This window comes from Zootermopsis nevadensis, unplaced genomic scaffold (assembly GCF_977971745.1).
Source record: "Zootermopsis nevadensis isolate Lab colony 2312 unplaced genomic scaffold, Znev_1.0 Znev_ptg000022l, whole genome shotgun sequence".
Classification (NCBI taxonomy): Eukaryota; Metazoa; Arthropoda; class Insecta; order Blattodea; family Termopsidae; genus Zootermopsis; species Zootermopsis nevadensis.
The window spans coordinates 1,967,970-2,025,474 of NW_028259154.1; the positions used below are offsets into that span (position 1 = coordinate 1,967,970).

Consider the following 57,505-nt stretch of genomic DNA (forward strand, 5'->3'; position numbering starts at 1 on the left):
TTTTTCGATTTTTCGAAAATTTTCGAAAAAATTAAAATTTTCAAAAATTTTCGAAAAATTAAAAGTGGCTGTAAATGGCATGAAACGCGAAGAAAACTAAATATTTTCGAAAAAAAATTTGAATTCAGAATTTTTCAAAAATTTTTGGTTTTGTACGCTTTTTGGACGATTACCCACGTTTTTCGATTTTTCGAAAATTTTCGAAAAATTTAAATTTAAAAAAATTAATGTAACCTAACCCCCCCGCCTCTAACCCCCCCGGCCCTAACCCCCCCGGCCCTAACCCCCCCGGCCCTAACCCCCCCGGCCCTAACCCCCCCGGCCCTAACCCCCCCGGCCCTAACCCCCCCGGCCCTAACCCCCCCGGCCCTAACCCCCCCGGCCCTAACCCCCCCGGCCCTAACCCCCCCGGCCCTAACCCCCCCGGCCCTAACCCCCCCGGCCCTAACCCCCCCGGCCCTAACCCCCCCGGCCCTAACCCCCCCGGCCCTAACCCCCCCGGCCCTAACCCCCCCGGCCCTAACCCCCCCGGCCCTAACCCCCCCGGCCCTAACCCCCCCGGCCCTAACCCCCCCGGCCCTAACCCCCCCGGCCCTAACCCCCCCGGCCCTAACCCCCCCGGCCCTAACCCCCCCGGCCCTAACCCCCCCGGCCCTAACCCCCCCGGCCCTAACCCCCCCGGCCCTAACCCCCCCGGCCCTAACCCCCCCGGCCCTAACCCCCCCGGCCCTAACCCCCCCGGCCCTAACCCCCCCGGCCCTAACCCCCCCGGCCCTAACCCCCCCGGCCCTAACCCCCCCGGCCCTAACCCCCCCGGCCCTAACCCCCCCGGCCCTAACCCCCCCGGCCCTAACCCCCCCGGCCCTAACCCCCCCGGCCCTAACCCCCCCGGCCCTAAACCCCCCCCGGCCCTAACCCCCCCCGGCCCTAACCCCCCCCGGCCCTAACCCCCCCCGGCCCTAACCCCCCCCGGCCCTAACCCCCCGGCCCTAACCCCCACGAAAGGAGGTGGCGGCCCAGGCCGTTTCTTGAGCGAGCAGTGGCGCGGACCCGGCTCCGGACAATGGCCTGGGCGCCGGGCGCCTGGTGGCGGGTTCCAACGAACCGCCCGAGTCGGACGAGTCCAACTCGTTGGCTTTGCGCTCGCACGCTTCGCAAGACAGGACCTCGTGGGCGAGGCGAGTCGTTCAACTCTTTCGACTAACCCACCTGGCAACAGATCTTGTCTAGGGGATATAGCAAGAGCATAGTAAGATTAGGTATAATAAGAGGACCACTCAAAATTCGAAAATAGTACCAGCAACGAAAGCGCGGTAATTGATATGGAATAATACGACAGGGGGGCTCAACCCCAGCCGCTAAGTGGTCATAGGAACTTAAAACAAACCTCTTAAAGCAAAATAATAACTTGCGCCCTCTGTGGGTAACGGCGCTTTTGGTGGGTCCCGATGTTCCCGCACAGAGGACGCTGCCGTTTATTTTACGTTTTTCGAGCCTTGTTTCATTCTCTACGACCATTTACGACCTGAGGCTGACCCTCCGTCCCGCGATTTGGTTTCATTCTATTAAATCATTGAATTTTCGCTGCTCGTAGTATTTTCGCTTCTAGTGTTTTATTACTGGACGTATAATTTTATCTGCCCCTTAGTCATCTCTGCCGACACGCGGTGGATGAGTTTTTCATCTTTGCCTTTCCCGGCATGCTCCGCGAAACTTGTTTCCTACGGACAAGTTGAGTTTGTTTCTGGTTGTCTGTCTCCTGCTCCGGTACAGCGCGTCCGTGTTCAGTCTTTACGTAAGTTGGGGCTTCAGTCAGCCATTTTGATATTACGTCTCAGCTTGTGTTTGGTTTAATTATCGATTTGTTCGACAGCCAAAGAGTTGTTGAAGCTTTCGTGGTGGTAGTACGAGGCTCTAAAGAATGCAGGCGAATTCGTGATAATGAAAATACTAACCGATTTTCTCTAGAAATTACAAAAATCGTTGAGTTAGATTTTATTCGACTTAAACCCTTGCACCATTGAAAATTTAATCCTGGAATCTGAAGCGAAAATAATAATAAATTCTTATTGTGTGGATTTCCACCTCTTTTGCCATTCACTGTACGTGTAATGTAAGCACAAATCGATGAAAATTGTAATATTTATTATAATTGACTCCTGGATTTGACCTTATCATAATGAATACAGATTTAACCTGGTCGGATAGATAACGACCCTGACTTATCGGCATTTCTGTCTGGCGGCTTTACAGGTGAATTACGTCGCTTTTCCATGGAGAAAGTGGAGTGATATAAGATCGTCTATATATTTTTCTCAAGGACTGTGACACGCACATGCGAGAGTACATGTGTCCTGTTTTGTGTCCTCGGGTGCTACGTCCTGTACAACGCGAGCCTACTTAAGTCATTCAAGGTGAGTTGCATGAAATATTCCGTCCTCTGAAGTAGAGAGTTCTGAAAGTACGTTGAGAGAAAAACTTATATTGCGTGCTGTTACCGATACAACGTGACTTGGCCTGCGTCACACAAGACAAGATGGCTGAAATGACGTTGCAACACTGAACTAAGTATTCTGAGATGATATTCTATTTTACGTTTTCATTGTTCTGTGATACTGCCCACGCATTCCGTCTCCTTCTAGGTCAGTGGTAACAACCACGTGACACTCGTTCAAGACTTGAGGTTTACGGAGCGGTGAGGATGACGGCCGCTTACATCGTGAGGTCGCTAACACGACAACCCGAAAATTATATTACAGCAGCAGCGAACTAAGGACTCCGGTGAGTACAATGAGAAATTGTCAGATAATGCCCACTGATCGAGTTTCAGAGCGTACGTACAGAAGCGACGTAATTATAAATTCTTGTCATTATATCTGCTTTGAGGTGATTGGCGGAGCCCTCTTCACATTCACGGTGATTATGATATCATCATTCTTCATCGCCGTCGTGAACCTCTGAACCAGAAGATTTTTCCACGTCTCGCTCCTGGACGCTGCTCTGTGACGTCGTCTGGCTCGAGACGTCTGAAACGATGAGGCACCAGCGAGCGATGGACTCGGGTGAGTACGGTGATGTATTATTTCGAGGTTGATTAAAAATTATAATGACTTTTGTAGATAGTGTTCTGTGGGAAATTAAAAATTAGTATGTCTCGACGGTAATGTAGTGTCTGAGTACTGGGATTTCGCGAAGGTACCGATATCGCCAAAATCAAAGAATGTTTGAAACCCCCTACGTACGGTAAGGAATCGAGTTCTTTTATGAGTTGGAAACAGAAAGGAAAAGTTACAGATCATTTGAGAATTGTTGATGGGAAAGGAGGAAATGCAGACAATCACAGAGACGTTGCGTGTCCGGTGATAGACACGCACACTTGCGGTATGAGACCAGTTTCTTCGTCTCTCTTGATGTAAACATGTACGGCAGTCATCGTGTAGCTGACAGTCGTTTAACTGGTCAAAGCCTTTCTCTTCGTGTATAGACACATACACATATTGGTACATACGTTGAAGTAAACTTTCAGAATTGAACTACTTGGTATTTAGCATTCTCTGTTGAAGGCTTAATGTACCGTTTACATGCCTTTTTCTTTATCAGTATTACTTCGCCCCACTCGCTTGTAAATAATCTTCTTGAATCTCTTTCCCTAATTGTTTTCAAGTTCGGATTGTCTTACAGAGTGAGAAACGAAGTATTACGCCTGTCTAAATCATCAAGAAATATTATAGGACTGTTAACTTAGTTGAAGCATCTCTCTCTGTCTGTCTGTCTGTCTGTGTTTTTAATAAGTTCCGAAGATTAGGATGGGTTGACACTCAGGTTACAGTAAATTGGTTCATCGATTCTCGACAGATTCTGACGAATTTAGGACCGCGTTCAGGTGTGGGTTGCTCTAAAATCCAGCCGTTCCTCAGCTCGAATATTTGTTGCGCCATTGAACATTGTCTCGAGAATAATAGCAAAACTTGAAGAAGTCGCTGTTTCCAGCACTTCGTGTCCCATTTGATAGGTTGAACACGTGTACGTGTTCAGTACGAGAAAGAAATTGCTGCCGTGTTTGAAAACATGTTTTAAGCTGGAAGAAACCAGCAGATAGTCTCAATAAATGCACTGCGTGAATGGAATTCTTAGGAATATTACACATTCTCCAACTTTGTCGCATTGCTCATATCACGTGTAACCATGGATTAAATTCCTTGTAGAATCGAATTCAGACAAATAATTATCTTTTTCTGTTATTTCGTGTCATGAACTGTTGACCTTGGTTGAAAGAGTGCGTCTTAATGCACTTCCATAAAATTCTCCGCTGTTCGTGGAGACGCCGTCAAAAATTTATGCAGTACTTGAAAGAATTGGTACAATGGCGGCGTGACCTGTTGATTTGACCCTAGGGATCCGTGTAATGTTTGCCCAAGTGCATGGTAACAAATTAAACATGTCTGTGCGCACGGGCGTAATATCGAAAGTCAATTTTGGAGCTACCTGCCTTGTCCAATGCCTAATCCATTCAGAAATTTTTTCCTAGTTGCATGCAAGTTGAAATTTATGGATATTCTTAATCGTGGCTTTGTACTTTTAATACATAAATTAATAACGAGGGTCAAGGCTGATAGTACCAATGGAAGGTAACAGATAGTGACATACAGTTAATATCGAATTTGACGAAAATCGGTCTGTGTAATGTTAGTAGTACGTGTTAGAAACGAAGAGTATTGACTGCGAATGGTTGTTTGGAAATGGGGGCCACGTTTTGACCTTAAGGTCGTATCGCAAGGCCGGTATCCATCCGATATTCCAGCAAGCTTCTGGTAGCGTCGGACACCATCGTACATATACGTGCGTTCGACTGTGAGTTATACAGTAGCTGTGCATGGTCCCAGATCAAAATAACCCTTTAAAGCAAATATTATTATTATTATATGTCCAAATTTCTGTAATAATCAGTGAGACTTTATTTTATATTTTTATCGTATGCGTGTATGGCATTATTAATTATTTTAGAAAGAATTTATTTTATTGAAATGACACCAGATGCCGTACAACTTTTTTTTTAAATTTTACATGCTTTGCCATCGATATGACCATCAAAGGTAGTCTTGCGAATTTCTGAGGTGGGAGTTAGAAGCTAACAATAGGCTCAGCCAGTCAAATTATCCGCCTTGAATGGAAAGTTCAGCGTAGTGTTCACAAAATCCCGTCACTGGTGTCTTTCCTGAGCTATATTAATCCATTTCGCAACCTTGAAAAGTATTTTCGTAAGAACAATTTTAATATTATCCTCCCAGTTACACCTAATGTTGTAGAATGTAACATTAATGCTCACCAATCTTTAGCCCTGAGGATGGAAGAAATATGTTCCTCGGAAATATTTGTTACTTGACATGATACTTGAACGAATAATATCTGATTTCTTTAAATCCGGGTTGTATGAGTCATTACATCCAGACTCTATATCCTCTGCAATATGTCAATTTTAAAAGAGATTATTCTTGTTTAATGTTTCACGGACTAATCACATTTCTGTTCCTTGTTTGAGTCTCTCATATCTTTGTAAACTTTTCCGCATAAAATGATTATTATCCAATTTCTTTTAAATCGAATATTGAAAAATTACACCCGTATCTGTTTTGTCAGAGCATGGGATTATGAACGTGTGGACGTCATTCTCTGTTCCGTAATACTTCGTTACTGGTCAGATGTTTACAGCAGGTCGCAGTAACCCCGTACCCGTTTAACCGTTGAGCACACTGGCTAGAACCTGGTGCTGTTGGAATGTCTTGGTGTAGATAGAAATCACTGTCTTCCTTTGATGTAATGGTCCCTCATCGCGCACGTAGTCTGTTAGGGATAGTTCCACAGATCAGGAGTGTTGGGTAAGTAAACATACAAGAAATATTGAGTTGTCCTACTCGATAGGTTTCGGGTTCGAATCTCTCCCCGTCGACAGACAATCGTTAGAGATCTTTCTCGTGATTTTTAGTATACTGAAGCATATTTTAAGACACATTAAATGTAGACAGCTATCGCTTTATTCAATGTAATTTCAAGTTCATCTTTTAGAAGAATCCTGCCATTTTATGGGGTATAACGGACAAAATTTTAAGACTAATAAATTGCCCGCTAAGAATGACGGCAAAAATGTAAAGTAGTAAACAATAATAATCATAATAATTATCCGATTAGACCCAACATCTCTTAGCAGCGTTACCATGGCAACGGTTATTTATAAATGTTATCCCGTAAGGTCCAAAATCACTTGGGAGCAAATAATCATAACCGAAGAATGTTTTATGAATGTCTTTTGTGATGTTGCGTCATCACAAGGGCCCACCATCATCGCTGTTATGATGGAGGTAGCAATATCACTTCCTAAACGTCGGTAAACTTAATCATCACAATCACCACAGTGACAACAGGAGATAACAATTTACGCGCAGATTGAAGATGTAAGGCCGAGGCGTAGTGTCGGGACAGATAATACCCGCATCCCCCGCCCCCCCCAAGCTGCTTTTAATGAGTGCTTTTTCTATAATTAGTCTAGCATTTCAGAAAAGAGTGTGTTGTGTTTAGGAGATAACTTTCAACCAAGCTGTTTGTATGTTCTAATCAAAATAACGTTGACCATGAATTTAGAATCTTTTGTCTTCTAGTCTGATAAATAAAAGTTGTAAATATTAATGAACAACACACTGTTATGTTTAAATTTGGTTTGCTATCATCGTAATTAATGTTAATAAACTGTTAAATGACGTCCTATGAAATGAATAGCAGTACATTGCCACGTTAAAATAAGTTTTGATAAACGTTCAACGCTGAAAACAATTAAATCTACCATGTACTTCAATTTTCAGTAAATCTAATTTTAAAACCGCAAAGTGTATTAATGGATTTCGTATAATTCCGAAAATAATATTTTCTTAAACAGCATTAACCAACTGATGTTTGTAAAGGAGAAGGATGGTATTTGCTTTGAGGTATGGTCACGTGAGATCGTCGATGACACCAACGTTTCCCAGAAAGATAATGTGTCGATTCTCACATCTTCAGTCCTGAATTCTGATAGAGTTTGTTTCTGAGAAACTTTGGAATTTAGCAACAAGTCTACACGTCACCAAAGCTTATAAGAACATAATTATCCTCATCGCCGTAAAACTCTCAAATCTGAGATGGAAAGAGTATTTTACCAGGACGTTAGCATCTACGTAGGAGTCCACATGGCGCCAAAATCCATATTTACATCCGTGCACTTGCGACCTTCTGCCAAAAGGGACCAAGGGAGACTCTCAGAACCAAAATACTACATGTCAGCTTGCAGTTTATATATTGATTTGAATGTTTTATTACGATCTGCACTGAAGATCGTTGCAGGATTTTGGAACGTGATTTATATTCAAATGTGGTGTCTTGAGAATGTAACAAGAGCTTATATCCGAGTTCCCTTTCTTATTTAGCTTTCCCGAAATATCATCTTAATATAAATGTGCTTTTGTATCGTGTTGCCGGTTTAATTTAAAGCCGCCATGGACAATCTAGAAGATGCAGACGTCATGCCTGAAATTATGTTCCGGCATCGAACTCGAAATTTATGTGAGTAAGCTGAGATATTATTTTCTGCTATACATAATTTGTTCTGGAATTTTCCCACCCACTTTCAACCAGAACTCTCATTGCCAACATAATAAATGTCAGTTTGCTCTTTAACTATGAAATTATACAATATTTTACCAAATCTCACTCCAGGATTCTGGAAGCCGGTTCATTCGAACACCTTGGGTGTTAGAAATGTAACACGTAGATTAAACCGAACTTCTTTATATTTGTCTATCCTCATTTTATGGTTTTGAAGGTCATCATCTTAATGTCCATGTCCTTGCATCCACTTGCAGGTTTCAACAGTAGCCGTCATGGACCGTGTGGTTTTGTAGCTGGTGCATCCAAAAGCTGCTAATTTTGAGCTCAAAGACTTATGAGAACATACGGAGGTAATTCTTCTGTTATATTTCAATTATTCTAATATCTCGTACTCATCGTGTGCCAGAGATCTCAGAGCCAACGTGCTTGACTCCAGATTGATATTTCAGTATAGAATCGAGTAATTTATTACTACCAACACTAATGTTTACTGAGGGATATTGGGAGCTGTCTTATATTTGCATCTGGAATTTTGGAAAATTAACACGAATTTAAAAACCAGTGACAATAATATATATATATATATATTTACTTGTTTTCCAGAATATGCTTGTATCCTGCAGCCGTCATGTACCGCCAGGTGGTGTATCCGGTACTTCCAGATGCTACTTACATCATCCAACAGGAGCTGCGTGATATGATGTGGCAGTACTGAGTTCGAAACTCATGGACTACTATTTTCAGTTACCTTCCGATAACGCCCATCAGTTCAATTTCAGTGCCCGTAAATATCGGCATATCTTTTGAAATCATTGGTCTGACTCTTTTTGCAATTCAAAATGGTCTGAAAGAAGGAGATGCTTCGTCAGCTTCTAGGTCAGCAGTAACAACCACGTGACATTTAATTAAGGTTTCCGCGGCGGTCAGGATAATCGTGAAGTCTGTTACGCCATTCAACACGAGACGCCGAAAATGGACTCGTGTGAGTACAATGAGAAATTATATTCCATTAATATGAATAATATGGAGCTTCAGACCCTACATATAAATTCTTGTCATTATATGGGACATTCTGTCTGGTTTCAGGGGAAAGGCGAGTGAATCTTCGTGGTTCCGAAACTCAGAGGAGGATCTTCATGGCATTTTCATCCGCGCGGTTGCGTCTACACGCTCCGGGGAACCCGGAGTTCCGCAGCCGCTTCCACCCGGACGCTGCACTCTTGTCGTGTTTCCAGTGTCGGCGGTCATCTCTCCGGCATATTTCGTTTCTACCATCTTTGCTGGCGAGTGAAACGAATTACTTTAATTTTAAATTAACACAAGACTAACGTCTGGGGTGCAGGGGTTAAACTCCTTCCAATGTTACTTAATTTTGAGTCTCCAATTAATATTTTGCTTGTTTCCATCCCTTGAGAAAAATGAATCCAGATTCTTTCTATTTACTCTTTTTCTTCTTTCTTTTCTTCTTTTTCGCCTTCTTCCTACCCTCAGAGGATAGACGGGTTAGAGTAGAGTTGTAGCTGCATGCATTCTTAACCACTAACAACATCATCGACCCTGCAGTCCAGCCGCTGCGCTGCAACGGAATATCAGCGGAATCCAGCAAAGACGCAGTTAGTTTGCCCACAATATTAGAAATGTTGAGGGTGTGAGGTCACAGACCATGCGTTAAGTTGCAGTGGTGGGCTTCGGAAATTCACGTAGAAGATTTCCGGATTTTGAAAAGTGGGGATTTTCTCTTTTGATGATCTGAGTAACGGCTAGCTTTTCAAGTTAAGTAATTTTGGGGTGACTTAAGTGTCTGCTAACACAAACTATAAAGCGGGGAAGATTTTCAATTTGCAAAAATTTCATGGGGCTGAAAACTACATTATCTTTATTTATTTACATAGCTTTGCCCTTGGATTACAATCATATTGCAGGACAGACGTACAGTCCAAATTTGACCACCTCTGACGTAGACAAAGTTCATTCAGTGAAAGTGATTGAGAAATGATTGAAATTTTGTAATATTGTAGGCATCGGTACTAGGACATTAAAGTGTGGATTGATGGGAGATTGACACTGAAATTAGGGACGAGACGTAGTGGACAACGAAATCACATGCAAATTAAGTGTGAATAAAATAATACAGGCTTTTTGAAGCCGAAATAAGTGAAACGCCCGACACTGAGATTTTAAATGAAGTTTTCAGGATGTTGCATGTTCAAGATGTTATTTAATAAATAAATAAATAAATAACTTGTACTTTTATTTTTTCCGATTGTAGAAACATCGAAAACTGTAACACTTGCTTGTATACCTCTGTTTCCATCACCCTTTATAACAGGTAGAAGAACGACATATGTCACTATTTCGTCTTTAAATTTTCGCATATGAGTTGACTTCCAATGAGATCAGATTTTAAAAGCAGCTAAAATTTCCATGACTTGTTACATTATAATTATTAATTATATAGTAGCGTACTAGCAAATTAAAGTGTGCATTGATGACAAACCAAAAGTTCTCAATTGGATTTAAATCCTAGCGAGTTTGGTGGCAAAAATACAACTTTGCATCCGACACTTTCTATTAATTCCCTTGTTCTTTCAGAGTTATGAAAGCTCGCATTGTCAAGTCATTTGCAAAGAACGTCGCTCATATTATATATAAATCAAATAATACAGAAGTCATAGAGAGCCTCCCCCCCCCCCAAAAAAAAAAGACGTCAACTCAAATTGCTCATTGCTTTGTGAATGGAGGTAGCGCTTAGCTCTGAAACGTGAGTGAACTTGTAGCAGACGACACGAGAAACAATGGACGATTGCCATGTCCAGCGACGACGTCATCTGAGAAACCTCCAGTTCATCGCTGGTGGGTGAAATTTATCTCTTCAATGTTGCAGTAGTCGTAGTAGTTTGTAGCTTAGTTTTTGCCAGTATCCCGTAGTTGAGAGGTTTTATCTAATGAAGTCCTTATTTCCATCCTTGAAGGAAAACTAATTGCAAATCTTCATCTTCTCGTTCTTTCTCATCTTATTACTTACACGTGATAGACTAATTTCTTTTTAAAGATAAGTTGCGTCCGTGTTTAATTACGCACTACGGCATGAAGGCGTATGGGTTATTGAAGGTTTAGGTACGTGCATCTTTAACAGCTAGCTAGATGGAGATACGCGGACAGCATCACGTTCCAGCCGGTTTTACCCGAAGGAAAAATTCACGGTATCTTCTGTGTATATTATTGAATTGGACCGAACTTGATTGTGTCGCTGTCGGTAGTTGAACCGCGGACTTGCAGAGGATCCAGAAATAAAGTATTAATCGTGGTAAAAATCGGGGATGACTTAGAAATTACAAGTGAATACGGATTTTGGGTCTGAAAAAAAAACCCGAAGGGAAGACATAAAATTGGATGTGAAGATAATAGAGTGTCTAGTAACAATGCTGGTTTAAATTGTGCCTTTTTATTTACAAGACGTGAGAGATCAGATGGTAGACTGTTGAAAATTTTGATCCCTGCATAATATGCACTCTTCTGAAAACATGAGAGGTTGGCAATTGGTCTATGAAGCTGATTTTTATTCCTTGTGTTGACACTGTGTACACCAGAATTAGTTTGAAAGAGTTCTTGGTTATTTACAATAAAGTTCATTAATGGGAATATGTATTCACATGGAAGAGGTAAGATTTCTAATCTCTTAAATAGACTTCTACATGAATTCCTAGGTTTTACACCAGCCAATAATCTAACAATTTTCTTTTGTAAAGTGAATATCTTTTTGATGTTTGATGAATTATTCCATATTTCATTAAAGAGTGAAAATAGGCAAAATATACTGATCTGAGTGTATCAGTGTTGCTGGCATGCAACAGAGATCTAACTGCATAACATGCTCCGCTTAACTTAGGTATCAGTTTATCAATATGATGAAACTCCATTGTCAATAAATCACTTTACAAGTTACCGACCTTGTTGGCGTAGTAAACAAAGAATAAGGACTAACATTTGTAGCCTTTGGAGAAAGATTCCTCGTCATTAATGTCCGAAACCAGCGCATTAAGGAAACTGTCTTCTGACTTAATATCACAAAGAATATTAACTGGACAAATATTCAGAATATGTACCAAGTTGGAAGAGGAATACTTTTTCTGTCAAGCAACGGTAATGCTCTGACAGAGGCTGATTACAAGTTGGATGTTTGGTCTTATGCGTTTAATCCCTGGTATGTCTATGAACAGGATCCCCCCCCCCCCCCCCCCCAATTTCAGATTAAATATTTGAATAAGCAGCAGTCACCCATTAGAAAAATAAGTTGGCATGAGTTTGTTCCATTTCAGACGACTTTGCCTCCAATGTCTGTGAAAGTGGCCTCTGAGATTCTAGATTTCATGTGTATCTTACACCTTTCCTGGTATATTGCAGGAGGAGTGCACCAACACTAGACAGACTGACATCCGAGAGAAGACCACTTGTGTCATGTATTAGCAACAACCTCTTGTAATATTTAATTCAAGGACTGCAATAATGCATTCCCACAGTGTGGACAATTTTTTAAAAATTCTGCATAGCTGAAGTAATAGTGTTAGCATGTCAATATGACCTCCCTCGCTTAACTTACATAACATTTGAAATTCACATTTCACTTCAATTTGTACCTTCAGGTCTTCATGAAGCAAGGCCATAAGAACAGTGAGGAATTCATGTGAATCCCGGTGTTCATGACCTTCGAATCTTTTCATATTAGCGTCCACCACTCTCTTCGGGCCTTTACAGTCAGTCAAGGCAAATTCTCCAGACCACAGTGCTCTCATTAGAGTTGCAACCTCCTTTGCAACTTTGCCCTGTGTACTGATACTATGATTGTTCACATCTTGATCGTAGCCTTCCACACAGAAGTAATCCGCTAGTGGACTGGTGTTGTTTATACACTGGATGATGGAGCTCATGTAACAGCTGTTCTTTAGATTTTTTAATCCGGTGAGTCCGCGACCCCCTCACTTCATGGTACCTGCACCTTGTCGTGGTGGTGGGGCTTGAGTACCTCAGTGATCCCAAGATCTATGCTGGTGGTAGCATTGCTACTGGTAGGGCCTCCGTAGCCAGATTGGTTGAGGGGGAGAGGTCAGACTAAGACAGGTACCCTGTTCCTCCAGGTTGGGGGATGGTTGCAAGGCTAACAACCTTGCACCGGGTTCAGCATAACATACCCTGTATATAGTTATTAGGTAGCTACAGCATTAGTTGTTTTATGGTTCACTTAAGTTATTAAGGCAAAGCCTGGATTTTATTCAGTTTCAGTATTTTGTAGGACTGTCGGTATACATTTTTAATATTGACACCTTATATGTGTATAACTGCGGTTACTTATTTTTGATCAATATCTGTGAATAATTTATTATTCATCTAGAAATACAGTCTTGTTGTTATATCACCCACAATGAATATATTAAATGTATCACAGCCCATTTAATTAGTATTTTAAATATAATCACATAAGTTATGAGATCGTGCGAGTGCAAATGGGAATATGTAATGTTATTACACTGAGGTCCTATTTGGTGTTATCCAAGACCCAAGAGGATAAATATTTTGAAGGATCTGGACGAGCGTATCAATAATACTGAATACCCAACACATACAATTGCACAGAGGTACCGACACTCAACGCCTTTTACTTTCTTACAGAACACCCAAACGACTGGTCCAAATACCCGTACATTACAATAAAATTTCTGAATTACTTATTTCAATCAAGACTTCTTATTAAATCATTTAGTACTAGTTTCAGTGACTGTATTGTGATTCGATGCTTCTCAAGAATAATCAGAAGGATAAATTCGCTGTAGCTGTTAACTAATATACTAGTAAACTTAGTAAAATAATCACAAGTCTCATAATGTAGAAAACCTGAACCAAGGATATGCTTAAAAGGACAATAAGATAACACAAATTTGTTCTTTACCTGATATTCACATCGAAAGTATAGCATCCATTAATTTGAGACTCAATCTTTAAAACAAATGCTTTTATTATATATTAATGACAATTTTTTTATGGTGCCAGTGGCCCAGAACATAAAGCAAAAACACAGTAAATGCTTTTTTACATCACAGCAGCTTGCTAAGAGCATCTTCACTCAAAGATGTCATAAGAAGTGGTGTTATAAAATTATCTATAGTCTAAAATCTCAGTTATAAGAATCCAGAATGGAGTGATTTGATATGACTTTGATATGGATTCTGAGAAAACACATGAAAGAGCATAATATTATTACAATTATGTCCACAATATCAGCTTGACTGCAATTTCTTGGTATAAATTTGATAATTGCCTGAATACAATATAAAGAGGCTTTTTCTACACAATCCTGCGGCTTAAAATTTCAGACCTGACTGAAGAAAAAACTTTATCCTTCTCTATCCAGACAAAAAGCCTTAATCTCTTTACCCTTTAAATGAAGACCAAAATACTTTTCATTTTTGAATTTGAAAAAAATGTCATTGCTCAATGAACATGCAACACAATGCTTTCACTCCTTTCTCAGAAACCAGCTCACTTTCACATGCTTCAACTAGTCACATTTTGTACTCTTAACATATTCACAAACAGTGTAATTAATATTTTAATATTAGACAGACTTCTACTGCTGTGCATTTCCAGCACAAAACAGCGAGCACCTCATACTGACATGGTCCTGACCCGCCCAAAAATTATCATATTGTAAGTACATGATTCTAAATGGAGGTCAGTTGAGAAGTAGCAGCACAAGAACTGATTCCAATATTGAAATTAAATTGTTTTCTGGATTATGTAATGGATAGTGACCATAACAGATATAACTGTTATGACACTAAAGTGTGTGAACCTTTGGCCATGGAAAGGACTCATATTTATTATGTAGTGTTAAAGTAAGATTTTATAAGTGCTTCCAGTTTGGAGATTTCTTGAACTTTCTTGCCACACAGTTATTGGCAGACAGGTGCACATTATTTTTAGGTTCAAAGAACATTAGTTGTATTTATCTTGATTCTCTTGGTTTGTCGGTGAATTTTACTGGTTCTTTTATTACTGCCGTACTTTTCATTACTTCCCATATGGGTGAAGGTGATTTGTTAATGAGATCACACGTGATATTGGGAACGATGGTAAAGTAAATTCTCTCAAGTTGGTGCTTGTGTGTGTGAGAGATTGCATGATAGTGGAAGAAGGGTTCAGTATAACTTACCCTATATATATATATATATATATATATATATATATATATATATATAGTTGTTTTATGGTTCACAAAAGTTATTAAGGCAAAACCTTAATTTTATTTAGTTTCACATAGTAATTAACTGTTTATTTGGGGCTTGCTGAATGTTTTCGAACTTCGGGCCAACTTCGCTATTTCTTTTGTTCCAACATTAAATATCTTGTTTTCACGTAGCCTGAGAAGTGAATATTTAAATAATAGCGAAGGTATTATTACTGCACAGTCAAGTTTTTTAAATTAAAAAAGCTTTTGCCGGTTATTCTGTTGACCAATGACACAACAGTAATCAGGCATGCCAATCCCGCCGAAGGAAATGTGAAAGAACTTTACCAAAGTATTTACTAAATGCCAACGGAAGCTGTGGGTGGAATATTTGCTTGTGTCCTTCAAAGTGTAAACAGTTTTGATTGTAAACATACTTTATAGTTGAGATATGTGTTATGTTGTAGTTCGTTAATATATGGAAATATTACGAAAGTGATTGATTTTGCCACCATTTCAGTCGTGTGTTTAGTAGGCCAGAGTTGAATCCTTGAAATAATCATCTTCACTAGTGGCAAGTAAACAATTTTATTACATTTGTTGATAGAACTGAATCTTGTGGTTCAGCAAAGGAGACATCTAGTAGAATGGTGTGTTGATTGACAGGAAGAGGAGAAGAAAAAGGCAGATGTAAGTAGCCTAGTGTGCAATTTTACAAAATATAACTTGCATGTTACTGTAACGAATGGCATAGAGTGTCTCTGAGCTAAAGGGGAACCAAGATGCATCTGCCCTTCATGTTATTGGTAAGGAACTACTTGGAGTCTTGAGAGCAGAGGTTGATACTCGATAAGTGGTAGAGTTTGTGTGAATCATGTATAGGATGGCTAATTGTACCTAGGGAGAGATGTCAGGGAAGTGGTAGTCTTTTGAATGAATCTTTATTAAGGACAATAATACATGGGTAGATACGTTGTGGAACTAGTAGTGTCTTGGGTCAGTGGGTCAATCATGATTAGTTAGCTTTGGTAATTGTAGTTGGGTACAGATGTCAGGGAATTGGTATAGGGTCTTGGGTGAATCCTGTATAGTAATTATACCTCTGTAGACTTCCAAGGTAGTGGTAGTATCTTGGGTGAATCTCACATAACATGGATAAATTGTATGTAGTGGGAGATAGGAGGGAAGTGGTAGTGCCATGGATAAATCGGTTATAACATTGGTAATTGTGTGTAGGTATAGATGTGAGGGACATGGTGGTGTCTTGGATGGATAATGTATGGTATGGTAAGGTTTGACTAGGATCCATGAGGGTACATTATCATAAGTCACCAGTAATGGAATGCATATGTAGCTGATGTTTTTAATAGAAGTTATGATGGTCCGCTTTACTTGTAGATTCATGTGTGCATGACATGGAGCAGGATATGATGGAGTGCATATTCATAATATACGGTTTAGTTTGCAACCACGGATAATATGCAGGTACAAGATAAGTATAACTGTTGCTGATAAATTCCTATCTTCACATTGGATAAAATTGTTAGAAATTGTCATCCTAAGTAGACTCTGATATGACTTGCTTCATCGTAACAAAGAAGTTTTGTCAAGATGCCACTGATCATTACTGCAATCATTGACTAGAAAACAAAATTGTGTTAATGGTAGTGAATTTTTTGCATTGCAGAAATGTATTTAAAGAAGTGAACGTTTGAGTGCAACTTTTGTCCTGATGTGGAGGAGTCAATGACAAAAAAGTCACCTGTTAATGCGAGTAGAGCCAACTCCTGAAACACTCTACGAGTTACCGAGACAAGTGTAATTTAGTAACATATCTTAAATGCAAATAAAAAAGAGAAATTTGACTGCAGTTTTTGCATATATAGTATGTTTGGGAGACAGACACTGAAATGCTTAATTTCTTTGCAGTTTCTAGATGTAAAATATGAGGTGTTTCTGAAACTATTCTTCAGGAAATGTTAATCTGTTTATAAATCAGTGCCTAGGAGGATTTTGTCTTAGTACGAGAGATCATAAATGTGATTTTACCACCAGGCCGGTACACGAGTATGGTAAATGTATCTATATACAATAGATTCCGGTTAATGGGTCGATGTGTCGCAGTTAACCGGAATCCAACGTATTCCACCGAGGCTTGGGTTAAGGTACGCTTGTTCTCGCAGGTTGATTTAGAAGATTTGCGAAGTGGATGGAATGGGTGACCTTCCAAGCTAAGATCTTTTCCAGAAGTCGATTGCGCCCGATAGGGGTCTCTGCTGTCATGCGTGTGGATGAATGTTTTATCTTTGCCTCTTCGTGCTCCGCGTAACTTGGCATGTCGCCAGATATGAGTTGCCTCGGCAGTGTTCCAGTTTCAACTTCAACCTTGTAGTGTTTCTTGTGCTAAAGTTGAACGCGGACGTCTCAAGTCTACAGGTATGTTGGGGTCTCTAATGGGCCGCATTGATATCAGTTATCGCCTAGCGCTTCATAATTCTCTGAATTCTCATTTTCATTCTGCCAGTTTTTGGCGATGTTTATTTCCGATTCGTTTAATTAAATACGTGGACTTTCTCCGACACCGCGTGTTTTGGATCTCAGCCTTCAGGTGTGTTAAATTGGGCTTCTAGTGGGGCGGCTTGAGGTTGCGTCTCAGATTGTGTTGTTGTGGTCGATGTTATTTTGAACTCTCGTAAAGCTTCAACCATTTTGAATTTTCTGTTAAAACTCCGTAGTTTTGTTAGATGTTAGGTTTTTTTTACTGTGGTGACGATAAGACAAATGTTTCACTGGGTTATGGCGCCGTGTTGACCTCGTCGACCACCAAACACAGGATTAAAAGCAGATTTTCATAATTCTCTGAATTCTCATTTTCATTCTGCCAGTTTCTGGGGATTTATATTTCCGATTCGTTTAATTAAATACGTGGACTTTCTGTGACACCGCGTGTTTTGGATCTCAACCTTCAGGTGTGTTAAATTGGGCTTCTAGTGGGGCGGCTTGACGTTGCGTCTCACATTGTGTTGTTGTGGTCGATGTTATTTTGAACTCTCGTAAAGCTTCAACCATTTTGAATTTTCTGTTAAAACTCCGTAGTCTTCTTAGATGTTAGGTTTTTTTACTGCGGTGACGATAAGGCAAATGTTTCACTGGATTTTGACGTCGTGTTGACCTCGTCGACCACTAAGCACAGGATGAAAACAGATTTTCATAATTCTCTGAATTCTCATTTTCATTCTGCCAGCATTTGGCGATGTATATTTCCGATTCGTTTAATTAATTACGTGTGTTTTGTATCTCAGCCTTCAGGTGTGTTAAATTGGGCTTCTAATGGGGCGGCTTGAGGTTGCGTCTCAGATTGTGTTGTTGTGGTCAATGTTATTTTGAACTCGCGTAAAGCTTCAACCGTTTTGAATTTTCTGTTAAACTCCGTAGTTTTGTTAGATGTTAGGGTTTTTTTACTGCGGTGACGATAAGGCAAATGTTTCACTGGGTTTTGACGTCGTGTTGACCTCGTCGACCACTAAGCACGGGATGAAAACAGATTTTCATAATTCTCTGAATTCTCATTTTCATTCTGCCAATTTTTGGCGATGTATATTTCCGATTCGTTTAATTAATTACGTGTGTTTTGTATCTCAGCCTTCAGGTGTGTTAAATTGGGCTTCTAATGGGGCGGCTTGAGGTTGCGTCTCAGATTGTGTTGTTGTGGTCGATGTTATTTTGAACTCGCGTAAAGCTTCAACCGTTTTGAATTTTCTGTTAAACTCCGTAGTTTTGTTAGATGTTAGGTTTTTTTTTACTGCGGTGACGATAAGGCAAATGTTTCACTGGGTTTTGACGTCGTGTTGACCTCGTCGACCACTAAGCACGGGATGAAAACAGATTTTCATAATTCTCTGAATTCTCTTTTTCATTCTGCCAGTTTTTGGCGATGTATATATTATTGTATCCCGGGGATTGGCCAGTCCCGTAGGAGTGCAATATTCCCGAGCGGCTAGGAACGTTGGTCGGCGATGATAGGTTTGAATACACAGCTTAAGGTTAATGCCTAGTCTGACGAGAAGACGTTCGAAAGTTGATTATTTATTTTGATAATTGAGATGAGTACAGTTCGTATGAAACACATATATAGGTAGAAATAATTGAGTAGACCAGCAGAGTTTCCCGCTGACGAGTAACGTGAAATGTCCAATGTGTCTTCGAAATTCACTGGTTATAAGCAAATCTCGATATCACCTTTGTGGAAGCTGTAACGTGTCGTCCCAAGGCGTGGTTCTGGATCCAATTAGAGGACACGATAAACCCCTAGGACCGCGACCCCTTGCCCCGTCAAAGATCGGGCGTCCTGACCTCGGCAGGCCTTCTCTGTCTGTGAATATAATTGGAACCCTTTTCAATAAACTTATCTGGAGCAGATCCTGTCGCCCCTTTCTACAACAGCTGGAAATGGAAAGTCTTGCTTTCTGTACAAGGTGACAATATGACTACTACACTTCATTTAGTAACTTAATGATTCTACCTTATAATTAGTTATATATGTGGTTATTAAGATTCCCGTAATTAGATTATTCTACATAGGTATACAACGCCTCCCCCTTTTCTAATAAAAAAATAAATTAAGGACAGTCCATCTATGATCATTAATTTTTTTTGTTTTCTAACGTTTATCAGTCGCCGTAACTTTGCGGGCTACCCTCCTAGCTTGAGGTGTAGGGTTGGATAAAATGGTTATTAACTCCGTTTCTTCTATGGCGTCCTGACTTCTAGTCACGGTCAACCGACCTGGGGGTGTGAATTTTCGTAACTATCTTGGGTTTAAACAATATAGTGTGGCAATGCCCCTCTCCATCAAACCACTTCTTAATCTTTGGCCATCCGCACTTACATCAAAATACATACAATTACTCCAACTACACGCATTCCCACGTAGGTGAAAAATGATAAAGATCTTGTTCTCTGAATGTTCCAACTTCCATCGCTTCTACTTCTGATATTTTGTAGCTTGACAGTTTTAGCTCATCTGTATGGGTTATAATAGTTTTGGTTGGTGTATCCAAATTAATGTTATCTAATTTCAGTTTCTTTCCTGTCTTCTCACAACAGTCATATTCCAAAGTTATGGGTGGGATTCACTTCTCGGCTAGCATGTGCTTGACTTAAAACTTGAGATCCATAACCTGAACACGGTTTCAAGAATGTAAATTTGCCTAACCCGTTAATGGTTACATCCACTGGATCGTGGTCTGGACAAATAATTGTCATGTGTTCGGCATTTGGCGCTACACACGACCAAACGTTATCTCCGAATTGTGTCCACAATGTTTCCTTCAATTCAACTATTCTTTGAGAACAAGATTCTGGAATACCAGAACTGTATTGCAAAAGTCTTACTTCACAGTCTGCAACCGAATGTACTATTTGTACTGGGAAATTTTGCTTACACACGCAGTTCTGACTGCACTGACCTATTTCAGTTTGGCTTAAACGAGTATAATATTGTCTCGTTTTGTCTATCAATACAAACTCCTTTTCAGGTCGAATGAATGTGAACTTAGCGGCAGTGCCATTTATCCTACATCATAGTTTAAATGAGAACATAAAGGCAACTTAATAACACACACAAAATAAGTATCTTGGATAAACCCATCAAAATCGATTACGTTAAGAAGTTGAAAAGAATACTCCGAGCTCAGTGATAAGGGCAAAGACTGGTCTCTTGGAAAATCATTCTGACATCCTTTCGTGATCTGTTGAAATTAATTGAGGCCGTAATATTCCTCTGTGCGCGTGCAATACGGAGTATTGGTCTTCAAAGGCTCTGTCTAACTGTAATGCATGTTCCCGTAACGTAATTAACATTGAAGTATATCCTAGAACTGCATTTAATTGTCCGTCTTCCTCGATATCTCTGACAGTCCCCTTGCCAGAATCTGTTCGTTGTGAGATACATCGCCCAAGGTTCTGTTTACTGTCTTTAGTGTATTTTTAACGACTATCTGCTCCTTTGAAAGCTTTAAAAAATTAACTTGTTCCTGTTCTAACTGAGTAATCTCATCTGAATAGTATTTTCCATCCTGTTCGTCCAACGTTCCGAATAGTGTATGTGATATTGTTCCTATGAATCCAAATAAACTCCTTTTAAGACGGTCTGAAATCGAAAACTCGTTGGGTCAGTTCTGTTAACGTAATTTTCATAGACTCAATCCTACGTAGTTTTCTGTGTACATGCTTAATCGAAGACCTGCATTCTGTTAAATTTACCCAGTCTGAACGTTCACGCGTTTGACAAAACTCTACAGTGAACTTGGGCATGTTTTCTGACGGTTTCGAAATTTTCATCAACACGAGCTAAATCGACGTAGCTTAGAATTTTCCAAACGTTACTAGACAGTGTGGCTTCTCCAAGATGTTCGTAGTAAAGTCCTGGCGATTCGGGAATCTGTTGGAGTCTGAAATCCAGCGTCTCTGCTCCTATGATGATCGTACACGCTATCCATGTCATTAACCCCATCTGTAAATCACACGAAGAATGGCTTGATTCTATTTGCATGCGCTGTAGTTTGTTTGGGTCTCCGAAGTTGTAAGGTAACATTTACTCCTTGTATCTCGTTTATTGCATATGGGCCAAATTTCGTAGAGCGATTTTTCCGCGGACTCGCATACTGTAATAATCCTTACTCCTCGCTTTGGCGACTTCTAACCTTTCCTTGGCTACCGTGTAACTGTTTTGCAATCTTTGTTTCAACTCCTGAGGCGTAGTTAACACCTTCCGGCGGCTTCTGTAAATAACCCGGTAAATTTGCAACTCGCCCGAACATCAATTCGAACGGCGTGTAGTTTGTTGCGCCATGTGGCGTGGTGTTGTATGCGAATACAGCATGTTTAATCCAATCGTCCCAGTTGGATTGATCCTTATCTACAAAACGCCTGATAAATTCAATTAAAACGCGGTGGGCGCGTTCCAAAGACCCATTCGTCATTGGATGCACTGCAGTGGTGTTAATTTTCTTCGCGTGCAGTAACTTGCAAACATTCTTAAACATATCACTCAAGAAATTGGCTCCGCGATCTGATAGTAGGACCTGAGGGCATCCGTACATCAAAACTACATTTTCAATTTTTGATTTCTCAAAGGTACGGCGATCAAATACTTGGTTAGTTCATCCTGCATGGTTAAAATGTACCTGTTCTGTGAGGAACTAACATTAATCGGTCCAACTACATCTATGTTTATCTTCTGCAATATCGAATCGAGTGTAGTGGTTAACTGTAAAGGCAATTTGGTATTTAGTTGAGTAATCTTATTCTTTTGACAGGATTCACACTTCTGAATATATTCCTCTACATCTTTCTTCATGCCTGGCCAATCAATTTCTTATAGGTCCTGTTCATTCCCATGGGCGCTCCTAGTGGCGTCGAGTGAGCTCCGCGTAATATTTCTGCTTTTTGCTCCTGAGTGATTTCCTTGCTTGGTTCCTCGCCTTCTCCTGGCTGTTGCATAACTTGGATTCTACTGAGAGCGTCGGGCCCTCCATTCAAACTTCCCTTTCGGTACATTATCTGATGATCGAACTCTTTATCTCCTGGAATTTGGATTCTTTACACTTGATATCCACGAAAGTGGCTGATGGTCACTAATAATGAAAAATTTTCTGCCACACAGGTACGGTCGAAAATGGGTGCAAGCCCATACTACTGCGTAAAATTCCTTCTCTATCACCCTGTATGCTAATTCGGCTTTTGTTAATGCTTTACTTGCATAAGCTGTTGGTTTCTCATCCCCAATAGACCCTTGGCTAAGAATGGCACCTAATGCCTTGCTAGTTGCGTCTGTACATAGTATAAATGACTTTGTAAAATCAGGATATTGCAGAAATTGTTCACTGGTTAGAATTTGCTTCAATTTGCTAAATGCATCCTGTTGTGGCTCCTTTGTCAGATAAAATAGCGGCTTTGCTTTCTGGCTGTACTGTGGAATAAAATGCCTATAGTATCCGGTCAATCCGAGAAAACTCATCGCGTGTTTGTGGAAAGGGAAAGTTCTTTACGGCGGACACCTTGGCTTCGTCCGGCCTTACCCCATCACATGACCTAGGTAGACTACCTGTTCCCTAAAAAATTCGCACTTGTCCAAACGCAATTTTAAATTATGCTCCCTCAATTTGTCAAACACCCCTGAAAATCTCTACCATATAAAATTGTGTCATCTAGGTAAATCAGTGCCCGTACACCCTGTATACCACTCATTATATGATTCATCAACCTCTGAAACGTCGAAGGCGATCCCTTGAGCTCCATCGGCATTCTTTTATACTCAAAATGCCCCTTTTGTGTGGAAAATGCCGTTTTAGGCTGGTCGTCTGGATTAAGGGGAATTTGACAATACCCCATCGCGCAGTCCAGCGTCGAGAAGAATTTGGCCTGTCCTAAAGAATCTAGCAAATCAGTTATCAACGGCAGTGGAAAACTATCCCCTATTGTGACCTCATGCAGATTTCGATAGTCCACGACCATCCGCCATTTTTGTTTTCCTGAAACATCTGTCTTTTTGGGTACCATAATTATAGGTGAATTCCACGGTGACGTGCTGTGAGTGATAATCCCTTCGGACAGCATCTCGTCGGTCTGTCTGTCTACCTCATCTTTCAAAACTTGAGGTGTCCTGTACCGTCTGACATTTATTCCCCTGGTCTTATCAATCGTGGGTGTCGGGATCGAATGCTGAATGGTCTGAGTACAAGACAGCTTGTCTCCCGGCAGGTAGAAGATGTCATTGTACCTAATGCATAAATTTAGAATTTCCTTCCTTTCCTCCCCATTTAAATGATTCAATCGCAGATGTTGACCCAATAATTCTTACTGACAGTGTACATTATCCTCAGGTTATCCGAGTCGCATTCGTATGGTTCTAACTGTACCTCCGGTGCTTGCATGATGACTCGCTGTAACCGTCCCACTCCTGTTTGCTGTTGGAGTTGCCCGGCTCGGTTCCAGTCTTGTCGATCACAGACGTCTACGATGTAATTCGGGATTTCTGCTCATGTAGGCATGGAACTTTTCTCAGGGAATATTACATGGAGGGGTATAAGCTGAATGCCAGCGAGGAAGGTTTCGGTAATGGTCTTGAGATTAAAGTTCGTAGTTTTGCAAAGCACAATTTATTTCTTTTACGATTAACATTTACTGGCCGAATCGAGCTACAAAACAATTTAGGATGTTACTTCCTCTGAATTCCAGAAAAGAGTGTCCTCCAAGAAAACTTTCCTGTCCTTTAGTTATAGGACTTCCCCCCTTAACTTTCACAAAAAATGATGTATTTGGGCAGTAATGATGCCCTAGCTCACGTGGACCATTAAAAAACCCTTTAGCCGGCGGGTGCCCCCCTGAAAGTAGTTTGGGGGTCACACGGTGCCATAATTCTTTCCTTTACAGTCGTTGCTTGTGCAACTTTCTTTTCTTTTTTAAGTGTCAGTGAGCCTTCTGCACTGAATGCAGAGCACCTACCAATAAACTGACCCCTGGCCTGAAAAGGACGCACTTGCCTAACAAGCGAAACGCGTAAATCTTTATTACTTGTTTCCAATTTATTTTTATTTGCGCCTCACCGGGACTCGAACCCAGAACGCGCGGTCACACTTCCGTATCTAGTGTGTTGGCAATACAAATTACGCAACGACCGTTCACTGATTATTATTAATTAAATACGCGTGTTTTGGATCTCAGCCTTCAGGTGTGTTAAATTGGGCTTCTAGTGGGGCGGCTTGAGGTTGCGTCTCAGATTGTGTTGTTGTGGTCGATGTTATTTTGAACTCTCGTAAAGCTTCAACCGTTTTGAATTTTCTGTTAAACTCCGTAGTTTTGTTAGATGTTAGGTTTTTTTTACTGCGGTGACGATAAGGCAAATGTTTCACTGGGTTTTGACGTCGTGTTGACCTCGTCGACCACCAAACACAGGATTAAAAGCAGATTTTCATAATTCTCTGAATTCTCTTTTTCATTCTGCCAGTTTTTGGCGATATATATATTATTGTATCCCGAGGGATTGGCCAGTCCCGTAGGAGTGCAATATTCCCGAGCGGCTAGGAACGTTGGTCGGCGATGATAGGTTTGAATACACAGCTTAAGGTTAATGCCTAGTCTGACGAGAAGACGTTCGAAAGATGATTATTTATTTTGATAATTGAGATGAGTACAGTTCGTATGAAACACATATATAGGTAGAAATAATTGAGTAGACCAGCAGAGTTTCCCCCTGACGAGCAACGTGAAATGTCCAATGCGTCTTCGAAATTCACTGGTTATAAGCAAATCTCGATATCACCTTTGTGGAAGCTGTAACGTGTCGTCCCAAGGCGTGGTTCTGGATCCAATTAGAGGACACGATAAACCCCCGGGTACCGCGACCCCTTGCCCCGTCAAAGTTCGGGCGTCCTGACCTCGGCAGGCCTTCTCTATCTGTGAATATAATTGGAACCCTTTTCAATAAACTTATCTGGAGCAGATCCTGTCGCCCCTTTCTACAACAGCTGGAAACGGAAAGTCTTGCTGTCTACACAAGGTCTACAATATAACTATTACACTTTATCTAGTAACCTACTGATTCTACCTTATAATTAATCATATATGTGGTTATTAGCTGTGTAGCTGTTGGAGTGGATAGACGTGTTTTGCGTGTATTGTGAGTGTCGGCGAATTTTTGTGTGCGTTTGCTGGTTTCGGTGTGCTGCCAGCCGGTAGAATGGCTGCCAGCAAGGATTACTGTCCGCAATGTAAAAAAACAAAAGTTTATCGGGTGTTGTGGGCCCTGTGGCTCTAGGTATCATCTTTGTTGTTTGCAAATCTCGGAAACTGAATGTTCCTTTTACATGAGTAGTGGCGTATCCTCTTGTCGTATCGGGTCTCGTGCGTCCAGGGACGATAACACTCCTGTTCGTGCAACCAGATGGCCTCCACATCGGATCTTCCCGACAGGGAGCTTATTTTGCCAGCATTTAAGGACCCTGAATCGCTCAGTGTACAACTGGAGACGGTTCGGCTGAATGGTGTCGGCGCCCATAACTTAGTCGAAAATCTGGTTCAGATGGCCCTAAAGCTTTCTGAAGATGTTTAGCAACTTCGGAAGGACAATGACCATCATCTTAACAAAATTACGTGTGGGGGAACAACCACCTTAGTTCATAATGTTCCCGCAAACAAAGCCACGTTCTGCCTCTACTGTCGCCGACGTGGGATCCGAATCCTACAAGGATGTGCTGTCTGCTGGGTTAAAACCTAAAGTCTCGAGTGTGGACACCGAAGGTTTTACAACAGCAAATCATAAAAAGAAGCCATCTTCTGGGACAACCTCGGCCAACACAGTTAGACAACGCAGACAGCCGTTGTTAGGGGTGAGAGAGGGGAAGGTCTGAGGCCCTGAGGTCACGGCTGCTGACGTAGATAAGTCTTTAAAGGTTAGTTTGCACTAGGCTTAAAACTAAATTCAATTCCTATGCATCTTTTCACATTACGGTCAACGGAGAGGATTTTCCCCGTATAAATAACACCGGTGTATGGCCAAATGGGTGCCTGATTGCTCCCTTTCATGGGAAACTGACCCCTGACAGGCGCACCTGTTATTTCTGTACCAACAACGGCTGACTCTGACTCGCGGGCCAGTATTTGTGAGGAGCTTGGGGGAAGCATCAGTACCTCTTAATTAAGTCAGGATCGTCTCACCGCGTCTGGTTCTAAGTGTTTGGATTCTATTGATATCTTTTATCAAAATGTTAAGAGGTTTGCGTACTGAATGTACCAACTTTTATGATAATGTCCGTATTAATGATTTCAAAATTATATGCATTACCGAGACGTGGCTTAATGATTCGTTTTGTAATCGCAATCTGTTTCATGATGACTCTCGTTTTCCGCGCTGACAGAGGTTAAACCGATCTCAACTTAACTAGAGGTGGAGGTTGTAAACGCAGGTACGATCTTGAATTTATCAGCGAATGTGTTTGGGTTGAAGTTCGTCTTCCTGATGGTTTGAACTTACTCGTTGGAAACCACTATTTCTCGCCTAACACCGATGTTAAAGTTATTGAAAATTATTTTAATTCTCTGGAAAAGAATTGAAACCCTTCTCTTGGGTGATTTTAATATACCTGGTTTTGATTGGGTCCAAGGCTTCCCTCAAGCTAACTCACATCACTATATTAAAATTAGAGGGGATGGACTTTCTCAGCACAACCTCGCCATTAAACAAAACAAGAATCTGCTTGATCTTGTCTTTGCTAATTTTTCCTCTGTCAACGTCACGATTTGGTTAAACCTGATTATTTTTCATCCTTCCCTGGTTATTGATATTAGTAATACATCTCAGTCTACCAATTCACAGCCCTCTCGATGTTCCCGTAATTACGCGCGTGCTGACTATTTATTCTCTTATGATTGGTCCTGCGTTTACAATTTGTCCTCTGTGGACTCCGTCGTAGATCAGCTCAAGTCGGTGGTTACTGATGCTTTAAATTTAGCTATTCCAAACAAGCATTCTAGTAAGTCTAAATTTCCTATCTGGTTTTCCGGTACCTTAAAACATTGCATTAATAAAAAGAATCATTATCTACGTCGGTTCAAAAAGACCAAGGCACATGAACATTATACGTACCTACTTCGCGCACGTTCGCAAATTAGTTAAGGCTCCCATTAAGTCTGATTAAAGTCTGTTGATGACGGTCTTAAGACTCACCCTAAGCATTTTTGGAAATACGTTTCAGATTTCATAAAGAAAGATAATTCCTTTATTCGGCTAAAAATTGGTGATCGGTTTGTCACTGAGCCCAAACACATTGCTGATGAATTTGCTACGCATTTTGAATCAATTTTTAACACTTTTTTCCGGTCCGTTAGTCTTACGGATGCTTTTGCTTAAGATTTTTTGCCCGCCGCTGCTATCTCTCCAGCTGAAATTAGCGCCTCAGACCTTCAAAGTGCGTGGGGTTAGATGGAATTCCTTCGTTAGTAATTAAGGGTTGTTCTGGTATTTTTACTCCCTTATTAACCTATATTTTAAATTTAAGCCACCTTTCCGTCCATGTGGAAACAAACAGCTGTTGTTCCCGTGTTTAAAAAAGGAAACAGTTCCATTGTAGTAATTATAGACCCATCTCTATTCTTAATAACTTTTCTGAAATATTTGAATTTATTGTTTATGCTCATTTGCAAAAAATTTTTAAGTACAGATTAAGTCCCTCACAGCATGGTTTTCGTAAATTTAATTCCACAGCAACAAATTTGGTTACTTACCTTAATTCCGTTTTTCGTACAGTGACTACTCAAGGACAAACAGATTCTGTTTACTTTGATCTTACTAAAGCATTTGACTTAGTCCCTCATAGTATTCTTCTTGGGAAACTTAGAAACTTTGGACTATCACCCACTTATGTTGATTGGTTCCATAGTTATCTTTCTGACAGGCAATCTTTTGTTCGTGTATGTGGAACTCTTTCGTATCCTTATCGTGTTAAGTGTGGGGTGCCTCAGGGTTCCACCCTAGGCCCCTTACTTTTTAATATATTTATTAATGACATCTGCGACTCCATACACAATTCGCAGTGCCTTTTGAAGATGTATCGGAGTATTAGCGATGTTGATGACTGCAAACTGTTGCAGGACGATATTCATTCAGTGCAAAATTGGTCTATCGGGAATGGAACGCAACTTAATTTGAGTAAAACGACTGCTATATCATTCACCCGAAAGACAAACAGTATTTACTTTAATTATAAATTGTGTAACAACCTGGTGGCACGCCCCCATTGTGTTAAAGATCTCGGTGTTCTATTGGACTGTAAGCTTTATTTTCATCAGCACATCAACTATATATTATCACAAAGCTTAAAAATGCTAGGTTTGATTCGGTACATTACTTCTTCCTTCTCCACTGTTGATAGAATTTTGGTTTTGTACAGAACTTTAGTCCGATCAAAAATTGAGTATGCATCCGTTGTTTGGAACTCTGTTACTAATTCTGATTCCTTTAAATTGGAAAGGATTCAAAGGAAATTTGTAGCTCTATGTTACACTAGATTCTTTAATGGCGTGTGTGCCTATAATTATGAAATATTAGTCAGATTAAATTTTTTATCGTTTCATTTAAGGAGGAGGCTTTTGGATGCGCTTTTCCTCGTTAATGTTTTTAAAGGCAAAATTATTTGCTCATCTTTTGTTGATACAGTTAGTCTCTGCGTACCCACTAGGTCTATCAGAGACTACTCTACCTTTACTGTACAACGCAATTTCAAGGCCAGTCCCTCTGCCAGATGCAGTCTGTAGGAGCATCAACATCATTAACAAAGATCGTACTTTGCTTACTGATGTCAGTCAGCTTTTTAAACAATATTCATTCATTTCCTGTGCTGACTGTATTTTATTTTGTGGTATTAATTTTATAATTTTTTCTTTTATTTACTTATTAATTATTTTGTAATAAATTAACATTGTACAGGCTTCAGGTGTGTTAAATTGGGCTGCTAATGGGACGGTTTGAAATTGCGTCTCAGCTTGTGCTGTTCTGGTCAACGGTAATTTGAAAATTTGTAAATCTTCGGTTATTAGAGTCAATTGATTTTTTACACGGTCCTTGTTATTGGCAGATTGTACATTAAATTCAGGTTTCTGACAACGGGACTCTACCACTAACACCGCCGTACCTAGGGGGACGGTGTCAGGTGGTCTCCTCGGTAAAGGTGAGTTTTCTTGAGTTTTGGGCCTCTCTCGATTTCAGTTGATGCATACTTGCTGGTAGTGGGAGTTGTAGGTCTTTACTACTTGTCTGGATTGTACTTTAAATTATTATGAAACTACAATAATATTGTTTTAATTGGTACTCTTTTTTCAGGATTTTCGACAACCTGAATACCGCCATTGCCACCGCCATACCTAGGGGGCAGAGTTAATTGGTGTCATTTGAATTGGTGAGTTTTCTTGATTCCTGGTGTGCCAGTCCAGGTCCGTGGTTCAATTCCCGAACGGACTGAAACTTGAGATGAGGGGTAAACCAGGCTTTGGCATATTAATCTGGGTTATATGAACGAAGGAGGTGTGATTAGATAATCCTTGGTAAACCTCACTTCATCAAAATTTGAGTGATTTTATTAAGTTTTGGCTTTGTCCAATGTATCACGTTGGGAAAGAGAGTGGCGCCGTCCTGGCGTGTGAAAGTCTCTTCCCCCGACATTCGGTTTAGTGACCGTTGGTTTGGGGCGCCCTAGAAGGTGTGGAGTGACGATCGCCAGATGACCGCTGCTCCCCTACGACTCGGACCAATGGAATTCGAATGTGGCTGTTCGGAACGTTTCCGACGTCATAAGTGACTTTTTGGGGGGCGAATCTGATTGTCGTATTCAATTCAAAATTCAAGAACAGTTACGTTGCGGGATTGCGTTGGTGCTCGCTCTCTGAAAGTTCGGTTCTTCAAGGCAAACAGACAGTTTCTGCTCGATTCTTACAATTATAAATACCACAGTCGAATCATCGCGCTGCCCTACAATCAGAATAACTTATTGTACAAAAGTGTCTCCAAAGGAAATAAAAGGTGAAACGTCTCCAAGGTGACTTCGGTGTGGTCTGCAGTTGATCATCCGCACAGATTTCACGTCCTTGGCGCACGGCCGCTCCAACTATCACAGTCCCCGTATAATCCCTGAGAGGGAATTTAAGAAATATATTTTACACGCTTACAATCGGCAGTTCGTTGGTCCGCGATTGACTGCGGGTCTTTAATGCAATTGATGTGTAGTCATCTCTGCTGTTATGCGATAGTTGCATTCATTTGAGAAGCCGGCCAGTTGAAAATCGCGTGGTAAAAATAACCTCGGTTCCTCCGCAGAGATTAAATTAGTCCTTTGATAGTTTAAAGGGCCTGGAATGAAATTGCATATGAGCAAAGTCGCATATGCAAAAGTTTCCATTTCACGAATGTTTTTTCCGATTCATCGATGTCATTGGAGCAAATTCGCGTTAACGAGACATACGCAATTGTAGAGAGGACTGTATTTATAATTTTCATTCGAAATGAGCGATGTAAGAATTACGATTTAGTATAAGAATCGGTACGAGAAACATTGTAAAATGTTGTAAATAATAGTAAAATATATTTTTTTCACTTTTTGACTTTTTGGTTTCAAAATTGGCGTTGTTCTGAATCCGCGCAAATCGAGGTCCACCTGTGTGTTAACAGTAACTTGCGTCTTAGTTTTTCAGGACTTGGATAAACCTGACCAGCAATTTTCTTGAGTTTTGGGCATCTCTCGATTTCAGTTGACGCATACTTGCTGGTAGTAGGAAAACTTTGTATCTTGTTTTAGGTCTATACTACTGGTATGAATTGTCTACTTTTGCTTGTCGAACGACAAGGCCCTGTTGTGTAGGTGGTAGCAGTACTTAACTCTATACCTTTGCTTTAGTCTTTCCTTATTTGGCAGATTGTACTTGAAATTATTATTAAAGCTACAATGATGTTGGCTGGAGCACGTTAATTTTTTGTTTTTGTTTTTCAGGATTTCCAACACCGTTGAAACGCTGGGTCGCAGATACATCATGTTAATAGGTGAGCTTTTACTTCAAATTATTATTATGAAAACTGCAATTATGTTGTTGTTGTTGTTAATTCGACCTCGTTTATTTTTTTCAGGATTTCCAACAGAGCCAAAACGCGGGGTCGCAGATACATCATCTTATCTTAATAGGTGAGATCTCACTTCAATTTATTATTATGAATACTGCAATTATGTTGTTGTTGTTAAGTGGATCTCATTTATCTTTTTCAGGGATTTTCAAGAACCTGAATACGACCATTGCCACAGCCGTACCTAGGGGGCAGAGTTAATTGGTGTCATTTGAATTGGTGAGTTTTCTTGATTACTGGTCATCTTTTCTATTTTCCTAAGTCTAAGTCCTTTGATGCATATGTGCTAAGAGCACGTAGGTTTATAGCTTCCTTCAGTTTTTTCACATTTGTCAGTTAGTACGTTAAATTTTTATGAAGATTAGAATGCTATTGCGTGTAGGCCTCGATTTTCGCCTTGATGCGTTGCTTTACGGAATGTCGTAACCAGAGTCGGAGTAAATTGAAACTCTTTTATTATGTAAATGAATGGGAAGTCAATGACGTGGGTTCCCAGCACGGAAACGTTGATGAGTAATACAATGGCATTGCGGTAACGGTCTGAAATAATTTAATAAAATGAAGGGAATTTAAGAAATATATTTTACACGCTTACAATCGGCAGTTCGTTGGTCCGCGATTGACTGCGGGTCTTTAATGCAATTGATGTGTACAGTCATCTCTGCTGTTATGCGATAGTTGCATTCATTTGAGAAGCCGGCCAGTTGAAAATCGCGTGGTAAAAATAACCTCGGTTCCTCCGCAGAGATTAAATTAGTCCTTTGATAGTTTAAAGGGCCTGGAATGAAATTGCATATGAGCAAAGTCGCATATGCAAAAGTTTCCATTTCACGAATGTTTTTTCCGATTCATCGATGTCATTGGAGCAAATTCGCTTTAACGAGACATACGTAATTGTAGAGAGGACTGTATTTATAATTTTCATTCGAAATGAGCAATGTAAGAATTACGATTTAGTATAAGAATCGGTACGAGAAACATTGTAAAATGTTGTAAATAATAGTAAAATATATTTTTTTCACTTTTTGACTTTTTGGTTTCAAAATTGGCGTTGTTCTGAATCCGCGCAAATCGAGGTCCACCTGTGTGTTAACAGTAACTTGCGTCTTAGTTTTTCAGGACTTGGATAAACCTGACCAGCACTTTTCTTGAGTTTTGGGCATCTCTCGATTTCAGTTGACGCATACTTGCTGGTAGTAGGAAAACTTTGTATCTTGTTGTAGGTCTTTACTACTGGTATGAATTGTCTACTTTTGCTTGTCGAACGACAAGGCCCTGTTGTGTAGGTGGTAGCAGTACTTAACTCTATACCTTTGCTTTAGTCTTTCCTTATTTGGCAGATTGTACTTGAAATTATTATTAAAGCTACAATGATGTTGGCTGGAGCACGTTAATTTTTTGTTTTTGTTTTTCAGGATTTCCAACACCGCCGAAACGCTGGGTCGCAGATACATCATCTTAATAGGTGAGCTTTTACTTCAAATTATTATTATGAAAACTGCAATTATGTTGTTGTTGTTGTTAATTCGACCTCGTTTATTTTTTTCAGGATTTCCAACAGAGCCAAAACACGGGGTCGCAGATACATCATCTTATCTTAATAGGTGAGATCTCACTTCAATTCATTATTATGAAAACTGCAATTATGTTGTTGTTGTAAAGTGGACCTCATTTATCTTTTTCAGGGATTTTCAAGAACCTGAATACGACCATTGCCACAGCCGTACCTAGGTTGCAGAGTTAATTGGTGTCATTTGAATTGGTGAGTTTTCTTGATTACTGGTCATCTTTTCTATTTTCCTAAGTCTAAGTCCTTTGATGCATATGTGCTAAGAGCACTTAGGTTTATAGCTTCCTTCAGTTTTTTCACATTTGTCAGTTAGTACGTTAAATTTTTATGAAGATTAGAATGCTATTGCGTGTAGGCCTCGATTTTCGCCTTGATGCGTTGCTTTACGGAATGTCGTAATCAGAGTCGGAGTAAATTGAAACCCTTTTGTTATGTAAATGAATGGGAAGTCAATGACGTGGGTTCCCATCACGGAAACATTGATGAGTAATACAATGGCATTGCGGTAACGGTCTGAAATAATTTAATAAAATGAAGGGAATTTAAGTAATATATTTTACACGCTTACAATCGGCAGTTCGTTGGTCCGCGATTGACTGCGGGTCTTTAATGCAATTGATGTGTACAGTCATCTCTGCTGTTATGCGATAGTTGCATTCATTTGAGATGCCGGCCAGTTGAAAATCGCGTGGTAAAATTAACCTCGGTACCTCCGCAGAGATTAAATTAGTCCTTTGATAGTTTAAAGGGCCTGGAATGAAATTGCATATGAGCAAAGTCGCATATGCAAAAGTTTCCATTTCACGAATGTTTTTTCCGATTCATCGATGTCATTGGAGCAAATTCGCGTTAACGAGACATACGTAATTGTAGAGAGGACTGTATTTATAATTTTCATTCGAAATGAGCGATGTAAGAATTACGATTTAGTATAAGAATCGGTACGAGAAACATTGTAAAATGTTGTAAATAATAGTAAAATATATTTTTTTCACTTTTTGACTTTTTGGTTTCAAAATTGGCGTTGTTCTGAATCCGCGCAAATCGAGGTCCACCTGTGTGTTAACAGTAACTTGCGTCTTAGTTTTTCAGGACTTGGATAAACCTGACCAGCACTTTTCTTGAGTTTTGGGCATCTCTCGATTTCAGTTGACGCATACTTGCTGGTAGTAGGAAAACTTTGTATCTTGTTTTAGGTTTTTACTACTGGTATGAATTGTCTACTTTTGCTTGTCGAACGACAAGGCCTTGTTGTGTAGGTGGTAGCAGTACTTAACTCTATACCTTTGCTTTAGTCTTTCCTTATTTGGCAGATTGTGCTTGAAATTATTATTAAAGCTACAATGATGTTGGCTGGAGCACATTAATATTTTGTTTTTGTTTTTCAGGATTTCCAACACCGCCGAAACGTTGGGTCGCAGATACATCATCTTAATAGGTGAGCTTTTACTTCAAATTATTATTATGAAAACTGCAATTATGTTGTTGTTGTTGTTAATTTGACCTCGTTTATTTTTTTCAGGATTTCCAACACAGCCAAAACGCGGGGTCGCAGATACATCATCTTATCTTAATAGGTGAGATCTCACTTCAATTTATTATTATGAATACTGCAATTATGTTGTTGTTGTTAAGTGGATCTCATTTATCTTTTTCAGGGATTTTCAAGAACCTGAATACGACCATTGCCACAGCCGTACCTAGGGGGCAGAGTTAATTGGTGTCATTTGAATTGGTGAGTTTTCTTGATTCCTTGTCATCTTTTCTATTTTCGTGCGTCTAAGCCCTTTGATGCATATGTGCTAACGGCACGTAGGTTTATAGCTTCCTTCAGTTTTTTCACATTTGTCAGTTAGTACGTTAAATTTTTATCAAGATTAGAATGCTATTGCGTGTAGGCCTCGATTTTCGCCTTGATGTGTTGCTTTACGGAATGTCGTAATCAGAGTCGGAGTAAATTGAAACCCTTTTATTATGTAAATGAATGGGAAGTCAATGACGTGGGTTCCCAGCACGGAAACATTGATGAGTAATACAATGGCATTGCGGTAACGGTCTGAAATAATTTAATAAAATGAAGGGAATTTAAGTAATATATTTTACACGCTTACAATCGGCAGTTCGTTGGTCCGCGATTGACTGCGGGTCTTTAATGCAATTGATGTGTACAGTCATCTCTGCTGTTATGCGATAGTTGCATTCATTTGAGAAGCCGGCCAGTTGAAAATCGCGTGGTAAAAATAACCTCGGTTCCTCCGCAGAGATTAAATTAGTCCTTTGATAGTTTAAAGGGCCTGGAATGAAATTGCATATGAGCAAAGTCGCATATGCAAAAGTTTCCATTTCACGAATGTTTTTTCCGATTCATCGATGTCATTGGAGCAAATTCGCGTTAACGAGACATACGTAATTGTAGAGAGGACTGTATTTATAATTTTCATTCGAAATGAGCGATGTAAGAATTACGATTTAGTATAAGAATCGGTACGAGAAACATTGTAAAATGTTGTAAATAATAGTAAAATATATTTTTTTGACTTTTTGGTTTCAAAATTGGCGTTGTTCTGAATCCGCGCAAATCGAGGTCCACCTGTGTGTTAACAGTAACTTGCGTCTTAGTTTTTCAGGACTTGGATAAACCTGACCAGCACTTTTCTTGAGTTTTGGGCATCTCTCGATTTCAGTTGACGCATACTTGCTGGTAGTAGGAAAACTTTGTATCTTGTTGTAGGTCTTTACTACTGGTATGAATTGTCTACTTTTGCTTGTCGAACGACAAGGCCTTGTTGTGTAGGTGGTAGCAGTACTTAACTCTATACCTTTGCTTTAGTCTTTCCTTATTTGGCAGATTGTGCTTGAAATTATTATTAAAGCTACAATGATGTTGGCTGGAGCACATTAATATTTTGTTTTTGTTTTTCAGGATTTCCAACAGCGCCGAAACGCTGGGTCGCAGATACATCATCTTAATAGGTGAGCTTTTACTTCAAATTATTATTATGAAAACTGCAATTATGTTGTTGTTGTTGTTAATTCGACCTCTTTTATTTTTTTCAGGATTTCCAACAGCCAAAACACGGGGTCGCAGATACATCATCTTATCTTAATAGGTGAGATCTCACTTCAATTTATTATTATGAATACTGCAATTATGTTGTTGTTGTTAAGTGGATCTCATTTATCTTTTTCAGGGATTTTCAAGAACCTGAATACGACCATTGCCACAGCCGTACCTAGGGGGCAGAGTTAATTGGTGTCATTTGAATTGGTGAGTTTTCTTGATTCCTTGTCATCTCTTCTATTTTCGTGCGTCTAAGCCCTTTGATGCATATGTGCTAATGGCACGTAGGTTTATAGCTTCCTTCAGTTTTTTCACATTTGTCAGTTAGTACGTTAAATTTTTATGAAGATTAGAATGCTATTGCGTGTAGGCCTCGATTTTCGCCTTGATGCGTTGCTTTACGGAATGTCGTAATCAGAGTCGGAGTAAATTGAAACTCTTTTATTATGTAAATGAATGGGAAGTCAATGACGTGGGTTCCCAGCACGGAAACGTTGATGAGTAATACAATGGCATTGCGGTAACGGTCTGAAATAATTTAATAAAATGAAGGGAATTTAAGAAATATATTTTACACGCTTACAATCGGCAGTTCGTTGGTCCGCGATTGACTGCGGGTCTTTAATGCAATTGATGTGTACAGTCATCTCTGCTGTTATGCGATAGTTGCATTCATTTGAGAAGCCGGCCAGTTGAAAATCGCGTGGTAAAAATAACCTCGGTTCCTCCGCAGAGATTAAATTAGTCCTTTGATAGTTTAAAGGGCCTGGAATGAAATTGCATATGAGCAAACTCGCATATGCAAAAGTTTCCGTTTCACGAATGTTTTTTCCGATTCATCGATGTCATTGGAGCAAATTCGCGTTAACGAGACATACGTAATTGTAGAGAGGACTGTATTTATAATTTTCATTCGAAATGAGCGATGTAAGAATTACGATTTAGTATAAGAATCGGTACGAGAAACATTGTAAAATGTTGTAAATAATAGTAAAATATATTTTTTTGACTTTTTGGTTTCAAAATTGGCGTTGTTCTGAATCCGCGCAAATCGAGGTCCACCTGTGTGTTAACAGTAACTTGCGTCTTAGTTTTTCAGGACTTGGATAAACCTGACCAGCAATTTTCTTGAGTTTTGGGCATCTCTCGATTTCAGTTGATGCATACTTGCTGGTAGTAGGAAAACTTTGTATCTTGTTTTAGGTCTATACTACTTGTATGAATTGTCTACTTTTGCTTGTCGAACGACAAGGCCTTGTTGTGTAGGTGGTAGCAGTACTTAACTCTATACCTTTGCTTTAGTCTTTCCTTATTTGGCAGATTGTGCTTGAAATTATTATTAAAGCTACAATGATGTTGGCTGGAGCACATTAATATTTTGTTTTTGTTTTTCAGGATTTCGAACACCGCCGAAACGCTGGGTCGCAGATACATCATCTTAATAGGTGAGCTTTTACTTCAAATTATTATTATGAAAACTGCAATTATGTTGTTGGTGTTGTTAATTTGACCTCGTTTATTTTTTTCAGTTTTTCCAACACAGCCAAAACGCGGGGTCGCAGATATATCATCTTATCTTAATAGGTGAGATCTCACTTCAATTTATTATTATGAATACTGCAATTATGTTGTTGTAGTTAAGTGGATCTCATTTATCTTTTTCAGGGATTTTCAAGAACCTGAATACGACCATTGCCACAGCCGTACCTAGGGGGCAGAGTTAATTGGTGTCATTTGAATTGGTGAGTTTTCTTGATTCCTTGTCATCTTTTCTATTTTCGTGCGTCTAAGCCCTTTGATGCATATGTGCTAACGGCACGTAGGTTTATAGCTTCCTTCAGTTTTTTCACATTTGTCAGTTAGTACGTTAAATTTTTATGAAGATTAGAATGCTATTGCGTGTAGGCCTCGATTTTCGCCTTATTGCGTTGCTTTACGGAATGTCGTAATCAGAGTCGGAGTAAATTGAAACTCTTTTACTATGTAAATGAATGGGAAGTCAATGACGTGGGTTCCCAGCACGGAAACGTTGATGAGTAATACAATGGCTTTGCGGTAACGGTCTGAAATAATTTAATAAAATGAAGGGAATTTAAGAAATATATTTTACACGCTTACAATCGGCAGTTCGTTGGTCCGCGATTGACTGCGGGTCTTTAATGCAATTGATGTGTACAGTCATCTCTGCTGTTATGCGATAGTTGCATTCATTTGAGAAGCCGGCCAGTTGAAAATCGCGTGGTAAAAATAACCTCGGTTCCTCCGCAGAGATTAAATTAGTCCTTTGATAGTTTAAAGGGCCTGGAATGAAATTGCATATGAGCAAACTCGCATATGCAAAAGTTTCCATTTCACGAATGTTTTTTCCGATTCATCGATGTCATTGGAGCAAATTCGCGTTAACGAGACATACGTAATTGTAGAGAGGACTGTATTTATAATTTTCATTCGAAATGAGCGATGTAAGAATTACGATTTAGTATAAGAATCGGTACGAGAAACATTGTATAATGTTGTAAATAATAGTAAAATATATTTTTTTGACTTTTTGGTTTCAAAATTGGCGTTGTTCTGAATCCGCGCAAATCGAGGTCCACCTGTGTGTTAACAGTAACTTGCGTCTTAGTTTTTCAGGACTTGGATAAACCTGACCAGCACTTTTCTTGAGTTTTGGGCATCTCTCAATTTCAGTTGACGCATACTTGCTGGTAGTAGGAAAACTTTGTATCTTGTTGTAGGTCTTTACTACTGGTATGAATTGTCTACTTTTGCTTGTCGAACGACAAGGCCCTGTTGTGTAGGTGGTAGCAGTACTTAACTCTATACCTTTGCTTTAGTCTTTCCTTATTTGGCAGATTGTGCTTGAAATTATTATTAAAGCTACAATGATGTTGGCTGGAGCACATTAATATTTTGTTTTTGTTTTTCAGGATTTCCAACAGCGCCGAAACGCTGGGTCGCAGATACATATCTTAATAGGTGAGCTTTTACTTCAAATTATTATTATGAAAACTGCAATTATGTTGTTGTTGTTGTTAATTCGACCTCGTTTATTTTTTTCAGGATTTCCAACAGAGCCAAAACGCGGGGTCGCAGATACATCATGTTATCTTAATAGGTGAGATCTCACTTGAATTCATTATTATGAATACTGCAATTATGTTGTTGTTGTTAAGTGGACCTCATTTATCTTTTTCAGGGATTTTCAAGAACCTGAATACGACCATTGCCACAGCCGTACCTAGGGGGCAGAGTTAATTGGTGTCATTTGAATTGGTGAGTTTTCTTGATTCCTTGTCATCTTTTCTATTTTCGTGCGTCTAAGCCCTTTGATGCATATGTGCTAACGGCACGTAGGTTTATAGCTTCCTTCAGTTTTTTCACATTTGTCAGTTAGTACGTTAAATTTTTATCAAGATTAGAATGCTATTGCGTGTAGGCCTCGATTTTCGCCTTGATGCGTTGCTTTACGGAATGTCGTAATCAGGGTCGGAGTAAATTGAAACTCTTTTACTATGTAAATGAATGGGAAGTCAATGACGTGGGTTCCCAGCACGGAAACGTTGATGAGTAATACAATGGCATTGCGGTAACGGTCTGAAATAATTTAATAAAATGAAGGGAATTTAAGAAATATATTTTACACGCTTACAATCGGCAGTTCGTTGGTCCGCGATTGACTGCGGGTCTTTAATGCAATTGATGTGTACAGTCATCTCTGCTGTTATGCGATAGTTGCATTCATTTGAGAAGCCGGCCAGTTGAAAATCGCGTGGTAAAAATAACCTCGGTTCCTCCGCAGAGATTAAATTAGTCCTTTGATAGTTTAAAGGGCCTGGAATGAAATTGCATATGAGCAAAGTCGCATATGCAAAAGTTTCCATTTCACGAATGTTTTTTCTGATTCATCGATGTCATTGGAGCAAATTCGCGATAATGAGACATACGTAATTGTAGAGAGGACTGTATTTATAATTTTCATTCAAAATGAGCGGTGTAAGAATTACGGCTTAGTATAAGAATCTGTACGAGAGACATTGTAAAATGTTTTTAATTAATTGTAAAATATATTTTCTTCACTTTTTGACTTTATTGTTTCAAAATTGGCGTTATTCTGAATCGGCGCAAATCGAGGTCTATGTGTGTATTAACTGTAACTTGCGTCTTAGTTTTTCAGGATTTCGAAAATCCTGACCATCAGTTTTCTTGGGTTTTGAGCATCTCTCGATTTCAGTTTATGCATACTTGCTGGTAGTGGGAGTTGTAGGTCTTTACTACTTGTATGAATTGTACTTTAAATTATTATGAAAGTATGATGATATTGTTTTAATTGGTACTCTTTTTTCAGGATTTTCGATGTCTGTCCACCGCCGTCGGTTTCATTTCTCTTTAATTGGTGAGTCGTCTTTATTTTGTGCGATCTACTTTTTCTTGTCGAAGGACAAAGCCCTCTTGTTGTGTAGTTGGTAGCAGTACTTAAGTCTATACATTTGCTTTAGTATTTCCTTATTTGGCAGATTGTACTAGAGACTATTATCAAAGCTACAATGATGTTGACTGGAACACGTAATTCTTTTTGTTTTGTTTTTCAGGACTTCCAACGCGGGGTCGCAGATACATCATCTTATCTTAATAGGTGAGATCTCACTTCAATTTATTCTTATGAATACTGCAATTATGTTGTTGTTGTTAAATGGATCTCATTTATCTTTTTCAGGGATTTTCAAGAACCTGAATACGACCATTGCCACAGCCGTACCTAGGGGGCAGAGTTAATTGGTGTCATTTGAATTGGTGAGTTTTCTTGATTCCTTGTCATCTTTTCTATTTTCGTGCGTCTAAGCCCTTTGATGCATATGTGCTAACGGCACGTAGGTTTATAGCTTCCTTCAGTTTTTTCACATTTGTCAGTTAGTACGTTAAATTTTTATGAAGATTAGAATGCTATTGCGTGTAGGCCTCGATTTTCGCCTTGATGCGTTGCTTTACGGAATGTCGTAACCAGAGTCGGAGTAAATTGAAACTCTTTTATTATGTAAATGAATGGGAAGTCAATGATGTGGGTTCCCAGTACGGAAACGTTGATGAGTAATACAATGGCATTGCGGTAACGGTCTGAAATAATTTAATAAAATGAAGGGAATTTAAGAAATATATTTTACACGCTTACAATCGGCAGTTCGTTGGTCCGCGATTGACTGCGGGTCTTTAATGCAATTGATGTGTACAGTCATCTCTGCTGTTATGCGATAGTTGCATTCATTTGAGAAGCCGGCCAGTTGAAAATCGCGTGGTAAAAATAACCTCGGTTCCTCCGCAGAGATTAAATTAGTCCTTTGATAGTTTAAAGGGCCTGGAATGAAATTGCATATGAGCAAACTCGCATATGCAAAAGTTTCCATTTCACGAATGTTTTTTCCGATTCATCGATGTCATTGGAGCAAATTCGCTTTAACGAGACATACGTAATTGTAGAGAGGACTGTATTTATAATTTTCATTCGAAATGAGCAATGTAAGAATTACGATTTAGTATAAGAATCGGTACGAGAAACATTGTAAAATGTTGTAAATAATAGTAAAATATATTTTTTTCACTTTTTGACTTTTTGGTTTCAAAATTGGCGTTGTTCTGAATCCGCGCAAATCGAGGTCCACCTGTGTGTTAACAGTAACTTGCGTCTTAGTTTTTCAGGACTTGGATAAACCTGACCAGCACTTTTCTTGAGTTTTGGGCATCTCTCGATTTCAGTTGACGCATACTTGCTGGTAGTAGGAAAACTTTGTATCTTGTTGTAGGTCTTTACTACTGGTATGAATTGTCTACTTTTGCTTGTCGAACGACAAGGCCCTGTTGTGTAGGTGGTAGCAGTACTTAACTCTATACCTTTGCTTTAGTCTTTCCTTATTTGGCAGATTGTACTTGAAATTATTATTAAAGCTACAATGATGTTGGCTGGAGCACGTTAATTTTTTGTTTTTGTTTTTCAGGATTTCCAACACCGCTGAAACGCTGGGTCGCAGATACATCATGTTAATAGGTGAGCTTTTACTTCAAATTATTATTATGAAAACTGCAATTATGTTGTTGTTGTTGTTAATTCGACCTCGTTTATTTTTTTCAGGATTTCCAACAGAGCCAAAACACGGGGTCGCAGATACATCATCTTATCTTAATAGGTGAGATCTCACTTCAATTTATTATTATGAAAACTGCAATTATGTTGTTGTTGTAAAGTGGACCTCATTTATCTTTTTCAGGGATTTTCAAGAACCTGAATACGACCATTGCCACAGCCGTACCTAGGTTGCAGAGTTAATTGGTGTCATTTGAATTGGTGAGTTTTCTTGATTACTGGTCATCTTTTCTATTTTCCTAAGTCTAAGTCCTTTGATGCATATGTGCTAAGAGCACGTAGGTTTATAGCTTCCTTCAGTTTTTTCACATTTGTCAGTTAGTACGTTAAATTTTTATGAAGATTAGAATGCTATTGCGTGTAGGCCTCGATTTTCGCCTTGATGCGTTGCTTTACGGAATGTCGTAATCAGAGTCGGAGTAAATTGAAACCCTTTTGTTATGTAAATGAATGGGAAGTCAATGACGTGGGTTCCCATCACGGAAACATTGATGAGTAATACAATGGCATTGCGGTAACGGTCTGAAATAATTTAATAAAATGAAGGGAATTTAAGAAATATATTTTACACGCTTACAATCGGCAGTTCGTTGGTCCGCGATTGACTGCGGGTCTTTAATGCAATTGATGTGTACAGTCATCTCTGCTGTTATGCGATAGTTGCATTCATTTGAGATGCCGGCCAGTTGAAAATCGCGTGGTAAAATTAACCTCGGTACCTCCGCAGAGATTAAATTAGTCCTTTGATAGTTTAAAGGGCCTGGAATGAAATTGCATATGAGCAAAGTCGCATATGCAAAAGTTTCCATTTCACGAATGTTTTTTCCGATTCATCGATGTCATTGGAGCAAATTCACGTTAACGAGACATACGTAATTGTAGAGAGGACTGTATTTATAATTTTCATTCGAAATGAGCGATGTAAGAATTACGATTTAGTATAAGAATCGGTACGAGAAACATTGTAAAATGTTGTAAATAATAGTAAAATATATTTTTTTGACTTTTTGGTTTCAAAATTGGCGTTGTTCTGAATCCGCGCAAATCGAGGTCCACCTGTGTGTTAACAGTAACTTGCGTCTTAGTTTTTCAGGACTTGGATAAACCTGACCAGCAATTTTCTTGAGTTTTGGGCATCTCTCGATTTCAGTTGATGCATACTTGCTGGTAGTAGGAAAACTTTGTATCTTGTTTTAGGTCTATACTACTTGTATGAATTGTCTACTTTTGCTTGTCGAACGACAAGGCCTTGTTGTGTAGGTGGTAGCAGTACTTAACTCTATACCTTTGCTTTAGTCTTTCCTTATTTGGCAGATTGTGCTTGAAATTATTATTAAAGCTACAATGATGTTGGCTGGAGCACATTAATATTTTGTTTTTGTTTTTCAGGATTTCGAACACCGCCGAAACGCTGGGTCGCAGATACATCATCTTAATAGGTGAGCTTTTACTTCAAATTATTATTATGAAAACTGCAATTATGTTGTTGGTGTTGTTAATTTGACCTCGTTTATTTTTTTCAGTTTTTCCAACACAGCCAAAACGCGGGGTCGCAGATATATCATCTTATCTTAATAGGTGAGATCTCACTTCAATTTATTATTATGAATACTGCAATTATGTTGTTGTAGTTAAGTGGATCTCATTTATCTTTTTCAGGGATTTTCAAGAACCTGAATACGACCATTGCCACAGCCGTACCTAGGGGGCAGAGTTAATTGGTGTCATTTGAATTGGTGAGTTTTCTTGATTCCTTGTCATCTTTTCTATTTTCGTGCGTCTAAGCCCTTTGATGCATATGTGCTAACGGCACTTAGGTTTATAGCTTCCTTCAGTTTTTTCACATTTGTCAGTTAGTACGTTAAATTTTTATGAAGATTAGAATGCTATTGCGTGTAGGCCTCGATTTTCGCCTTGATGCGTTGCTTTACGGAATGTCGTAATCAGAGTCGGAGTAAATTGAAACTCTTTTACTATGTAAATGAATGGGAAGTCAATGACGTGGGTTCCCAGCACGGAAACGTTGATGAGTAATACAATGGCTTTGCGGTAACGGTCTGAAATAATTTAATAAAATGAAGGGAATTTAAGAAATATATTTTACACGCTTACAATCGGCAGTTCGTTGGTCCGCGATTGACTGCGGGTCTTTAATGCAATTGATGTGTACAGTCATCTCTGCTGTTATGCGATAGTTGCATTCATTTGAGAAGCCGGCCAGTTGAAAATCGCGTGGTAAAAATAACCTCGGTTCCTCCGCAGAGATTAAATTAGTCCTTTGATAGTTTAAAGGGCCTGGAATGAAATTGCATATGAGCAAACTCGCATATGCAAAAGTTTCCATTTCACGAATGTTTTTTCCGATTCATCGATGTCATTGGAGCAAATTCGCGTTAACGAGACATACGTAATTGTAGAGAGGACTGTATTTATAATTTTCATTCGAAATGTGCGATGTAAGAATTACGATTTAGTATAAGAATCGGTACGAGAAACATTGTATAATGTTGTAAATAATAGTAAAATATATTTTTTTGACTTTTTGGTTTCAAAATTGGCGTTGTTCTGAATCCGCGCAAATCGAGGTCCACCTGTGTGTTAACAGTAACTTGCGTCTTAGTTTTTCAGGACTTGGATAAACCTGACCAGCACTTTTCTTGAGTTTTGGGCATCTCTCAATTTCAGTTGACGCATACTTGCTGGTAGTAGGAAAACTTTGTATCTTGTTGTAGGTCTTTACTACTGGTATGAATTGTCTACTTTTGCTTGTCGAACGACAAGGCCCTGTTGTGTAGGTGGTAGCAGTACTTAACTCTATACCTTTGCTTTAGTCTTTCCTTATTTGGCAGATTGTGCTTGAAATTATTATTAAAGCTACAATGATGTTGGCTGGAGCACATTAATATTTTGTTTTTGTTTTTCAGGATTTCCAACAGCGCCGAAACGCTGGGTCGCAGATACATATCTTAATAGGTGAGCTTTTACTTCAAATTATTATTATGAAAACTGCAATTATGTTGTTGTTGTTGTTAATTCGACCTCGTTTATTTTTTTCAGGATTTCCAACAGAGCCAAAACGCGGGGTCGCAGATACATCATGTTATCTTAATAGGTGAGATCTCACTTGAATTCATTATTATGAATACTGCAATTATGTTGTTGTTGTTAAGTGGACCTCATTTATCTTTTTCAGGGATTTTCAAGAACCTGAATACGACCATTGCCACAGCCGTACCTAGGGGGCAGAGTTAATTGGTGTCATTTGAATTGGTGAGTTTTCTTGATTCCTTGTCATCTTTTCTATTTTCGTGCGTCTAAGCCCTTTGATGCATATGTGCTAACGGCACGTAGGTTTATAGCTTCCTTCAGTTTTTTCACATTTGTCAGTTAGTACGTTAAATTTTTATCAAGATTAGAATGCTATTGCGTGTAGGCCTCGATTTTCGCCTTGATGCGTTGCTTTACGGAATGTCGTAATCAGGGTCGGAGTAAATTGAAACTCTTTTACTATGTAAATGAATGGGAAGTCAATGACGTGGGTTCCCAGCACGGAAACGTTGATGAGTAATACAATGGCATTGCGGTAACGGTCTGAAATAATTTAATAAAATGAAGGGAATTTAAGAAATATATTTTACACGCTTACAATCGGCAGTTCGTTGGTCCGCGATTGACTGCGGGTCTTTAATGCAATTGATGTGTACAGTCATCTCTGCTGTTATGCGATAGTTGCATTCATTTGAGAAGCCGGCCAGTTGAAAATCGCGTGGTAAAAATAACCTCGGTTCCTCCGCAGAGATTAAATTAGTCCTTTGATAGTTTAAAGGGCCTGGAATGAAATTGCATATGAGCAAAGTCGCATATGCAAAAGTTTCCATTTCACGAATGTTTTTTCTGATTCATCGATGTCATTGGAGCAAATTCGCGATAATGAGACATACGTAATTGTAGAGAGGACTGTATTTATAATTTTCATTCAAAATGAGCGGTGTAAGAATTACGGCTTAGTATAAGAATCGGTACGAGAGACATTGTAAAATGTTTTTAATTAATTGTAAAATATATTTTCTTCACTTTTTGACTTTATTGTTTCAAAATTGGCGTTATTCTGAATCGGCGCAAATCGAGGTCTATGTGTGTATTAACTGTAACTTGCGTCTTAGTTTTTCAGGATTTCGAAAATCCTGACCATCAGTTTTCTTGGGTTTTGAGCATCTCTCGATTTCAGTTTATGCATACTTGCTGGTAGTGGGAGTTGTAGGTCTTTACTACTTGTATGAATTGTACTTTAAATTATTATGAAAGTATGATGATATTGTTTTAATTGGTACTCTTTTTTCAGGATTTTCGATGTCTGTCCACCGCCGTCGGTTTCATTTCTCTTTAATTGGTGAGTCGTCTTTATTTTGTGGGATCTACTTTTTCTTGTCGAAGGACAAAGCCCTCTTGTTGTGTAGTTGGTAGCAGTACTTAAGTCTATACATTTGCTTTAGTATTTCCTTATTTGGCAGATTGTACTAGAGACTATTATCAAAGCTACAATGATGTTGACTGGAACACGTAATTCTTTTTGTTTTGTTTTTCAGGACTTCCAACGCGGGGTCGCAGATACATCATCTTATCTTAATAGGTGAGATCTCACTTCAATTTATTCTTATGAATACTGCAATTATGTTGTTGTTGTTAAATGGATCTCATTTATCTTTTTCAGGGATTTTCAAGAACCTGAATACGACCATTGCCACAGCCGTACCTAGGGGGCAGAGTTAATTGGTGTCATTTGAATTGGTGAGTTTTCTTGATTCCTTGTCATCTTTTCTATTTTCGTGCGTCTAAGCCCTTTGATGCATATGTGCTAACGGCACGTAGGTTTATAGCTTCCTTCAGTTTTTTCACATTTGTCAGTTAGTACGTTAAATTTTTATGAAGATTAGAATGCTATTGCGTGTAGGCCTCGATTTTCGCCTTGATGCGTTGCTTTACGGAATGTCGTAACCAGAGTCGGAGTAAATTGAAACTCTTTTATTATGTAAATGAATGGGAAGTCAATGACGTGGGTTCCCAGTACGGAAACGTTGATGAGTAATACAATGGCATTGCGGTAACGGTCTGAAATAATTTAATAAAATGAAGGGAATTTAAGAAATATATTTTACACGCTTACAATCGGCAGTTCGTTGGTCCGCGATTGACTGCGGGTCTTTAATGCAATTGATGTGTACAGTCATCTCTGCTGTTATGCGATAGTTGCATTCATTTGAGAAGCCGGCCAGTTGAAAATCGCGTGGTAAAAATAACCTCGGTTCCTCCGCAGAGATTAAATTAGTCCTTTGATAGTTTAAAGGGCCTGGAATGAAATTGCATATGAGCAAACTCGCATATGCAAAAGTTTCCATTTCACGAATGTTTTTTCCGATTCATCGATGTCATTGGAGCAAATTCGCTTTAACGAGACATACGTAATTGTAGAGAGGACTGTATTTATAATTTTCATTCGAAATGAGCAATGTAAGAATTACGATTTAGTATAAGAATCGGTACGAGAAACATTGTAAAATGTTGTAAATAATAGTAAAATATATTTTTTTCACTTTTTGACTTTTTGGTTTCAAAATTGGCGTTGTTCTGAATCCGCGCAAATCGAGGTCCACCTGTGTGTTAACAGTAACTTGCGTCTTAGTTTTTCAGGACTTGGATAAACCTGACCAGCACTTTTCTTGAGTTTTGGGCATCTCTCGATTTCAGTTGACGCATACTTGCTGGTAGTAGGAAAACTTTGTATCTTGTTGTAGGTCTTTACTACTGGTATGAATTGTCTACTTTTGCTTGTCGAACGACAAGGCCCTGTTGTGTAGGTGGTAGCAGTACTTAACTCTATACCTTTGCTTTAGTCTTTCCTTATTTGGCAGATTGTACTTGAAATTATTATTAAAGCTACAATGATGTTGGCTGGAGCACGTTAATTTTTTGTTTTTGTTTTTCAGGATTTCCAACACTGCTGAAACGCTGGGTCGCAGATACATCATCTTAATAGGTGAGCTTTTACTTCAAATTATTATTATGAAAACTGCAATTATGTTGTTGTTGTTGTTAATTCGACCTCGTTTATTTTTTTCAGGATTTCCAACAGAGCCAAAACACGGGGTCGCAGATACATCATCTTATCTTAATAGGTGAGATCTCACTTCAATTTATTATTATGAAAACTGCAATTATGTTGTTGTTGTAAAGTGGACCTCATTTATCTTTTTCAGGGATTTTCAAGAACCTGAATACGACCATTGCCACAGCCGTACCTAGGTTGCAGAGTTAATTGGTGTCATTTGAATTGGTGAGTTTTCTTGATTACTGGTCATCTTTTCTATTTTCCTAAGTCTAAGTCCTTTGATGCATATGTGCTAAGAGCACGTAGGTTTATAGCTTCCTTCAGTTTTTTCACATTTGTCAGTTAGTACGTTAAATTTTTATGAAGATTAGAATGCTATTGCGTGTAGGCCTCGATTTTCGCCTTGATGCGTTGCTTTACGGAATGTCGTAATCAGAGTCGGAGTAAATTGAAACCCTTTTGTTATGTAAATGAATGGGAAGTCAATGACGTGGGTTCCCATCACGGAAACATTGATGAGTAATACAATGGCATTGCGGTAACGGTCTGAAATAATTTAATAAAATGAAGGGAATTTAAGAAATATATTTTACACGCTTACAATCGGCAGTTCGTTGGTCCGCGATTGACTGCGGGTCTTTAATGCAATTGATGTGTACAGTCATCTGTGCTGTTATGCGATAGTTGCATTCATTTGAGATGCCGGCCAGTTGAAAATCGCGTGGTAAAATTAACCTCGGTACCTCCGCAGAGATTAAATTAGTCCTTTGATAGTTTAAAGGGCCTGGAATGAAATTGCATATGAGCAAAGTCGCATATGCAAAAGTTTCCATTTCACGAATGTTTTTTCCGATTCATCGATGTCATTGGAGCAAATTCACGTTAACGAGACATACGTAATTGTAGAGAGGACTGTATTTATAATTTTCATTCGAAATGAGCGATGTAAGAATTACGATTTAGTATAAGAATCGGTACGAGAAACATTGTAAAATGTTCTAAATAATAGTAAAATATATTTGTTTCACTTTTTGACTTTTTGGTTTCAAAATTGGGTTGTTCTGAATCCGCGCAAATCGAGGTCCACCTGTGTGTTAACAGTAACTTGCGTCTTAGTTTTTCAGGACTTGGATAAACCTGACCAGCACTTTTCTTGAGTTTTGGGCATCTCTCGATTTCAGTTGACGCATACTTGCTGGTAGTAGGAAAACTTTGTATCTTGTTGTAGGTCTTTACTACTGGTATGAATTGTCTACTTTTGCTTGTCGAACGACAAGGCCCTGTTGTGTAGGTGGTAGCAGTACTTAACTCTATACCTTTGCTTTAGTCTTTCCTTATTTGGCAGATTGTGCTTGAAATTATTATTAAAGCTACAATGATGTTGGCTGGAGCACATTAATATTTTGTTTTTGTTTTTCAGGATTTCCAACAGCGCCGAAACGCTGGGTCGCAGATACATATCTTAATAGGTGAGCTTTTACTTCAAATTATTATTATGAAAACTGCAATTATGTTGTTGTTGTTGTTAATTCGACCTCGTTTATTTTTTTCAGGATTTCCAACAGAGCCAAAACGCGGGGTCGCAGATACATCATGTTATCTTAATAGGTGAGATCTCACTTGAATTTATTATTATGAATACTGCAATTATGTTGTTGTTGTTAAGTGGATCTCATTTATCTTTTTCAGGGATTTTCAAGAACCTGAATACGACCATTGCCACAGCCGTACCTAGGGGGCAGAGTTAATTGGTGTCATTTGAATTGGTGAGTTTTCTTGATTCCTTGTCATCTTTTCTATTTTGGTGCGTCTAAGCCCTTTGATGCATATGTGCTAACGGCACGTAGGTTTATAGCTTCCTTCAGTTTTTTCACATTTGTCAGTTAGTACGTTAAATTTTTATGAAGATTAGAATGCTATTGCGTGTAGGCCTCGATTTTCGCCTTGATGCGTTGCTTTACGGAATGTCGTAATCAGAGTCGGAGTAAATTGAAACTCTTTTACTATGTAAATGAATGGGAAGTCAATGACGTGGGTTCCCAGCACGGAAACGTTGATGAGTAATACAATGGCATTGCGGTAACGGTCTGAAATAATTTAATAAAATGAAGGGAATTTAAGAAATATATTTTACACGCTTACAATCGGCAGTTCGTTGGTCCGCGATTGACTGCGGGTCTTTAATGCAATTGATGTGTACAGTCATCTGTGCTGTTATGCGATAGTTGCATTCATTTGAGAAGCCGGCCAGTTTAAAATCGCGTGGTAAAAATAACCTCGGTTCCTCCGCAGAGATTAAATTAGTCCTGTGATAGTTTAAAGGGCCTGGAATGAAATTGCATATGAGCAAACTCCCATATGCAAAAGTTTCCATTTCACGAATGTTTTCTCCGATTCATCGATGTCATTGGAGCAAATTCGCGTTAACGAGACATACGTAATTGTAGAGAGGACTGTATTTATAATTTTCATTCGAAATGAGCGATGTAAGAATTACAAATTAGTATAAGAATCGGTACGAGAAACATTGTAAAATGTTGTAAATAATAGTAAAATATATTTTTTTCACTTTTTGACTTTTTGGTTTCAAAATTGGCGTTGTTCTGAATCCGCGCAAATCGAGGTCCACCTGTGTGTTAACGGTAACTTGCGTCTTAGTTTTTCAGGACTTGGATAAACCTGACCAGCAATTTTCTTGAGTTTTGGGCATCTCTCGATTTCAGTTGACGCATACTTGCTGGTAGTAGGAAAACTTTGTATCTTGTTTTAGGTCTATACTATTGGTATGAATTGTCTACTTTTGCTTGTCAAACGACAAGGCCTTGTTGTGTAGGTGGTAGCAGTACTTAACTCTATACCTTTGCTTTAGTCTTTCCTTATTTGGCAGATTGTGCTTGAAATTATTATTAAAGCTACAATGATGTTGGCTGGAGCACGTTAATATTTTGTTTTTGTTTTTCAGGATTTCCAACAGCGCCGAAACGCTGGGTCGCAGATACATCATCTTAATAGGTGAGCTTTTACTTCAAATTATTATTATGAAAACTGCAATTATGTTGTTGTTGTTGTTAATTCGACCTCGTTTATTTTTTTCAGGATTTCCAACAGAGCCAAAACGCGGGGTCGCAGATACATCATCTTATCTTAATAGGTGAGATCTCACTTCAATTTATTATTATGAATACTGCAATTATGTTGTTGTTAAGTGGATCTCATTTATCTTTTTCAGGGATTTTCAAGAACCTGAATACGACCATTGCCACAGCCGTACCTAGGGGGCAGAGTTAATTGGTGTCATTTGAATTGGTGAGTTTTCTTGATTCCTTGTCATCTTTTCTATTTTGGTGCGTCTAAGCCCTTTGATGCATATGTGCTAACGGCACGTAGGTTTATAGCTTCCTTCAGTTTTTTCACATTTGTCAGTTAGTACGTTAAATTTTTATCAAGATTAGAATGCTATTGCGTGTAGGCCTCGATTTTCGCCTTGATGCGTTGCTTTACGGAATGTCGTAATCAGAGTCGGAGTAAATTGAAACTCTTTTATTATGTAAATGAATGGGAAGTCAATGACGTGGGTTCCCAGCACGGAAACGTTGATGAGTAATACAATGGCATTGCGGTAACGGTCTGAAATAATTTAATAAAATGAAGGGAATTTAAGAAATATATTTTACACGCTTACAATCGGCAGTTCGTTGGTCCGCGATTGACTGCGGGTCTTTAATGCAATTGATGTGTACAGTCATCTCTGCTGTTATGCGATAGTTGCATTCATTTGAGAAGCCGGCCAGTTGAAAATCGTGTGGTAAAAATAACCTCGGTTCCTCCGCAGAGATTAAATTAGTCCTTTGATAGTTTAAAGGGCCTGGAATGAAATTGCATATGAGCAAACTCGCATATGCAAAAGTTTCCATTTCACGAATGTTTTTTCCGATTCATCGATGTCATTGGAGCAAATTCGCGTTAACGAGACATACGTAATTGTAGAGAGGACTGTATTTATAATTTTCATTCGAAATGAGCGATGTAAGAATTACGATTTAGTATAAGAATCGGTACGAGAAACATTGTAAAATGTTGTGAATAATAGTAAAATATATTTTTTTGACTTTTTGGTTTCAAAATTGGCGTTTTTCTGAATCCGCGCAAATCGAGGTCCACCTGTGTGTTAACAGTAACTTGCGTCTTAGTTTTTCAGGACTTGGATAAACCTGACCAGCACTTTTCTTGAGTTTTGGGCATCTCTCGATTTCAGTTGACGCATACTTGCTGGTAGTAGGAAAACTTTGTATCTTGTTGTAGGTCTTTACTACTGGTATGAATTGTCTACTTTTGCTTGTCGAACGACAAGGCCCTGTTGTGTAGGTGGTAGCAGTACTTAACTCTATACCTTTGCTTTAGTCTTTCCTTACTTGGCAGATTGTGCTTGAAATTATTATTAAACCTACAATGATGTTGGCTGGAGCACGTTAATTTTTTGTTTTTGTTTTTCAGGATTTCCAACACCGCCGAAACGCTGGGTCGCAGATACATCATCTTAATAGGTGAGCTTTTACTTCAAATTATTATTATGAAAACTGCAATTATGTTTTTGTTGTTGTTAATTCGACCTCGTTTATTTTTTTCAGGATTTCCAACAGAGCCAAAACGCGGGGTCGCAGATACATCATCTTATCTTAATAGGTGAGATCTCACTTCAATTTATTATTATGAATACTGCAATTATGTTGTTGCTGTTAAGTGGATCTCATTTATCTTTTTCAGGGATTTTCAAGAACCTGAATACGACCATTGCCACAGCCGTACCTAGGGGGCAGAGTTAATTGGTGTCATTTGAATTGGTGAGTTTTCTTGATTCCTTGTCATCTTTTCTATTTTGGTGCGTCTAAGCCCTTTGATGCATATGTGCTAACGGCACGTAGGTTTATAGCTTCCTTCAGTTTTTTCACATTTGTCAGTTAGTACGTTAAATTTTTATCAAGATTAGAATGCTATTGCGTGTAGGCCTCGATTTTCGCCTTGATGCGTTGCTTTACGGAATGTCGTAATCAGAGTCGGAGTAAATTGAAACTCTTTTATTATGTAAATGAATGGGAAGTCAATGACGTGGGTTCCCAGCACGGAAACGTTGATGAGTAATACAATGGCATTGCGGTAACGGTCTGAAATAATTTAATAAAATGAAGGGAATTTAAGAAATATATTTTACACGCTTACAATCGGCAGTTCGTTGGTCCGCGATTGACTGCGGGTCTTTAATGCAATTGATGTGTACAGTCATCTCTGCTGTTATGCGATAGTTGCATTCATTTGAGAAGCCGGCCAGTTGAAAATCGCGTGGTAAAAATAACCTCGGTTCCTCCTCAGAGATTAAATTAGTCCTTTGATAGTTTAAAGGGCCTGGAATGAAATTGCATATGAGCAAACTCGCATATGCAAAAGTTTCCATTTCACGAATGTTTTTTCCGATTCATCGATGTCATTGGAGCAAATTCGCGTTAACGAGACATACGTAATTGTAGAGAGGACTGTATTTATAATTTTCATTCGAAATGAGCGATGTAAGAATTACGATTTAGTATAAGAATCGGTACGAGAAACATTGTAAAATGTTGTAAATAATAGTAAAATATATTTTTTTGACTTTTTCGTTTCAAAATTGGCGTTGTTCTGAATCCGCGCAAATCGAGGTCCACCTGTGTGTTAACGGTAACTTGCGTCTTAGTTTTTCAGGACTTGGATAAACCTGACCAGCACTTTTCTTGAGTTTTGGGCATCTCTCGATTTCAGTTGACGCATACTTGCTGGTAGTAGGAAAACTTTGTATCTTGTTGTAGGTCTTTACTACTGGTATGAATTGTCTACTTTTGCTTGTCGAACGACAAGGCCCTGTTGTGTAGGTGGTAGCAGTACTTAACTCTATACCTTTGCTTTAGTCTTTCCTTACTTGGCAGATTGTGCTTGAAATTATTATTAAACCTACAATGATGTTGGCTGGAGCACGTTAATTTTTTGTTTTTGTTTTTCAGGATTTCCAACACCGCCGAAACGCTGGGTCGCAGATACATCATCTTAATAGGTGAGCTTTTACTTCAAATTATTATTATGAAAACTGCAATTATGTTTTTGTTGTTGTTAATTCGACCTCGTTTATTTTTTTCAGGATTTCCAACAGAGCCAAAACGCGGGGTCGCAGATACATCATCTTATCTTAATAGGTGAGATCTCACTTCAATTTATTATTATGAATACTGCAATTATGTTGTTGCTGTTAAGTGGATCTCATTTATCTTTTTCAGGGATTTTCAAGAACCTGAATACGACCATTGCCACAGCCGTACCTAGGGGGCAGAGTTAATTGGTGTCATTTGAATTGGTGAGTTTTCTTGATTCCTTGTCATCTTTTCTATTTTGGTGCGTCTAAGCCCTTTGATGCATATGTGCTAACGGCACGTAGGTTTATAGCTTCCTTCAGTTTTTTTCACATTTGTCAGTTAGTACGTTAAATTTTTATCAAGATTAGAATGCTATTGCGTGTAGGCCTCGATTTTCGCCTTGATGCGTTGCTTTACGGAATGTCGTAATCAGAGTCGGAGTAAATTGAAACTCTTTTATTATGTAAATGAATGGGAAGTCAATGACGTGGGTTCCCAGCACGGAAACGTTGATGAGTAATACAATGGCATTGCGGTAACGGTCTGAAATAATTTAATAAAATGAAGGGAATTTAAGAAATATATTTTACACGCTTACAATCGGCAGTTCGTTGGTCCGCGATTGACTGCGGGTCTTTAATGCAATTGATGTGTACAGTCATCTCTGCTGTTATGCGATAGTTGCATTCATTTGAGAAGCCGGCCAGTTGAAAATCGCGTGGTAAAAATAACCTCGGTTCCTCCGCAGAGATTAAATTAGTCCTTTGATAGTTTAAAGGGCCTGGAATGAAATTGCATATGAGCAAACTCGCATATGCAAAAGTTTCCATTTCACAAATGTTTTTTCCGATTCATCGATGTCATTGGAGCAAATTCGCGTTAACGAGACATACGTAATTGTAGAGAGGACTGTATTTATAATTTTCATTCGAAATGAGCGATGTAAGAATTACGATTTAGTATAAGAATCGGTACGAGAAACATTGTAAAATGTTGTAAATAATAGTAAAATATATTTTTTTGACTTTTTCGTTTCAAAATTGGCGTTGTTCTGAATCCGCGCAAATCGAGGTCCACCTGTGTGTTAACAGTAACTTGCGTCTTAGTTTTTCAGGACTTGGATAAACCTGACCAGCACTTTTCTTGAGTTTTGGGCATCTCTCGATTTCAGTTGACGCATACTTGCTGGTAGTAGGAAAACTTTGTATCTTGTTGTAGGTCTTTACTACTGGTATGAATTGTCTACTTTTGCTTGTCGAACGACAAGGCCCTGTTGTGTAGGTGGTAGCAGTACTTAACTCTATACCTTTGCTTTAGTCTTTCCTTATTTGGCAGATTGTGCTTGAAATTATTATTAAAGCTACAATGATGTTGGCTGGAGCACATTAATATTTTGTTTTTGTTTTTCAGGATTTCGAACACCGCCGAAACGCTGGGTCGCAGATACATCATCTTAATAGGTGAGCTTTTACTTCAAATTATTATTATGAAAACTGCAATTATGTTGTTGTTGTTGTTAATTTGACCTCGTTTGTTTTTTTCAGGATTTCCAACACAGCCAAAACGCGGGGACGCAGATACATCATCTTATCTTAATAGGTGAGATCTCACTTCAATTCATTATTATGAAAACTGCAATTATGTTGTTGTTGTTAAGTGGACCTCATTTATCTTTTTCAGGGATTTTCAAGAACCTGAATACGACCATTGCCACAGCCGTACCTAGGGGGCAGAGTTAATTGGTGTCATTTGAATTGGTGAGTTTTCTTGATTCCTTGTCATCTTTTCTATTTTGGTGCGTCTAAGCCCTTTGATGCATATGTGCTAACGGCACGTAGGTTTATAGCTTCCTTCAGTTTTTTCACATTTGTCAGTTAGTACGTTAAATTTTTATCAAGATTAGAATGCTATTGCGTGTAGGCCTCGATTTTCGCCTTGATGGGTTGCTTTACGGAATGTCGTAATCAGAGTCGGAGTAAATTGAAACTCTTTTATTATGTAAATGAATGGGAAGTCAATGACGTGGGTTCCCAGCACGGAAACGTTGATGAGTAATACAATGGCATTGCGGTAACGGTCTGAAATAATTTAATAAAATGAAGGGAATTTAAGAAATATATTTTACACGCTTACAATCGGCAGTTCGTTGGTCCGCGATTGACTGCGGGTCTTTAATGCAATTGATGTGTACAGTCATCTCTGCTGTTATGCGATAGTTGCATTCATTTGAGAAGCCGGCCAGTTGAAAATCGCGTGGTAAAAATAACCTCGGTTCCTCCTCAGAGATTAAATTAGTCCTTTGATAGTTTAAAGGGCCTGGAATGAAATTGCATATGAGCAAACTCGCATATGCAAAAGTTTCCATTTCACGAATGTTTTTTCCGATTCATCGATGTCATTGGAGCAAATTCGCGTTAACGAGACATACGTAATTGTAGAGAGGACTGTATTTATAATTTTCATTCGAAATGAGCGATGTAAGAATTACGATTTAGTATAAGAATCGGTACGAGAAACATTGTAAAATGTTGTAAATAATAGTAAAATATATTTTTTTGACTTTTTGGTTTGAAAATTGGCGTTGTTCTGAATCCGCGCAAATCGAGGTCCACCTGTGTGTTAACGGTAACTTGCGTCTTAGTTTTTCAGGACTTGGATAAACCTGACCAGCACTTTTCTTGAGTTTTGGGCATCTCTCGATTTCAGTTGACGCATACTTGCTGGTAGTAGGAAAACTTTGTATCTTGTTGTAGGTCTTTACTACTGGTATGAATTGTCTACTTTTGCTTGTCGAACGACAAGGCCCTGTTGTGTAGGTGGTAGCAGTACTTAACTCTATACCTTTGCTTTAGTCTTTCCTTACTTGGCAGATTGTGCTTGAAATTATTATTAAACCTACAATGATGTTGGCTGGAGCACGTTAATTTTTTGTTTTTGTTTTTCAGGATTTCCAA

General features: G+C 39.0%; 3 long non-coding RNA genes across 6 annotated transcripts; 2 read left to right on the plus strand and 1 right to left on the minus strand.

The window, feature by feature from the left end:
* Nucleotides 1–1,702: 1,702 nt before the first annotated feature.
* On the plus strand, nucleotides 1,703–25,205 carry LOC147872933 (uncharacterized). 4 transcript variants are annotated; one of them, XR_015536288.1, is made up of 11 exons: nucleotides 1,703–1,795; nucleotides 2,254–2,781; nucleotides 2,887–3,062; nucleotides 7,890–7,985; nucleotides 8,239–8,617; nucleotides 8,722–8,918; nucleotides 12,040–15,547; nucleotides 16,256–16,342; nucleotides 16,545–16,675; nucleotides 17,041–17,293; nucleotides 23,743–25,205. It is a non-coding gene; the product is annotated as an uncharacterized LOC147872933 (long non-coding RNA). The 4 variants fall into 4 exon arrangements; XR_015536287.1 differs by lacking the exons at nucleotides 17,041–17,293; nucleotides 23,743–25,205 and having other exon boundaries at nucleotides 16,545–16,722; XR_015536289.1 differs by lacking the exons at nucleotides 16,256–16,342; nucleotides 17,041–17,293; nucleotides 23,743–25,205 and having other exon boundaries at nucleotides 16,545–16,722.
* Nucleotides 25,206–26,619: 1,414 nt separating this feature from the next.
* Nucleotides 26,620–30,778, minus strand: LOC147872934 (uncharacterized). The gene is made up of 2 exons (XR_015536294.1): nucleotides 29,777–30,778; nucleotides 26,620–29,547 (listed from the first exon to the last, which is right to left on the minus strand). It is a non-coding gene; the product is annotated as an uncharacterized LOC147872934 (long non-coding RNA).
* Nucleotides 30,779–40,409: 9,631 nt separating this feature from the next.
* On the plus strand, nucleotides 40,410–45,557 carry LOC147872935 (uncharacterized). Its single transcript, XR_015536290.1, has 12 exons — nucleotides 40,410–40,550; nucleotides 40,747–40,790; nucleotides 40,872–40,948; nucleotides 42,145–42,194; nucleotides 42,279–42,333; nucleotides 42,415–42,491; nucleotides 43,680–43,729; nucleotides 43,814–43,868; nucleotides 43,950–44,026; nucleotides 45,215–45,263; nucleotides 45,348–45,402; nucleotides 45,484–45,557. It is a non-coding gene; the product is annotated as an uncharacterized LOC147872935 (long non-coding RNA).
* The last annotated feature ends 11,948 nt before the right edge of the window (nucleotides 45,558–57,505 follow it).